The sequence below is a fragment of the Ptychodera flava genome (assembly GCF_041260155.1).
Source record: "Ptychodera flava strain L36383 chromosome 23 unlocalized genomic scaffold, AS_Pfla_20210202 Scaffold_23__1_contigs__length_28996876_pilon, whole genome shotgun sequence".
NCBI lineage: Eukaryota > Metazoa > Hemichordata > Enteropneusta > Ptychoderidae > Ptychodera > Ptychodera flava.
Genome location: NW_027248277.1, coordinates 6,421,066 through 6,482,013, shown reverse-complemented (window position 1 = coordinate 6,482,013; position 60,948 = coordinate 6,421,066). Strand labels below are relative to the sequence as shown.

Genomic DNA, 60,948 nt, shown 5'->3' with positions numbered 1-60,948 from the left:
GAGTAACTGTCTAAAACTTTAGTACCACCATAAGTGCATTTATAACCTTGTTGTCAATGGACACTCACTTTACGTGCAAGTACACAAGTAAATGATTTATACCGAACAGAAACATACCCATTGAAATTGTGTGTAATACGACAGACACTTTTCATACCATGGGCGTTCTGCGCGTCATTGCCATCTGCTCTTCTGAGTAGAACAGCTGTTGGCCGATTTACGTGATGACAAGTCAGCGAAATTACGCTGAGTATTGCCATAAATTAGCGAAAAATCAGACGATCTGATAACTGTCATACACCACAGGGGAAGTGCATGAGTGTTACCAATTCACGCGGTAACTCTGACAGGCCATAGTGTGCCTCGAAGTCTCAGCACTGTTAGAGAAATCTGCTACAGCAAATACGATACTCGTTGGAAAGTATTTTTTTATTTTAAGTGCGTTGTTTTCTTAAGCTACCGTTCATTTACACAAACCAGTAACGAAAATATGATAAGCGCACGGGGATAACAACTATGAAATATTTAATCCTTGCCAAGAAGGTTAACATCATGAATGGTTTTTAAGACACGATGGTGTACTACGTTTACTTAAAGCGTACGGCTTTCAAAGTTCCTTTCTGTGATGGTCTCAGAACACAATTTTCTCAGTAATAAGCTGACTGCGTGGCTATAAAATAGTGTATGCATTCGTCGATGTGTTTGAAAGGGTTGCAACACGGGGCCCGTTGGGCCCTGTGTTGAAAAAGTGTGACTGGCAGACACTTTAATTGTCTTGAGGGGTTGACATAGTTTCCAAGAAACGGAAACACACGATTTTTACGTTTCAATCAATCCCATGATTTAGTCCTACTGTTGTAGTGAAGTACTAAACATTATTATAAACGCTCTCCAAATGGGGAAAAACCTTGAATTGACTGTTCTTTGTTTAATTTGTTCGCTTAAAAAGCTTTCATCAGCCCCTCGCATTAAGTTATATGGTCTGGCTGCCACGTAGGGTAATAAAATTCACTGACATTGGGGATATGACCCCTTTTACAATCAATATATATATATATATATATATATATATATATATATATATATATATATATATATATATATATATATATATATATATATATATATATAAACGTGGAGAACGGAAAAAAATCGACTTTGATTTATCGACTTTGCTGCTAATTTTGGAATGTCCCAAACGATAACTGAGAGAAAACACGACTCTGCAAATTTTACTGTGTGCTATTGTTTTCTGGCAAACACATTGAAAGAAACAAAAATGAGCTTTAATATCATTGTTGTATTTTTGATGATTGAAAACATTTCTCCTGTCTTAACATGTTAAGCGGTAGACTTATGTATTAAGGCAATTGGTCATTATGTTGGCGAAATTGGCAAAATATACAGAGAGACCAGATTTATGCTCTATTGTTTTCGTTAACTAATTGCCGGCTTGGCACGACACTATTACTGCACAGCTTACCCGAATATTTTGTATTTACTTTCACCGCAAAGCGGCAGAAAAGCATATTTTAATATGAAATGTACTCGTATTGCGTCACCACACCTCCAAACTAGAGACTGCATACATATCTTTAATAATCCCGGTCTTGCCCTTCGAAGGGTTGGGATTTTTTGGCGTTGACATTAAGCTCTTTCATTTCCTTACTTTAAAACAAACATAAAGCCCCTCTGAAATCAGCATCTCAGCTGCTAGTTTTCTATTATGCTTTTAATATAATGTCAAAACCTACACCTGTGATGACTGAAAATGTACACGTAATTGTATGCTAAACGTTTTATTCGGACTGCGGTGACTAAAACAGCAATAAAACAAATATGTTTCTATCCTATTCCATTTGCCGTCTTTTAGATAATCGCTAGTTTTTCGGGGTTTTTTTTCTGACGTAAATAAAGTACAGAACAGCTGGGTTAATTTTATTGATGGGCCGTAACACCGGTGTACTGAAACCTCCGTGGCCAGCACTAAAATGAACCAGATATGAACTGAATATGCTCACGTGTTTCACAACAGGTTCATTAATAGTAGTACGCTTCACAGAACAATAAGATATATGTTATCACTAAATGAAGCAGGTTTTTTCAACATCGCACAGTACTCTCAGATTTTAATCACTAATTACAAAACTTTATTTAATATGCAAATGAGCTGTTAATTAACTTGACACTGCTCAATGCTTCATGGGACAATTAGATAACCATCAGATCAACATTTGTAGCACGTTTCATTTAATTTAATGCAGTAATTTTAGAGTAATGTCACTAATTACAAAGTTCATTAAATATGCAAATAATCCCTATATTAACTTGACACTGTTCAATGATTCATAGCACAATTAAATATTTATCAAATCAATATCTGTAGCACGTTTCACAAAATTTGTGCCGTAATTTCAGATTATATATCTAATTACAAAGTTCATTAAATATGCAAATGAACCCTTAATTAACTTTACACTACTAAATGCTTTACAACACAGTTAGATATCTCTCAGATCAGTATATGCAGCAGTTTTCATCACATTTGATGCAGTTATTTCGGAGTTATATGACTACTTATAAAACTTCATGAAATATGCAAATGAGCTAATTATTAACTTGACACTGTTCAATGCTTCATGGGACAATTAGATAACCATCAGATCAACATTTGTAGCACGTTTCATTTAATTTAATGCAGTAATTTTAGAGTAATGTCACTAATTACAAAGTTCATCAAATATGCAAATAATCCCTATATTAACTTGACACTGTTCAATGATTCATAACACAATTAAATATTTATCAAATCAATATCTGTAGCACGTTTCACAAAATTTTGTGCCGTAATTTCAGAGTTATATACCTAATTACAAAGTTCATTAAATATGCAAATGAACCCTTAATTAACTTTACACTACTAAATGCTTTACAACACAGTTAGATATCTGTCAGATCAGTATATGCAGCAGTTTTCATCACATTTGATGCAGTTATTTCGGAGTTATATGACTACTTATAAAACTTCATGAAATATGCAAATGAGCTAATTATTAACTTGACACTGTTCAATGCTTCTCAGTAAAATTGGATATTTATCGGATCAACATCTGTAGCAAGTTTCATCAAATTTAACGCTGTAATTTTGGAGTAATATCACTAATTACAAAGTTCATTAAATATGCAAATAAACCCTTGATTAACTTTACACAAGTAAATGCTCTACACCACAATTAGATATCTGTCGGATCAGTATCTGCAGCAGATTTCATAACATTTGGTGCAGTTATTTTGGAGTTATATCACTAATTACAAAACTTCATAAAATATGCAAATGACCTATTTGTTAACTTGACACTGCCAAATGCTTCTCAGTACAATTAGATATTTATCAAAACAATATCTGTACCCAATTTCAAAGACTTGGGTGCAGTAATTTCAGAGTTATATACCTAATTACAAAGTTCATTAAATATGCAAATGAACCCTTAATTAATTTCACACGACTGAATGCTTTACACTACAGTAAGATATCAGTCGGATCGGTATCTGTAGCAGATTTCATCACATTTGGTGAAGTTATATCGAAGTTATATGACTAATTACAAAACTTCATAAAATATGCAAATGACCTATTTATTAACTTGACACTGTCCAATGCTTCTAAGTATAATTAGATATATACATGATCAATATTTGTTGCAAGTATCATCAAGTTTGGTGCAGGAATTTCAGAGTTATCTCACTAATAACAAAAGTTCATTAAATATGCAAATGAGAAGGCAATTGACATGACACTCACAGTATCATCATAATGTTCTGAGATTGTCATCTGTAAAAAGTTTCATGAAATTTTGTGCAGTATTTCTTGATATATGTCTACACTGTCATTACCGTCTCCATAGGGAAACCATTGTATGGAAAAAAACGATATTGCATAACTTCATTAATATGCAAGCCACACTAACCAAAATCTAATCAGTTCTTGCAAGTAGCATATGGTACCTGTGTACCAAATCTGACTTGAATCCGTTCAGGCGTTTTTCAGTTATCGTGTAAACAGACAGACACACACACACACACACACACACACTAACACACACACACACACACACACACACACACACACACACACGGACAGACAGACAGACATCGCTATGACAATAGCCCACGTGTTTACACACGTGAGCTAAAAACGTTGGGTCACTACATTAATATGCAAAAAATACAGTGTCTTGTATTTGTAATTCCTACATTACTCTATATCATTCTATATATCCATGTCCCTGCCCCAAATACAGCTTTGAATAAACGTGTGTGCTTTAAAGTGTTGTTGAAACCTCATAAATTTTCAACATTTTTATCAAATCAATTTGCTAGAATTGTTTCCGATAGAAACGCCTGCAAATGTTCTGTACCACCATTTTATCGTTCTTTTCAAGTGTCAAAAGTTTTTCCAGTATACCTCTTCATGAAAAAGGACTAACGAACCTTTTAAGTACTTTAGAAATAACAACATGCAATATTCTAAACTGTTCATTTTGTGACAGGACAGTTACCCCGGACAGTTACCCCTGGACATTTTCCAACTACCATTTAACCCCCTAGGCTTTGTACCACCGGACACTTACTACTCGGACACTCACTACACAAGACATCTACCACCCGGAAAATTACCCCATCTCTTAAAATATTAATTTTAAAGTACGTCTGATTTATTATCTTTAATTTCAAACAGTTTGAACTTTGTTTTGACATAGCATGGACACTGTCTATGATCCAAACAGCCGTATATAGTGTATTTTACATGTTGGTGATGAAGGAATTAGTAAATATTTTATGAAAAATCTAACGCACATTCTACCAGTAAAATATGTAACTGAAGATGTGTGTAACTTTAGACACAACCCGGTTTTGACTGAAAAAAGACAAAAATGGAAAAGAGGCAAATATCATTATTCGCCTAGTGGTGAGGGTCAAGGTCAGGTTTAGGGTAAGCCAATAAAATGTTAGGTACACATACATTTTTTAGCCCGTTAGCACCTTTTAGTTGTTATTTTAATGTCAGTTTTAAATTTATAGTATCCATTATTATTTAATGCATAGTTAACCATACAGTGTCACGTTAAAGATTAATTTTGCAACTAAAAGCAACAGGCGTACTGGTTATAGTTGGGGTCTTTAGGTTGGCGTCCCGGGTTCGATTCCCTGACAGGCATAGGGTAAGAATTAGGATGTATAGAACACTTGTAAGGCATAGTAAAGATAAATCATCTAGCAACCAGCTGGAGACAGTACTGAAAACATGCACACGCAGTCTTCGCGATTGTTCGGGAACTTGTTTTTCCCTCTTTTCCCATTTTCCATCATTTCGATATAGCAATATTGTCGTTATATGTATAAATAGTGTTAGGAGGAAAATATGTGTGTGGTACATGTCTCGATGGTAGATCGTTGGTGGTAATTTGGCGGGGTGTGTGTAAATGTCTGGTGGTAATTGCCCAGAGGGTATTTGTTTGGGTTGTAAGGTTGTAACTGTCCTAGAACCGTTCGTTGCCCTTAAACTTGTAGTTTTACTGCTTTGCTTTTTTAGCTCAAATTAGTATTTCGCAAAAGAAATAATGGGAACATTTGCACACTGTTCCATAATATTTTGCTTGTCAACACAACATCCTTAGTGTAAAAGGCTACGTTCTCGCTTATATTAGACTTATAGTCCGGATCAGAATTCAACGGTAAACAATACATATGCAATCTGCTCTTTTACAGGCTGATTTTCAAGCTAAATACTATGTATTTGATAATGAGCTTGGTGTCGAAAAGGAAAATGTAGTTAAAAACATAAATATTGAAAAAAATCAAATCCGTACTTGCCGCTTACGCTACGTGAAAGATGCCACTTTTTTACTCTGATTCCCATTACTAGTTACCGAAAAATAAAATACTGATGTAACGCCCTCCTTTCGCTTCCTCTTCCTTTCCCAGGATTTCATAGTTTTAGTGTAGTAGTGTAGTAATTAACTTGAACTCTAGTAACCTTACAGTGATCTCAAAGATTACACTGAGTTCCTATGCTTATTTCCTTGACGATTGTTGTTTCCTATTACTCACTAAGACTGTTTACGTTCACAACCTTGAAGTCACCATCACTGTCTTGTGTTGAGTGATGTATTGTTTTAACAGATGTTAAAATCATTAAAAGTGACCGGAGGTTGACGTTGACTCAAACTTCAGGTTGAAAGAACACTTCGTCCTGTTTTGACAATATTTCCTGTCCTTTAATATTTTCCTACATATCTGTATTTAATTCAAATTGTAGCTTGAGTCATTCATTATAATATGTAGATTTGGAAACTATTTAAGTTGTACACTTTTTAGAAGTAGAGTAGAGCGGAGCAGAGGGCTGAGAACGGTGTTTATAATAAAGATTTTGAAGTCTTTGGTTTGATGATATTTGGTGTTGATGTTTTCTTTTTGTTGTTATTTTGTTTGGATGGAGATAATGCGAGGAAGAGCCTCGGATTTTGGCACTAAATTTTGCTGTTGCTACAGTCTAGTTATGCCTAGTGGTCGTTGCTGTGACGACCATAAACAGATAACGCCTTTTCACTATTCCAGGGTCACGATTACATCACCCTTCTATAAATCACCCACCTTCCAGTGTTCAACAGACACTCACAGTATTGTATGTTATTAATGGTAACTTTGTTATGATTTAAGAAATTATTGATTGGATTACACGAACGTATATAATTAGTTAGAGTTTATTGTAACGTTTTTATGTCTTTTTCAAGATACGATGTTAGTATTTTACATTGTATTTTACATTACTTTATAAGAGTATATCATTACACTTGTAATGTTCGTTTTAGACGTACATAATTTTATGAAAATATTTTGAGTAAGAGATGACAGCACTGCCTGTTATGTATTCTCTCGTATTTTAATCACATTGTGTTTTATTTGAGATATTTTCTTTAGACAGAAATATTTGCTTTCTTGTACAGAGTCAATGCTTTTGACCAGCGAGGACGCTGGTTATTAAAAAGGTGGGGTAGTGTAACGCCCTCCTTTTCGCTTCCTCTTCCCTTTCCCAGGATTTCATACTTTTAAAGTTGTAGGCTTAGTAATTAACTTGAACTCTAGTAACCTTACAGTAATCTCCAAGACTACTCTGAGTTCCTATGCTTATTCCCTTGACGATTGTAGTTTCCATTACTCACTAAGACTGTTTACGTTCACAACCTTGAAGTAACCGTCACTGTCTTTTGTTGAGTGGTGTATCGTTTTAACAGGTGTTAAACCAATTAGAAGTGACCGGATGTTGACGTTGACTCAAACTTCGGGTTGAAAGAACACTTCGTCCTGTTTTGACAATATTTCCTGTCCTTGGATATTTTCTGACATATCTGTATTTAATTAAAATTGTAGCTTGAGTCATTTATTATAATATGTAGATTTGGAAACTATTTAAGTTGTACACTTTTTAGAAGTAGAGTAGAGCGGAGCAGAGGCCAGAGAACGGGGCTGAGAACGGTGTTTAGTAATAAAGATTGAAGTTGTGTTTACAACCGACAACTGGTGTCAGCTTCAGTTACTGAAAGCATTACTATCCCAGACCGGTACCTCAACCCAGAGATAGTGAAAGTACAGCCGTGACACTGACAAGAGACAACAAGAAGTAATGTTGGTACGGGAAAAGGAAAAACTAAAGTATCGCGAAAAATTGCATGACTGTATACATGTTTGTCGGCAATTTGTGAGATAGATGTAATTTTGAAGGCTATTAACACAAAGAATACCATATGCAACGTAGTCCAACTTTAATTCTTTTATTAGGATTATTAATGTTGACATTTTCCGCCTTGCCATACTTTTGCTAAATTTGGTCTATCAGCGTAAAAGCGATTTCAAAAATATAAAAAAGACAACTTGTTCAGGGATATAAATGTGCTAGTGTGAAACACTGCGCAGATGTCGCTCTATTGTTGTGCAGCTCATGAACCAGTAGATTTACCTTTCTTGCAGTGAGTACTTTACACTAATAATTCTATTACTAACATGGCTTCGTCGTTTTGTATTACCATGCCTAAAATCGAGTTTGTTATATTGTGGCCTGACCACCAGACTTTTCTCTTTGCCATATAACTCCACAGCCATCGTGATAATTTTTTCTTGAAATCTATCCAAGGAAACTCACATGCCGTTATTTTCTGATATTGAAAGTCCATCGCTTTTGAAATCATATGCTTCGTCCGGAATGTTAAAGTCGCAATTCTAAACACCGTAGAATTCGATAAATTATTGAAGACATCACTAGTTACATGGTGATGTTGCTTTGGACCTCGAAACATTTGCCACTTTAAGCTTCTGAGAGTTTTAAAACCATTCATGCCGTGAAGAATAAGAATACGACGCGAACTTCCTGATTTTCGACCAAGACAGAGTGGAAAGACAGTCGGATTGACGGTCAGGTTTTAACAAAACTCTTAATGGTAATTGTTTGGTCTCCTCTAAGGCCTGTGAGGAAACAAATGATTTCGAAGTCTTGTTGCGGTGAATCCGACTCTTTTAAGTTTCACAATATTGTAAACAAACTTAAGGTAGTATGCATCTCGAAAGTGAAAGACTTAAACTTTTCCTCTAACTTCACTCAAGGAATCTTTCAATCATTCTCTTTCGAAATCAAGAATAAAAATAGGGGGTCACCGTGCTAATTTTGGTGCTAGAGAAAGAAATTACCCAAGATGTACCGATATTAGAAATTCAAAATGGCCGCCTTCCCTGTGTTAACTCTATGAGAAATAGAAATTTTCGAATTTCGAAAAACTAAGCCGGTAAAAAGTTTTCTTTCACCGAGAGCTTTAAAATGAACCTCCATATATCAGAAGACAATTGTAAAAGTCTGAGAGTCCGAACGTCTGTCCCCGAGGTGCGTTCTAATTAAAATAAGCATTATGTAACGTGTTTCTCTAGTCAAGGACTTTGCATTTTGATTACTGATTTTGAAGCTTGATTATGAAAGACAATTGTTCAATGTTCCCAGGGAAATGTTTTAGCAAAAGTTAAAAATCTTCTTTTTATCTAGACGCACGTGACATTATCCATCGTTTGTCCTTAAAAATCAACTAAAATTTGTTGTTTTGTTTCCATTTTCAAGATATGCTGTTGGCATTCCTCTTTGCTACCCTGTTGCCAATCGTTCTCTGTGACTCGGATGAACCGTTCGTGTCTGAGGAATGGATGTGTTCACATGTTTCTTTGACTGAGTATGATGGTGTCGTGAGAAACGTAGTTGTTCAACAGGAAATAGAATGCACGGAAGAGTTGTGGAATTTACCAGACAAACTTGAGAAAAGTGAACCTTGGAGACCAAGTTGTTTACAAAGCAATAGGTCCGTTCATTGAGGAAACCAAAACATATAGACTTGTGGACGTGGTGCAAGATAAACTCGACACAGCAGATTTGGTAAATAAAATATATAGTTTGGTCTTTAATCTCAGATTTTGCGCATGTGGTTTCACTCGGACGCGCGATATTCTTAGTTGTTAAGATAGAAACTGATGCAGAGGCGTGCAGAAAGTCAGACACACAGAGATTTGGTAAGGGAACCACAGTGTTGAAGAACGTAGACACGTATGTCGTTTTCTCTTTTCATCTTTTTCTTAAAGGCTGGTGGTAGCGACAGATTTGAGTAGTACGTATTTTTAATGCTCAAATACAAAAATGTTCCTTTCCGTGATACATACTGTAACTTACCGCCTGAAACTTGCCCGATTCGCAAACTGTGAACGTAGAACAAGACTGATAAAACATCAGAATTGTCCCTGTTTTACGTCTTTATGTTTTCCCTGCAAAAATGGCTTCACATAAATGCAAGAACATTTGATGTCCATGCTACATTTATGTAACCAAATGACCCACGGCCATGTTCTCTTTATTGACCGAACACAGACGCTGATCGTGATATAACTATTCAATATTTCAGGTGTACGTAAAAGTCTTACGACTGCTTTTGATATCAACAAACGGCGTTTACATATTATTCATCAATGCTCGTAGTCTGCTATCAATACTGGGGTAATTACAGAATAGAGCCCACACAACTTAAGCGGCAATAATTGGGATAAGTGTAACATGGTTAGATGATTAAATACCGGATAATGAGATACCTGCATATGTTATCCAAAGAAGAGATCGGAATCGGGAAGGTAGAGGTGTGTGTTAGGACATTAAGTCCGTGGACTTTTGCTTTCAGTCAAAGATTAGATCTGGCAAATGAAACTATTGACAGGAGAGGCAATTTGAATTGACTAGACTTTGCCAAAATCAAAGCCAATTATAATAGGTATGTGTTACAGACCACCGCATTTCATGATTTTTTCAATTCTTTAGAAGATACATGAACGTCAGTTGATTAAATTCGAGTACGGAAATCAATTATAATAGGCGATTTAAATTGTAATGTTGACAAATCAAATGGTTGTGTCTTTTCAGGAAGTTTACATATTTTTGTCAATAACATGTTTTCGTTTTGGAACAAATTATTACAGACTTTATTATAGTCACTACCGTGATTTCAAAATCATGGATCTTATTTTTAACACGGATAAGGACAAGATTTTGCCAATAAGGTGTTTTAGTATCTGTGCCCACGATGCAATGTATTTTACAAAAAAGTGTACAAAGGTCAGATTTGTTCTTATGATGTGGTTAAGCTCGATGAAAGATCGATGAAAGGTTATTATATTAAAATGTTGACATCAATGTTATCAATCGATTTATTTCTTGTGATAAACTATAGTAAAGCTGACGAAGCTTGAAACAGTCGTAAGTCCTTTTTTCGGTGTGATCGAAAAAATTGCGCAGTCAAAGAAATTAGGGGGAATAGAAATCCATGCCATTGATTTCTGGTGAGATATTGGATCATCATTGTATCAAAGAAAGGGATAATACCCTACAGAGAATTAAATCGTCATGTGATACATCTCTATTTCAACAATTTAGGGCAGTCAGGAACAAAATTGCTAGACTTGTGGAGAAAGCAAAGGAGACCATTTTAAGTCAAACATCAACGAATCTGGGAAGAACAGTGCAGAACTTTGGAAAACCCTGAAAAAACCTAGGGATGCGATATGACATCTTGTTACATAAATTTAAATAGATAGGTTGGAATGACAAGGCTCTCGATTGGTTCAGATCATATTTGACTGACATACAGCAGGTGGTTACCGTAAATAGGCATACTTCATCGATGAATCGAATTATTTGTGGTCTTCAACAAGGGTCGATATTTGGTCCCCAGCTGTTCGGCTGTCGATTGTCATTTTTCATTGTATGCTGACGATTTCTGCACAATTTGTCTATGGAAACAATCATAGGCAAATCAGGATAGTTTGAGTCCAGAATTGCAAAGTTTATAAAAATGAATGGTTGAACGACGATAGATTAGCTTGCATCTTGGTAAGACCGATTCGATTCTTTTTTTTGGTCCAGCCATCAATTGAGAAGCTATTCCGAACTGAAGATAACTTGTAATAATACTAGCATTTTTGACATAGACGATAGCTATCAGGGGGTGATTTAGATCAAAGACTGCAGGGTGACAACATTGTCACACGCGTTATCCAGAAAACGAACTTTGGCTCAAATTCTCATACAGTAAATGTTATTTGCTTGATTTTGACACTTGAAAAATTGTAACTGTATTTACGACTACGCATGTCCGTATTGATATTCATGGCTTAATGCATCGACTAAAAATATGTCGCTTACAAACAACACAAAACAAAATTATAAGATTAGTTTAAGATCACCATCCCAGCGCATATTATGTAACCACCTTCGAATCAAGTACAATTTTGTCAATTACACAGGGTCCATATATGCAGAAATAATTTGTTCACTATTTGTATAATGTCCTGTGTGAGGGCTCTGATGTAAGTTATTATAATTTTGTAACACAGACTACCCTCTAAAGTATAATTAATATAATATATTAAGTATTATATATATAGAAATAATAACGCGAATAATCGTAGGTTCAATTTCCATGAAAATTTCACCATAAGGGTATTTTGGGTCGAAAAGACCAAATATGATATCGATTTCACTGCCCCATGTTTCCATGGTAACCATTTTAGGGGTTGAAAATTTCAGTTTTTCTAATATCCCATGAAAAGTTACTTTGATTGATATAAAAAATATCTAGTGGGGGAGTTCGGGTAAGAGAACACAAAACCAGACTTATTTTAATGTTTCGAGTTGCCATGGTAACTATTTTGGGATTGAAAATGTTACTTTTTCCCTAATTCCTATTAAAGAAATATTGATTGATGTAAAATTTATGATAAGGGTTTTTCTGGTGAGCACACGAAAAAAATCACGCTCATTTTTAATGTGAGATGTTTCCATGGCAACCATTCAGGAGTAAAAATTACCAATTTTTCAAAGATTCCACCTAAAATCCAGTAATCAACAGGGATATTTTGGGTTAGAAAGACCAATTATCCAGTGTAAAAATCCGGTAATCAACAGAAATATTATACCAAAGGGTTATTTCGGGTTAAAAAGACAAAATATGATATCCGTTTTTACTGCCCTGTGTTTCCATAGTAACCTATTTGCGTTTTAAAATTTTATTTTCTTTCCTTAGTACATTAAAAGTAATCCCAGTTACTATGCAAATGCTCTCCTAAGTGTATTTATAACAGCATGAACTCCATGTTTATTTTTGTTTAATGTTGCCATATTAACCATTTCGATAACCACAATTTGTTTTATTTAAAACCATAGACCCTCAATTGGGTCTATGTTAAAATGTCATTCACTGTTTTTTATTTATTTTATGGATTTCTAAGTAAGAACTTTTAACATTTGTTCTATAATAATAATAATAAAAATTGTAATTTCTTTGCCTTCATTCTAGAAAGAATAATAAAGATAATGTATATTTTGGCAATTTTGGTCAAAATTATGTTTTCCGTTAATTTTAGTGTGTTAGAATTAATTTTACAAAGACCAGATAATTTTTCAAGCATTTTTAATTGTGTTTCATGCAGTCATCCCAAATAAGTGTTATATAGTATATTACTAACTTATTATGCATTTATCGAATTAAGTTTATGCCTTCAAATACATTTTATGTCCTGAAATTAATTCTACTAGTATCCGAACCCAATCCTCCTTATCACCCAATGTACCATTATTTTTATCACAACCACTAACAGTATCGCAGTTTTTTTGTTTTATTTAAAACATAATTCACTGGTAGTTATTTATTTATGGATTTATAATTAACGACTTATAATAATGTTCATTTCATAATAATTTATCGTGATTTCTTTGCCTTATTCCAGGAAGAATAATGAAGACAAATTATATATTTCTGATTGTTTAACTAAAGTAAAATTATGGCCATGTAATGATGCATTTTTTTTGTGTGACCTGGCGTGACCCCATTATCTCTGTGATTCTGATTATTAGCTAGATCTCCCCTTTCCATGGTAGTAATGGCTAAATTTGAACATGATCCCTGTATACCTTTAAACATTTTTTTAAACCCAGCAGGCCAAGACAAGGGAAATATTACAAGTTAAATGTTTCATGTCTAATATTGCCCAGGGCTCGAATTTAACTTTTTTAACTGGTAGTCCACTTGGGCAACCATATTCTGAAGTTGGTAGCCCGGTGACACTGGCTGGCAGCCCATGCATGTTTTAGATCAGAGGTATCTTTTTCCGTTATCCAGACAAAAAGGGCTATTTTACAAGGTTCTGCCCATGAAGTGAATTTTTTAGTCTTTTGATGTGTATACGGCCGGGTTTTTGCAGAACAAAGTCATACTATGGCAAATTTCTATGCCCAGCTGGGTTTGACTGCATTTATCTAGCTCGTCCCAAAGTGACGGACGCATCTTTCAACCTTTCAGCTTGGTGAAAAACGCATTTATTGATTCGCCAAAGGCCTGTGGACTCGCTTATTTTTGCACAAGTGCTACATGGACATAGGAAAAAGTTGTTGAATACTCACTGTTTCAGTGAATCCGCCATGATGAGAGTTCTCAAATAAAAAAATGTTGCCGAGCTCGCATAAAAATTTCTTCAACGTAATTGTTATACGAGAGTTAGCATTCCAAAGTCTGTCACCCTGATTTTTTTTTCAAAGTTTGGAGAAGGCCAGCATTTCCATCTGAATGATTGAACGACGTGAAACGCAAAGTTCCATCGCATATTATCTGGCAATATATGTACAGTAGAAATACTGTATACCATTGCTCCAGGTACGTATAAGCTTATACTCCACAAAATGGCCACAGGCGGCGTGAACTATCTGAAAGGATTTCCTTAACGTCCTGCTTGTTACCTTAGGGACTCACTTGTGATGTCCTGAAAAGTATTCTCTGCAGTATAAATTCCAGTTTTGTCAACATGCAAAGCTCCACGAAAAGATTATAGCACGAGACGTAATAACTACACATTCACGCGCAGGTAAACTCAATTGCGCATGCTCATATTGGCAGACTACACTGGCAAACGAGTGCGCATGCGTGAAGGTATATTTGCAGCAAATACACTGGCATAGACTCTCCACAGTCGCTGTGCCTTGTTTTGTGCGCGCCCACGACTGCCACGATGGGCCTGCATTCGAAAACCTCTTTTTCAGAATTCCCACAGCTTCAATGAACTGTTATTAGATTTCTATATAATACTTATAGCCCCTAAACTTGTAATAATAATAATAATAATAATAATAATAATAATAATAATAATATCATTCGCTTACGTAGTTGTAACAAAGGTTGCAATGTAGGCGGTTTGATGATAAACCACCTCATGTATGCAGACGACACAGCTTTAATGAGTCCATCGATTGCAGGTTTGCGTACACTGGTTTCAATTTGTGAAAATTATGGAACGGAACATGACATTGTATATAACCCGAAAAAGTCAGAATTCATGTACTTTATTTGTCGTTCATTTCGGCTTTTTGTTGACCTTGTTCCAACCGTCAATTTGAGCGCTAAGAACTGGATGCCGTTTCAAAACATACTTACTTGAGATATGTATTAACTGATAATTTGTGTGATGACTATGACATTAAGAGACAAACACGTAGATTTTATGGTTATGCGAATTCACTCCTACGTAAATTCCATAGTTGTAATAATGCTGTTAAGGTGACTCTTTTCTGTACATACTGTACCAACATGTATTGTTCACAATTATGGTGGGATATCAGTCGTCAGTGTATAAACAAGCTAAGAGTGTCTAACATCAATGCGTTTCGTATTCTCATGCGTTTGCCTCGTAATTGTAGTGCAAGTGCAATGTTTGTTGAAAATTCAATTCCATCTTTCCAAGTTCTGCGACGCAAGTTTTTGTTTAAATTCTTAGACCGATTGCAAAATAGTGACAATAGCGTGTTACCCACAATTCGAAAATCGGATGCCTTTGTCTATTCTAGCTTTAACGCGATATATAGAGAGTCGATATATATTTTAACCTAGTAACTTTAATAATAATAATGCAAGTTTTATTCTGGGAAAAAATATTCCCAGTTTTGTCAGAGACTCTTATGCATATAACACCAACATGTCCGGCGAAATTCTAAAATCAAATTTCTTGTACATATGTGAACTTGTAAACACCCCATGCTAATCAAGTACATTTAAACCAGTTATAAGACATATAAGTGGTGAACAGGTATTGCTAGTTTTCTATTGGAAAATACGCTTTCACAGTTTTCTCATAGACTACCATGTATAGTGAATCAACATTATCGATAAAGTCCAAAAATCAAATTTGTTGTACACACATGCACTTTTACATGCCACTTCAAGCAAAATACATTTACTTGAATTATCTAACACATCTAAATATATATAGATAGATACGATGGTGATTGACGATAGTTTAAACATGTCTGTCATAATATACATAATATAATTTAAATGTTGTAGCTATGATGATGAGATGCATCTAGATATCGTGCACAAAATGCATTGTTTGTAAACAAGAAACTCGCACAGGCGCAGTTCCGACGACTGTTTCCTTTAAAAATCAAATATTAGTAGGAACGTTCTCTCCTTCGCGACCGTTTTTAAATATCCTGCGGCAACAGCAGCAGTCGGCCGGACTTTTTACGCTGCAACTTATAATAATTGCATGGCACACCTTGCAGTAAATATCGAGGAGCAATTCACCTCAGTCTCCGTAACGTAAACGTCGTCGTGTGGCAGATAAAAACGACTGCAGTGACGACAGTCAAATTCAGTGGGAAAGCCGGTCGATTAACCTTCTGACCCAAGCCATAAACTTTAAGGTCCTGAAAATTTCCTAAAAAGATAACTACCGTTACTTTGTCCTCTTTAATTATCTTAATTATATTTTTAGTGTAAAGTTCTTATTAATCAACATTCATTAGTGGTAAGGTGCCGAATAAACGACCGTAGTAGAGTGGCTTGCGGACCCGACCGGAGCGATGCGCCCTTCAACTCGACCGTCCAACCCCAGTGTAGTGATTGACATCCTTGTCCGTCATCCTGTATCAAATGTCAGTCCACGTGACATCAACACACAACTCAGATTTATGAATGAAAATAATGTGCATATCACCATTGTTTCACACGACTGTTCACAGCAACGCGCACACAAGAACGAAAGTAATCCGGCCCACTGATATTCTACCCGATAAAATACCTCTGCTAGCTGATGAAATGAATTTGTATTATTGCATTTAACGTAAAGTAGGAAGATGTCAATTTGTTAAATATATCGCCTTCGGCCAGCATTAGTACGGCTCCGCGAAAAGACCCTCGTGTACGATGGCGTCGGACAAAAGAAGTTCAGGGAAACATGTAAAAATATCCTTACTGCGTCTTGAACATGTTTTATGTTTCGTTGTTAATACCATATAAGGCAATTGACTGTGTTTCTGCACGTGGTACCTCTAATCAATATTTATCAATTGTGTCCAATTTTCACGTTTTAGGGATCAAGGATTCGAGGCGAGGAAGTGGTCATGTGTTTTAATGGAACTGTGGAACTCTATGAGGGACACTTTGGGTTTGCAGGTAGCAAAAGAATGGACGTAAGTAAGCTGTGACTCGAAAACTAACTCGAAAACCAACTCCGCAGCTTTTGCACAATATGTAAATCGTTTGGTTTTCTAAAAACAGTACAACCATCGTCTTCCGAGTTTTGAGGGACTGTGGTTGAACTAGAGTAATTTGCGAAGTCAAACTAGAAAACATAGTTGAAATTAATAAAAAGTAATAATAACTTAATTAAAATTTACGTATAGTATCTCTTGAAGATAGATCTCATTGAGAATAAGAATCCTTATGGCCAGACAATTAAAATAAAGAGACAAGATAGGGTTGAATACATGACAGCGTGTTTTCCTTTTACGGTTTTTAAGGAATGCCCAGAGCGATTAGCTGGAGACATTTGGTGGAACCCATCTGGTGAGGTTACTTTGTCCATTAATGTGATGTACTGTACCCATACCAATGTGGATGACTACTTCCTATACTATTGCTTGTACCACCATCCTGAAGTTCATGCCGGAAAATAATGGTAGATTTGGACACCGGAACGACGCCGATGGACATCGCGAGTCAAAACAGATTATTGATTTATAAACTCTCTTTTCAACTGTAAAGACACGTAGCTTCATATTATGCATTTTATTTGCTATGACATTATCTAAAATGTTCTGTTAAACAATCGGACCTGTGCATTATCATCTTCAAGAAGAGTATAACCTTCCTTATATTGTAATTGCTAAAGCTAAGAAATAATAAAATACCTTAAAGAGAACGTGTGAAATGGTACGCACTTACCGTAACCGATTGTAAATTTGGAAGACAATATATAACAAATAAGTTGTTGTATGTACTGCAAGCCTCTCTCTCTCTCTCTCTCTCTCTCTCTCTCTCTCTCTCGTTTTGAATATCATAATTGATAATTTACAATAAGCTTGCCAAAATTGGCACAAATGTAAAGACAGACCAGATTTATGCTCTCTTGGTTTTCGTGAACTAATGGCCGGCATGGCATGAGAACGCTATTGCACAGCTTATCCGAATATTTTGTTTTTACTTTGACAGCAAAGCAGCAGTAAAACATATTTATATAGAATTGTGCTCGTATCGTGGCATCACACCTCAAAACATCAGACTGCAACATGCCTATGATGACCCCATTCATGCCCCTGGGAAGGGAGGGGGGTCAGTTACTTTAACAGTTTTCTCTTGTATTTTCTTCCTTTAAAACAAACATGTAGCGCCTCTGATGTCAACGTCTGTATGTTTTTTATTACTCTTCCGTTTCGATGTCAAATGTACACCTATGGTGATTAGGAATGTGCACATCATAGAGTGCTTAACGTTTTTTATACAACGTACGGCACCCGGTCACCTTGCAGAGAAACCACAGACAAAACCGCTCGGACAAATACAGTACACAATATGTTGAGACTGAAACTCAAACAGCTCTAGCGCATGTCTCTATTGTATGCCATTTATCTTTTGTTATATAATCGCACAGTGATGGACATTTTCTGGAAATAAATGACAGAATTAATAGCTGTATTGAGATTTTGATGGGCCATAAGAGTGGTGCACAGAAACTTCTGTGATCTGCACTACATTCAAACCGTTGGACAACTAAATGTGTACGCGACATTCAGTGTTCTGTATATGTCCGAGTGGTTTTGTCGGTGGTTTCTCTGCAAGGTGGCTGGGTGCCGTACGTTGTGAGTTTGAACCCGATTGAAAACGCCGTATTGTTTTAGTCTGGGTTGATAGCTCTGCTAGTGGACTGAATTGTTCTCGTTTAAGCGATGTACTCATTGTTTGGATAAAGTTTGTGCGTGCGACGGGTGATAATAAGGGAGCATTCGTTTTTTACTGGGAGGGGTCGGTGGAAATCAGGGGGGGTTGACTTTTACAAAACCGCTTTTAGGGGGGGGTCAAATTTTACAATCAATGATTGAAGGGGGGGTCAAATTTTACAAAGGTTTGTATTGAGTTATAGAAAACGAAATTGACTTTGAATTTCACCGAAATGTTGCTTGTGTAACCGATGTTTCGAGACGGCAGAATAATAACCGACAGAAGCTCAGCCAAATTTATTTCTCTAGCAGGGCCAACAAGTCCGAGACTGGCGTTAACCTTTCTAGAGCAGCAACAGAGCATGTAGCCCTGAGTGCAGGTCTTTGTGTTCCTGGCGTTATACGGCCTCCACCACAGCCCTGCAACGGTCTGTGGAGATAACTGGGGTCTCTGCAGCGAGATTCGAAATGGGGATCGCAATGGGTAAACAACTTGTCGAGTATGTTATGTTTCAGAAAATGAGCGGTTTTTTGGACGTTAGGAGAAGTCAATCGCATCTTTTCTGGGATTGGTTAGGAGGTAAAGGTAGGCAGGGAAAGGATTTTGCCCCGATAGACGAGCAGAATTTCGGCCAAAAAGACCGTTTAGTCTTCATTGCGGTCCAGATCCAGGCCGCAGAGACCTCAAGTCTCTTCAAAGACCATTTCAGGGCTGTGGTAGAGGCCATATAATGCTGGGAACGCACGTGCACACACCTGTATGCAGGGCTACACAGCATGGGGCATGAAATGAGGAACCAACACACAGTCATATAATGTAACAAACATCTGTATATTGTGTCAAATATGGAGGTCTACATATAAAATAGTAAAACCGTACTTCAAAACAATAAATATTACTCCATGGTGACAATAACCGTACTGATCGACCTCCCGACGGCAGGAGTCGAACACACTTTCAGAACAAAAACTCTGTTCAAACCCTTTCTAAATGCTTAACAATTTCTATGGAAAACTTAACGTTACCGCAGAGGTACCTCAGACTTGACCACGCGGCTGGGAAACACAAATAGTCACACGTGACTTTAACTAATGTTCGATGATGAGCACAATTGTAAGTCCCGTGTAATGTCTGCACATGAAAGTCGGCGACAACACACGCAATTCACTGCTAAGCAGCGTCCAGTTCAGCTACCACGGGAGCAGCCATCTTAGATCTTTGTTTACTTCTGGTCGGGACATGCCGAACTAATCTGAAGTCTTCCTCTGCTAACTCCGCGCATCGACAAAAGTTCAGTGGAACAATCATAAATAATGTTCTCATGACAATCTCAGACATCTGACTGAACTCATAAACGGAATGAAGCTCACAGTTAACACACACTTTGCTGCAGAAAGATCAGCTTTCAACTTGTGGTGATATTATCATCTCAGCGTGTAGTGCGTATATTGCAAGTATACGGTACGGCTTTTACTTCTGTGAGCAATATTCGTTCCATCGACTAAAGAAGAGGATGGCGTAGGGTTTAAATAAACAGTCCGATCGGCATAAAGTTCGATCTCTGCTACTCACCGATTTCTTTACATAGAGAAATATCTGACTTAAAAAGCACACGCTGACACTCAAACCTTCCAGTGCCAGTGCAGCATGCAACGTAAAACACTCTCTGGAAAGTTCCCGTTTTGGACTCCCTAGGTATACAGTGATAACACACAAGAACTCCCAGGCAAAATAGAAAATACACAGGTCCTCCATACATAATCTATGAGAAGCTATAAATAATTTCTTTTAAATACAAAACTAGCTAAATATGTGTATTTATAGACTCTTGATTATTGATGTTAATGTACTTGTTCAAACTAGGGTAGTTACCAGTGCATGTGTGAGCAAGAAATTTGATTTTGGAATTCCACCGAATTGTTAATTCACTATCTTGTCAGAGGAAACTATGAATAATTTTTTTCCATTACAAAACTAGTTAAATCTGTGTATTTATGTACGCTTGATTATTGATATTAATGTACTTGATTAGACTAGGGTGGTTACAAGTGGATGTTTGTGTAAGAAATTTGATTTTGGAATGTCACCGAAATGTTGATTCACTATCTTGTCTATGAGGAAACTATGAATAATTTTTTCCAATATAAAACTAGGTAAATCTGTGTATTTATGTACTCTTGATTATTGATATTAGTGTACTTGATTAGACTAGAGCGATTACAAGTTCATGTGTGTGCAAAAATTGATTTTGGAATTTCACCAAAAATGTTGATTCTCTAGTGTGTTAGGAAATTTTTTCAGCCCGGGGCCACAGGGTGCGAAGGGTTATGTTTCAAATCCGATGAATTTTTTTTTCATGGGGGGGGGGTCACATTTTACAATTGAAGAATTGAGGGGGGTCAAATTTTAGAAATTTGATTTTGAGGGGGGGTCGCTTTTTACGTTTCATTTGTCGCTCAAATTCCACCGGCACCCCCTCCCCGTAAATAACGAATGCTCCCTAAGTGTACAAGCGTGAGTGCTTCACGTACTCTACAGCGTATGGAGGGTTCGCGGTCAGAAATATTGTACCAACTGAGAGCCCGGTTATTGATCCACTCTTTTTGAGATTGGGAATTTGGTCTAGCGGTTCGGTCTGTTGCCTCCTCTAGGTAACTGCGTGCCGAACTTTGTGAGTTCGAACCCGATTAAAGACACCGTACAGTAAAATTCCTGGATTATTCCGCAGTATGCTATACTTCCTTCTGTTTGCCCCAAATACAGCTTTGAATAAATGTCTATATTTTCCAGTATTGTAGGAATATCATAAATTTTCAAAATATTTATCGGGTCAATTTGCTAGAACCGTCGCCGATAGAAACGTGTCCATATGCTCCATATAACCATTTTAAGCGTTATTTTCGAATGTCAAATATTAACTACCGATTCGTTTTAGAAACGTTTTCATGTAAAGGTCTATGAAACCTTTCACGTACTTTAGAAATAGCCACATTCAATATCCTACCCTTTACATTTCTATTTAACCCTTTGCACCCTGACCCCCTTGTACTCTATCGGACATTTCTGTCCGAGCGGAATCGGCCCTGACTCTGCATACTGTATACTTTACACGCACTCAACACTGCACTGCACTGAACACGCACGTTCAACACACAAACAATGAGCAGCACTTTTACGGTTCAATTTGGAATAAAAAAACGACGTATTTTCGAAGGAAATGAAAAGGACCTGCATCCCTACCGTCTTTATCGAACTTGAAACATCAATATCATGCCATTCAAAAAGTCGACACGGTGAAGTGCCAGACATAAAGAAAACGGAATGTTCATGCATCGACATCAGCATGATCAGCGAGCTGCATGGTATCAGCTGATCAATACGATCATTATTATGTCGCTAGTAGTACAGCATTCATTGCAAACGATATCAACAGAGTTCAACAATGTTATTCAAATGTTTATATTTCATTAATAATTGTGTCTAAAAATTTAATTTTCCATGGCTTCTTGAGAAGAGCTATTTTATTTCGGCAAACGAGAAAACTTGATGTAAACAGGTGCTTGAAAGGTACAGTTGACAAACATCCTGGAGGGTCTTGCAGAAGTTTTATGTTTCGTCTGTAATACCATATGAAACACTCCATATTATATTTTGTCGATATTTAGCAATTGTCTTGGTCTTCAACGTTTCAGGGATCAAAGGTTCAAGGTAAGGAAATGGCCATGTGTTTCAATGGAACGCTGGACTTCTCACAGTAAGTGAGACTACTCACAATTCCTCTTGATTTGTGTGCTCAGACATTATTTGCTAAAGGCTTCTTCAATTTTATCAGTTTCTGAACAATTTGAAACTTAAAATTTAATTTTAGAATTATTGGTTAAAACTACGGTCCAAAAATATTGATTATGTTTAAAATTCAGGAGTAAATTGAATAAGAATTCCACGTTTGAAGGTGCTAAAAATTGTACACTTGTCAAGGTAAAGTTATCAGCAACTAAGATGGTCTCATCATACCACCTGTCAGACATGCAAATTTCCTTTGTTACACACATTCAAAAAAATCAATACCCTATCTTTTGCCAACACAGATGCAACTTATTCCCTTAGTTTCCTTGAAAATATTGCATATGGCTGTCAAAAAACTATGTTGAAAAAATCACAAAATTGCTATCTCCTCCGCGGAAAAGGGGTTGATCTTCTCATTATTCACAGTGAGAAATTAGAGAATTATGATTATCAAAACTATGGTCCCAGAATTTCGAAATATGGACCGAGCTGTTCTGTGTACAGAAGAAATTTGCTTCAGTTTAGTGAGTGATCTCCGTGTGTACGGATCGTGGAGAATTGTGGGTAGCCTCACTTACTGTGCTTCTGTGAGGGACACAAACTGAGAGCAAAAAGCATCAAAATGGATGTAAGTGAGCTGTGACTGGATAAGTTGTAATTTTCATCATTTTCAAATATTTGTGTCGTTCGATTTAAGAATAAAAGTTCTTGTTCTACTCTCATATTCATGTCGCAATGGTTGAACTTGATTTTTTTAACACAGCCTGTATGTCTATGCCAACCCTTTGTTTCCAAACAAATGTAAGTCAGCTAAATCACGTGACTTTGATAATTTTTTCGTTATGATAACTTTTGCTATAAATGTCGACCACAGTTACTTGTACTTTGCCGAAAAACACATTCAGAAAAAGTATCGAGTTTAAAACTCAGCCTGTAGATGTATAAAATTCATGTGTTCTTAATGATCAAAAACTCAAAACCCTTCAATATGCCGATGATTTCATTGTAGTAACAAATAACAAGCGTAAGCATCAGAAATTGATGGATGAGGTTCAGAGGATTACGAAAACAATGAATCTACATTCGAAGCCATCTAAATGTAAGACGTTTTTACTTTGCTGTGGTCAGGCTAAAGCTGTGCCATACTATATTGACGATAGTCAAGTAACTCTGGTTAAGCGCTCCAGCAAAATTTCTGGGTTCATGGATTACCTAATCAGGTACATAACAAGAGGCTTTGGCCTTAGTGAAAGACAAAATTACCAGTATGTTATCAAATATTGATTCTTCATTAGTAAGACCCGAATGTAAGTTACATGTATATTCCAAGTATATACTTTCTTCAATTAGATTTATATTAACTATACATGATCTTACAAAATTATAAAGAAGCTTTCTAAATAGTATCACAACTAAATATACCAAAAAGTGGTTAAACGTTCCTTCTCATGGTGCCACTTATTTACAGTCAACAGGGAATCGCCATTCCGCTTATCTCCCACCTGTACAGTGAATTTCATACAAATACCGTAGCACACTGTCACAATAGGACAGATGACCAGGTAATGGCGGCCATAAATGCCACGATAGCTCTGAACGAATCGTACAGTAGGAAATCATATGGCAAGTTTGTAGCTGTTGCCATAACAACAGATGCTGTTAATACAGCATCAGGTAGTAAGTGGGACCATGTGAAGGAAAACATCAAATAAATCGTTACAACAAAATATCAGTGTCATGGGATGGATAAAATAAAATCCCTGGTTGTTCAGGGAAAATTCCTGGCGCTTCTTGCTGGAGAAAAGTCTTACATTACATAGAGAAACATTATCTATAACATCCCAAAAAGTCGTCAGCTTCGCAGTCAGAGCTGCCATTGACTGTCTTCAAACGTTCAATAATCTACATAGATGGGGTAAGAAAATTTCCTCAAAGTGTAAACTTTGCGGTAATACCCAAACACTTCATCATGTTCTGAATGGCTGCAAAACCATGCTTGAACAGAATAGATACACTAGTACTTGGCGACATCATAATATTCTGAATTATATTTTTCAAACTTGTGCTTTGTCATCAATTATGGATACATTATCTATTTATGTCGATTTACCAGATCATACAAAGGCTACCATCACGCGCAATGTTTTATGTACATCTGACCGTTCTGATCTTGTTATTTTGCTCAATAATGTAAAAAGAATGATCATTTTTGAGCTGAAAGTACCATTTGAATTTAATATCGAGAGACGTCACAATGACAAATGCACGAAATATTCACGTCTTGTTAACTCTATACAAGCTCAAGGTCATTCGATTGAACTCATTTGTTTTGAATTCGGGTCGAAAGGACAACTTACGAGAGACAATAAACTCAGACTTCTATAACTTCTTGAAGCACTGAAATTAAGTATACAGCATAAAGCCGTGATACGTGATGTCAGTAAACTATGCCTTATCTCGAGCTATTGCCTATTTCATGCCAAAGATAACCATCATGGTGTGAGGCTTCAATTTTGTCTTCTTCTAAAAGTGTTAATTCATAACACGTTAAGTGCAACTACTTAATAGAATCGTATAATGTAAATTTACGAACCCAATTACATGTACATCTATATTTTACAAAATTGCTTTTGTTTTGCGCAGGTTCTTTCTTTCCTGTTCAATTTCGATTTCTAGCGGATGTCTTTTTTTGTGTTATGTGTTTTTTTCTCCTTGGTATTTTTTTTGTTTTGTTTTGTTCTGTTTTGCTTTCGCCCAGATGTTTTATGTCATGTTATTTATTGTTATTGCATAGTTTTGTTTGCCCTGCCTTTTGCCAGTCCGAAAAACATTTTGCCTTTCTCATATTCGGCTGAGGACCTGGGGTTTTTTGAATCTTCTTTTTATTGATTATGAAATCAAAATTGATTTATAATTTAAATATCATGTTACACTGAAAGAAATCGACAATGTCTGAAGACCTTATGCAACCGTGAAAAACAATAAAGAGTAACTTACTTGGAGCCGTATTTAGTAAAACTGCCATAATGTAAATATGATATCAATTATAAACTTTATGTCTTAGACTCTCCACTTGTGTGCGCCGCAATGGGCCTGCATTCGAAGGTTACGCTTTGAGGACGCGCTGACAGAAACGACGATTGTCGGTTCTTGCAAGGATATGAATATTCATAAGATAGTGCCATAAAAAAGAAACACCTATCTTACTTGGCGGAGAGAATATTAATACTAGTAGCCAGTAGACCTATATACGCGGTATGTTTTTATATGTCATTTTTAATTTTATTTGGCTATGGTACTTGTCATTTGTTTCTGATTGACTGATGCCTGGAGTTTTATAAAGTACCCGGATTAGGCAAAAATCCGACCGGTCGTTTGCAAGAGCGTCCAAACCCTGGGTTGACTGGTCCCCGCCTATGTGACAAGCACAAAGAGGCAGGTAATGGGAAACGCTCATGTATCAATCTACGAAATTTGATTGGTTGAACCGTGGGGCGCCATCATTGGCTGTTCAATTTTACGTGAATTAAAGTAAAGCATAATCACAGTTTTTTTATAATGCCAACGTGGCAAGAATTTAACAAGGATTTAATAACCATACTTAACAAGTTTTGAAATATTAGCAGCTACCAGACTAGACTAAAAACACGCGACAAAAAAAAAGGATACACTACGTACGGACATGCGCAACTTCCGGGAGACCAAAAACTAGCACATTTCAAAATGGCGGTTTGCCTGTATCTGCGTCTTATTACGTGCTGCTTGTCTAGTCACGTGAGACGCAGTGATCAGTGAATACCCTAGGATTCGCGTTTCATCTGTGAAGGGCGAGCGCGCGTGTTCCAACTGCTTGACTGGGAAGAACGCGAATACCAGGGTCTCTGCCAGACTATCTATGTCTGTATTGGCATTCTCCTATTGTTAGGAGAATATAGATGTGAATCAGTCTTTTATCGTGTTTAATTATGAATCAAGTTTTCAATTTAACCGGAACTAATTACAGCACAGTGATGAGATATTTGCATAAAACTGCCGAGCGAACAGAACTTATGTCTCCATTCTATACAACTTCTTGTCTGTTAGATAATCTCGCGTTGCTGGGTATTGTCCTACAAATAAAATACCGAATTAACAGCTTCATTGGTGTTTTTGACGAGTCATACGTGTGGTGCACTGATAGTGTACTTTATTTATAATTCTTGTATAACTCTATATCATTCTATATTTCCGTGTGCAGTGCCCCAAATACAGCTTTGAATAAACGTGTATATTTGCCAGTATTGCAGAAAACTCATAAATTTTCAAAACTTTCATCTTATCAATTTGCTAGAACCTTTCCTAAAACGTCTGCATATGCTCTCTATAACCATTTTATATTTTTAATTTCAAATGTCAAATATTGTTCCGGTAATTCTTCAAGTAAAAGGTCTTTGAAACCTTTCACAGTAGTAGTTTGATTGTTTTGTGTTTTGCAACAGAGACAATTGAAACTATTTAGCTTGTCATCACAGCGTCATACGCATAAAATAGTTCGGATCAGCTCGTCTACAGACTGAGTTATCGAACTCAATACTATGTATGTACACATGGTCTGGGAGTAGAAAAAGGCATTGTAGATTATTTTGTGTTTTGCAATAGAAATAATTAAAACTATTTGGTGTGTCATCACAGCGTCATACGCATAAAATAGTTCGGATCAGCTCGTCTACAGACTGAGTTATCGAACTCAATACTATGTATGTACACATGGTCTGGGAGTAGAAAAAGGCATTGTAGTTACCCTTTGGGCGCCAAAGTGAATTTTGTCGATACCTTAGTAAAATATAGCCCGGTCAATTGTTTTCAGATTTTTTCCAAAATCTTAATATAAAATTGCAATATTTAAATATATTTCTGTTTGGTCCAAAAATATCAACAAGTGACACCAAAGTTAATAAACATTTATTAAATGTCGCACTTAAATTTTGGTGGAAAAGTTATGACACTCAAATGGTTAAAAGCAAAAATATTTTAATCAGTTCCTACTTTCCCTTTACGCTACATTGATTATAAGCTATGAATAATGCAATCTGTTTAAGACTGATCCTGATTACTCGTTGATGAAAGAAATACAGACAGCATGCAACGCAAAATAATGTGGGTAACTGGAAAAGAGACTAAATTATCACAAAAACACATTTATAAATGTTTGTCGGCAATTTGTGAAACAGATATAAATTGAGAGGTTAAAAGCACTTAGAATATTTATGCCATTTTGGCCTGCTTGTATTTTTTAGTGAGGTCATTCATTTTGACGGCTTCTGTTTTGCCATACTTTTGCTAAATTTAGTAGATCAGCGTAAAATATGTTCTCAAAAGTAAAAAGTCAACCGTTTAAAGAATATAAATATCCTAGTTTGCAACACTTCCGCAGATATCACGATATTGCTGTGCAGTGCATGAGACAACAAACTGTGTACCAGGGTTTCAGTGAGTACTTTACACTTATAGCTATATTGCGTCGAGTCTTGGTATCAGTTATTCTTATATTATGCCTGGAATCGTGTTGTTCATGATGTGCCTAGACTGCTAGAAGTTTCCCCCTGCTACAACACCCGAAACTCATTTTGTCAATTGTCTTTTAATCCATTTAAACACACATAGTCTCTGCAATCGCAACGAATGGAAATTATATGTTTTTACGCTGCTGGGGGTGTTTTTTCGTAACTTGTCCTTGAATCGTTTGCCACACTGAACATTTTGTTTTGCGAGCTTCAAATGCAGAAATGGGATATAGAATAAGAATAGGGCACAAAGTTACTGATTTCCGACGAGAGTAGAATTAAAGGGCAGTCGAGGCGACATGCTTTTTACAATGCCCTTCTGGTATATTGCTTGTGTGGTCTCCCTTGAGGCCTGTGAGTTAACCAATATTTCAGTCTGAGGTCTTTGTTGCCCTAACACAAACCATAAAGGGGAGCTTTTACACTCACATTTTGAATTGTAATATCGATACGTTTTACGTAATTTGTCTTTCTCGTCGCCGACTTTGGCTCATGACCTCTGCCATATATTCTTGATTGATGGAAACAGTGATTCAAAGTTTCCTGTGAGAAAGTTTGAGAAAAAGATTGTAATCTTCTGTTTCTGTGTGCTGTTGACTGTACTCATTTTCCGTTCGAAAATATTATATATATATATATATATATATATATATATATATATATATATATATATATATATATATATATATATATATATATATATATATATATATATATATATATATATATATGTAACCCAGGTAGTTAAACTGTCAGTCAACTAAACCTGGACCCAAGTTCATATTATCCAATCGACAACAAAGGAAAGAATGATTATCGTACAATTTGAGTTGCAGTTTATGTGGAAGTTTATTTTACTACATACTAATGATGATAAAAAAGTCTACAATGATTAGCCGGCAATACTGTTTAAACAGACAGAAACTCTAGACACGCCCCTATCCAAGTTCATATCAATTACAGTGTTCACTCAATAGACACTCTCCAGAATTGTTCAGGGTTCAGAGTCCACGTCGATCCTGTTGCTACGGTTACAAATTCCGTGTCGTAACCTCTTCCAGTTCGGGTGGGAAACTGATTCACACAAAACGTCCTCCGGACAGTTCTCCTTGGGATTAACTCATTAGCAGTCCAAACGCTTCCGTCAATGGGTTGGTATGTCGGGAAACTAGAAGTTCATAAGCCATGCAAAAAGACAAAAAGCACTTACAAGTTACATAAGCTCTTTGAGTCAGCAGATCGTGATATCAACTGGATCCTATAATCCATGGCATGGCAATGCCATTCTAGTCACTTTATGTCAAGGTGAACAAGTTCATTTTATGTTGAACTATTGGTATCCAGGAATCAAAACAAAAAGTACAAAAGTACTAAACAAATCAATCTATTGCTGTGGAAGCTTGAGATTCAGAATGGCTCACAGTCCAATCGGGAAAGCACATGGCCTCTCCAATTTGCCTCACAATGGGTGTGGTCTCAAACTTCAAAAAATACACCATGAAACATGTTACAAATTCAATATTGCAACAGATGTGAAAACCTACCTAGAAGTTCATAAGCCATGCAAAAAGACCAACCACGTCGTCTTGGTTACTGGCAAGAAGAACTAATTCCCTTAGACAGAGTCTCTGCCCGCACAACCACACCACTCCACGCAGTATCTGTCTGCTCGCAGTGCATTGTGGGAGATAACGGCAATCAAGGAATTCCATCTGATTACTTAACTGTCCGATGGGATGGAAGATCAAATCACGTGACTTACTTCGTAACCGGGTTACACACACACACACATATATATATATATTCAGGTGATCCCCAGTGGAGCGTGGAATGGGATGAAGATAGAAGAAACTTGGGTTGAAACACACTACCACACCTGGTTGTTAGGTTCCAAACGTATTTATTATACCACAAACACAACGTTTCGCTCTAAATTTAGAGCTTCTTCAGGTGTTTTCTACAATAAAAAGTACGAACATGAAATTACAATGGTTGAATTGTGTAGGAAACGAGCAATGTAGAGTTATAAGTCTGTGAAAATCTGGAAATGTACATGAATGACAGGAGAGACTAAAAAATTACAATGGTTGAATTGTATAGAAAAACGAGCAATGTGGAGTTACAAGTATCTGAAAATCTGTAAATGTACATAAATGAAAAGAGAGAGACTAACCTCGAGGTTGTTAGTACGGTCAAAACTGTCTGGACCTACGCCCGAGAGCTGGAAATTGGCGCGCTGAAGTCCAGGGGGTCCCTTTAAATACTTAAAAGCTGGTATGTGGGGGCGTCTAGATTGTTCTTATAGGCTCTTATAAAACAACATGAGTGTAAATAGAGGACGGGCACAGCTTGGAGTCAGACAATTGGGATCGTGTCTCTTTCGTGTTACTTCAAGTCTTTGGAAACTCCAGCAGCATTAATTTCAAGACTTTTCAAGACCTTCACTGCCACGCTCCATTAACACTCTGGACTTTGTGCAACTTCAAGCCTACAAGCCAGAGGACTGTTCATTCATCCGACTGACTGTTACAACTCTGGGACTGGAGCTTTGCCGTCTCAGCTGAGATAAGTAGCCTGTACACTTTTACAGTTTGTATTCTATCCTTGACTCAGCGATTAGTTTTATTTTCGTAATAAATTTTATTTCGTACGGAAACTGCTGAGTTCACCTTTTGTTCGTTTCTGCACGTAACAATACATATATATATATATATATATATATATATATATATATATATATATATATATATATATATATATATATATATATATATATATATATATATTATATCGAAGTATACAGATGTCCTCGTGGGAAATTACAGTGCTCAATGCAAAAGCAGAGAGTTATAAATAAACATATTACTTCAAGTACAAAGTAATGAAATCTTGAAATCTCTAATGAAGATTTCAGTACTTTGTACTTGAAGTAATATGTTTATATATATATATATATATATATATATATATATATATATATATATATATAATACAAACATATTACTTCAGTTCAAGTACAAAGTAATGAAATATATTACTTAAGTTTCAGGCATACTGCAATCCTCAGATAGAAATGAAAGGATTACTAGCTTTACACTCTTACGTATATAATTCGGACGAACTATTCTATTTGTAGGCGGTGTTAAAATTCGATAAATATATTTGTTTTGATGGCGACATTTTGAAACAAACTCAGAGCGTTTGTTTAACACTGTAGATTTGTCAGCATTGATAATTTGCAGCTTTTCTGATATACAAAGATTACATCGCTTGCTTATGTTAGAGTAGCTCAATGCTTTGTCAATAATTGACCACGAAATGTCAAAGACTTGGCCCTTATTTTTTTAAATTACATACAAAATTTGACAACTCAGTATCATTTTGTATCTCTCGTTACGGAACGATTGCATATGGTTAGTGTAGCGCGTCTTGAAGGTGTTATCAGTGAGGCCAATGTAAACCTTCTCTGCGTTGTCCTCCGTTGATACTTTTGCCTTGTAAACCACGCCTTTGACTTGACAGTTACCCTTCAAGGGGCATGCCGACTTAACCCTGCAATTACAATCAGCTGGTTGGTCCTTACGCTGATCTCCGGTGATTACCCTCTTATTATGCGATTTGATTATACTTGCCATATTCTTCATACAGCTATAACTCACTTTAATTGTATTAATGTTGAAGATCTTGCAAAGTTTAGACCCCTTGGAAAATGTTTGTCAACAAGTTGAAGGAATTCCCTGCCGATGTTAGTTTTAACGTTCTTGCTGAAAGGCGGTTGAACCACGTCTTATGACGTTTCCTGTTATTGTTTTCACTCGCTGATTGTTTGGTCTTGACATATTCAATTTGTTCGGTGTAACCGCTTGCCTTTAGCGCCGTATTGTATTGACCTTTATATTTATCAAAGATGCCATTATCACTAGATATTGTTGAGATGCGTTTGCTTATTTCGTCAGGTATGTGTTTAATAATAGCTGGCGGGTGATTAGACTGCCTATGGACATACATTGTTTGGTCGTTTGGTTTACGATACGGATAGAACTTGACGTCGTTCAGATTCAATGTCACATCCGAGAAGTTTGTTATTTTCTGGTTTGTCTCAATCGTGATTTTCAGGCCAATGTCACGAAATATCTTTGTGATTTCCTTTCTGATCTCATCCGCCCTGCTGGCCGTGGTATTTTTGAGTACACCAAGCGCGTCATCCGGGTATTAGTCGATATGATCTTTATCATACTTCTTGGCGAGTGTGCTAAGTATATACAGACCCACCAGTTCGCATATTTCAGCACTATCGAAGCTTCCCATCGCCACATCGAATAAATCCCTATTCTCATTTTAATCCAGGGTGTAATGTCGTCAAAAAGGAGGGTCTTCCTCAAGGGCATTATGATATCAGCCACTTCATCAGAAATTGAAGTACATCCTCTCGATAAATCAAGCGATTTACGCAAGAGATCTTCTGAGATGGATGATAGAAGTTGACAATGTCAATGTGTATCCAGTATTCCTATTAATCCGACCAAAAGCGAGAAGGGCAAAGTAAGCGAACAATTACTTGACACAATCAACAATAATATTAGATCACGTACGTGTGTGACCCAATAGAGGAACTCATCAGCTGTCACTGACTGGTTTAAGGGTCAACATGTTGGGTTGTTCATGAAGTTGTCTTTGAGGTTCTTCAATGTAATAGAGGCCTGACGTTCAGCAAGTATACCCATCCTTTCAGCAATATCGAGATCACTGGCTATTTCTTTCGCTTAAGGATTAATTTTGTTGTAGATGTTGTTATCTCCTAACTTGTATGACTTTGTTATGTTGTCCCGTAACAGCTTCTGATACCAAACAGCACTAGCCTTTTAGAAGTTACGTGTCTTATCAGCAGGGGCAAAAATCTTCCCCGATTTCTTGATTTCACAGATATCAGATTTGAGTTTTCTTTGGAAGTTGTCATTCACCTTACTGAATTCGATGTTTTCCACCAAATTTAACACAGCCTCTTCAAAGGGCCTCAATTCTTGGACCTGCGGTGGCTGCTTTCACTACTTAATTACATTTTATTACTTTGTACATTTTATTACATTCATTACATTTCATTACTTTGTACTTGAAGTAATTTGTTTATTTATTTACAACGATCTGCTAAGATTGAACATTGTAATTTCCCACGAGGATAATTCTATACTTCGACATATATATATATATATATATATATATATATATATATATATATATATATAATATATACGAGTTTGTATAATTATACAATTTGTTGTTGTATCAGTAAGTCAGAACGAGGTCTATATATACACAATTTTGCAGCTCTCTCAGTAAGTCAGAACGAGGTCCTATGTATATACAAATGTGCAGCTCTATCAGTAAGTCAGAACGAAGTTCTATGTATATATAATTTTCACGAAAGTGGGGCTCGATGTAAATTTCGACCCTTGTCCAGGCTCTATGTATGTATGTATGTATGTATGTGTAGTGTGTGTTTATGCATGTTTGTGCGAAATCATGTGTGTATGTGTATACGTATGATGTAAGGATGAACGTATGTATGTATTGTACATGTCTGAATTAATACACTCTATGTGTAAGAGTACGATTATTTGTATGTATATATATATATATATATATATATATATATTATATATATATATATATATATGTATATATATATATATATATATATATATATATATATATGTGTGTGTGTGTGTGTGTGTGTGTGTGTGTGTGTGTGTGTGTTAAAATTCCTCTCTATATTCATATCCTAGCTGTTCTATCTCTGAAATAAGGGTGATTGTATAAATTTATTTTTTCACAGTTGGCGCGTCATAATTGCATGTGTCAAAGTTTCAATTCTCGTGAGAGCTATTTACGCAGGCTGTATACAAGACTAAATAACGTCAAATCTCTAGCGACATTTGGCTCGGTTGCAAAAGCGTACGACGGAAAGAACGCAATAATACGGAAGTAGATAGTTTTTGCGAATCGCCGACAGAGAAGCGCAGCTAAACAAAAGACTAAAAACAGCCACTTTTTTGCCATATTTTTTTAACAAACATCAGTTTCGTCACTGTGGCGAATGAGGATCATTTTTTTTTCGCCACTTCGGATTTCGATTCGCATCGGCGAACTTGGCGAATGGGCAGCGCGAACACTGTGTTTTGTTTGCTAATACCGACAGAGATAGGCGGCGTGGGACCACTAAAATGAACACCGCTGTGACGTCACAGTTGGCCAACCATGATCCCCGGTGTGGGCGTGACCTGAGTAGCGCAAAATTACTCGATGAAAGCCGCGCATAGAAATATCAAAAAAATTAACACTTGCGCGTACTTTTAGGTTTCAATTCTGTTGCTAGTGTAATAGTATTGCCCTTCCATCGGAAGATATTCAGTCTCAAGAACGGGATCATTTCACCAGACCTTCAAAACAGTGGTAGTGAGTGTAAGAGCGTCTAATGTCACTTTTCTGTTAAAAACGGTTATTCAACTGATGCAATGAGTTTTGCATTTGTGTGAATTCATCTAAACACGTTGCAAGGTGAACTTTCTGTAGGTAGGGTTATTTCAAAACTATGCAAGTACCACACTACGCCCCCAGAAAAAATGCCTTTGTTGCTAAGCGGCACTTGTTTTGGCCGTTGTCCAGATTGAAGCCTACTATTTCCTGTTTCCTTGTACTGGGTAACATTTGATTAGGAATCATTGCCATCAGTAGTCGACGAAATTTAAGGTAAGTTGAATAAGCTCAAATACGAACGACAAGTTCATATCGCTTCGGAAATAACTTTATCACAATATGTGAGGGCTTTGACACATGAATTTATAATGTCGAATTGCTGTATATCCATTTATCGAAGCCGTCTTACATTGTCGTTCTTTATCTTCGCCAAAATTTACCAGCGCAGTTTCGACAAAATGTCTCCCTGCGACCACCGAAGAAAGAAAAGACTGGCTACCCGCTTTGCGAATGCAATGATGTGGTTTCCTATTTGACCCTTTTGTTGAGCTACCATTCCCACTTTTAGGGAAGCGGAGCATGAGAGTAGATCATGGCGCAGTGAGCAGGTTACTGGACTAAAGCTCGGACGGCAGTGAGTTGAAGACTCTGATATGCTTTAAGGTTGCGAACTCTAGAGTTAGAGATTCGCGTACGGTGTTATGCCCTTGAGCGAGGCTTTACTCCCGTTTACTTCACTTGGTTCTCTTGGTTTATTGTGAAGTAAGGTTTCCGTTCGATCAATTTATTGCCGTGATTGCTCTGCATCGGACAATTGGTTGTCATTCATTTATTTAGGCAATCTTTCTCATAATTGGACATATGAACTAAGACATGCCATGTAAGGTATGCAAATCGACGCCATACTTGCTTTTATCGAAGTTTGCATTTGTCCTCAGGCTTCTGTTTGTCATAGGTCACTATTTCTGATACGCAGTTGAACCTGTTTCAGAATTGTATATCGCTCACATCGACTTCATCTTAATGTTTTGGATGAAATGGAGAGGGAAGCGGGGAAATGCATTTTTCTTCTTGTTTTAGTCTGTTAAGATTTGGCAAAGGAATAAGTTGGTCTGCCAAAACTTGATCTAGATTCTATTGTGTAAACATAGATACCGCCAGTAGGCCGCCTCGCCAGCGTCATGGTTCGCTAACCCACTATGTTAGTTGTATCCTGCTAATTTATATCGCAACTGCTAAGATTCTAAAGGCGACGAGAGAGAGAGAGAGAGAGAGAGAGAGAGAGAGAGAGAGAGTATGCTTGTTGTATTGATAACACTATGCTTGTTTACTTATTATGTGTATTTACTGCAAGTGTGCATAAAATGGAGAAAGACGTCGAGTTTACAGATGGTTTTGGGGATTGTTTAAACTGGTAAATATTAACATAAGCAACTTCGATTGTTCTGTTGTACTTTATGACTTACATGCACGGTCTTCGTCATGTTATACACATGATACACAATATGGTCGGTAACTCTTGGCTGTCATTACTAAGTTTAAACCTTGTGAAATGTTCAATTTTTCGAAATATTTGATAATATATGACAGGTCAATCTATGTGCGTTGCGTTATGCTGTACGTTGCCAGCTTAATTTAGCGCGGCGCATAACTTAAGATACATTCAGCCTGGGGCTCCCTAAGCTGGAAAAAATTGAGGTCACAAACAAGCTTGGAAATTTACGATAAGTTGTCTCTCGCGTCGAATTCACGTGATCTTTGCCCTACATAGGACGTTTGTGAACATTCCAAGTGGCGTTAACCCACACACAGCGCACAGTAGGCGTTCAACTTTCTTGTTCTTCTCAACTGAGGTACCCCAACTCTTGTCATAACAGGACTTTCTGGCTCAGATCCACTGAAAAAACAATCCAAACGTCACATTTCATGTCTTTGATGTCAGCAAAGTTTAAGAAGTCACAGACTGATATTGTCAAACACTGGGCGTCATTACGGTATTGAGTAAAAAACTTTGTACGTATTGTGATACCGTGCCTTTGATTTTCTGAAAAGGAGCGATAAATTATTTCGAGTTAAGAGAAGTGACTGAAGCTCGTAATCGTACTCAACAGGGGAATGAATTGAAAAGTAGGGTCAACTCAAACGTCACTCTGTTTATGCTAATGTTGTCTTCGACGGTGCTGGACATAGTCACAATACTGCCTACACCTTTAATAGGTCTACTATATATGGTTAGCGTACTTTCTTGCCTGGGTTGAAATTTGTGATGCTCTAGTGCAGTTAGTCTCAAATTTGTAATTGAATCAGATTGACTTTATCATAATGATGACTCTCCTAGATTGTCAAGTTTTGTTATCTTCTCATAGTTGTCAAAGTGGTCCATAATAGTGTTCAGTACATATGTCATATGTTGTAACAAATCTTCACCTGAGTAAAAACAGATGCAAGAAAACGCAGCAGGTGCGAATTTAGAATTTAACCGATTATTAATCATTCACGATGTTCCTATTCAAGTATTGCCTATAATGGTAAACGAGGTACCTTGAGTTGGGTAAAATAATCGCAATCATACCAATCCATACTCCAAAGACTTAGATCAGAATTCGTAAGACAATAGTTGTAAACATAGATACAAAACAGCCAAAACAGACAGTAAATAGACGGTACACAAACAAAGTAATATTCATGAAAGAAAGATATATGGACCTCTGGCCAGAAGACCAAGAAGTGATGTCAGTTTGGTGTTACACAACTTACATTTGCTTAGCTCGGTGAAATGTTGAAAATTAGTATTTTGATATCTTGCCTTTCGACCAAACACTCTCTGAGACACTTTTGTTGGTCTATTGGGGACGCAACTGGAGTTCATGAAAGAATAATCCCGAATCCCTAAGTTTTCCGCAAGCTGAAGCCTCAGCTGCTCCCTCACCTTCTTAGAGGAATCGTAAGATGTACTGACTCGAACTCTCGACTCCTATTTTTCCTACGTCCATTGAATAAAATAAATGCATTAATGGATGAACGAAATATGACAAAATAATATATCATGAAAACGAGGAACATACTTAAATCTGTATTAACATTCATGTTCATAAACCACCTAACATAAAGAGACAAAGTTTTCACAATTAATGCATTAATTCAATAACAATAACTGCATAGTCAAATTTCGCCTTTCAGACAGTTCTATGATATTTATTGTTGTTCCCATCTTTTAGTTCAAAATGCCTGGTGTTGCGTTTTCAAATAGCTGCACGTGATACTTGAATAAAGTACTCATGCACAAACAATTCATGGACGAAAATTCATACGCAGAAAACAGACATGAAAAAATCTCACGTCAAAATTTGGGACTCACGAGACACATCAATCACAAGGCCGAACATTAGTGGGTCGAGCACCTACGGCTCAAGGTAACTTGAACAGAAAATTACGTTTGTGGCTTTGATATATATGCAATTTGGCTACTAGACATCGAAACAGTTTTACAATCGACAAATTTTAATCAACTTTGCCAGGGTGGCGAACACTAGTGTGGATACCGGCGCGCAAACGTAACTCAGTGTAAAATATTGATGTTTGGTCTTTTCAGTCGTGTCATTTACTAAAAATTGCGAGGTGATGAAAAATAACAAGTGTGTTATACTGCTATTACATATTGCTTTAAAACAAATATCAAACCTATATGTAAAGTGTCAGAGTCAATGCTGTTATATGGTTTGACGCCAAAGTGACAAAAGTGGTTTAAGTAAATATATTTGGGGCACCAATTCACTTTTATCGTAAATTGTCACTAACAGTAAATGGCGAAAACAAGGAAATGAAAGCTGCAAGCAGCTTCACGGGGCCCCAGCGCTTGCCAAACAGTAGCAAAAGGTGCCACAATGATAATCAATAACCCTCTAATGTCATAAGGTGCTTCATTCGATCAAAATTAGAGCATGTATTATTTATAGGCATTTACAGACATATTTGTTAAATCAAGATGAATTGTAGTGTGGGCCTGTTGGATATTGTTGCAAACAGATTTTTTACCAAATTTATTCCTGTGTACCAAACATCAGACATCTAGTGTATTAGCTAGCCCAGAATTAGATATGCACATAATTGATGAGGCACAGGATGTGGCACCTCAAGGTCTCCCATCATACCAAATATGAAGGGTGTAGTAATTTTGTCTACTGAGTTGGAGATATATGTATATTTGAGGTCAAAGGTCATTTAGGTCATGTCACATTTTGTCAAAACAATTGTATACCACAGTTATCCCTATGTACCAAAAATCAGACCCAAATCTCTATTGGTTAGCCCAGAATTAGATATGCACATATCAAATGAGGTACAGGATAAGCCGCCATAAGGTCTCCCATCATACCAAATATGAAGGGTGTAGCACTTGTGGTTACTGAGTTATGGACATATATGTATATTTGAGGTCAAAGGTCATCAGGGTCATGTTACATTTTGTCAACAAAATTGTATTCCATAGTTATCCCTATGTACCGAAAATCAGATCTCTATCTCTATTGGTCAACCCAGAATTAGATATGTGCATAATTAATGAGGTACAGGATGTGCCATCATAAAGTCTCCCATCATATCAAATATGAAGCGGGTAGCACTTGTGGTTACTGAGTTATGGACATATATGTATATTTGAGGTCAAAGGTCATCGGGGTCATGTGACATTTTGTCAACAAAATTGTATTCCATAGTTATCCCTATGTACCGAAAATCAGACCTCTATCTCTATTGGTCAACCCAGAATTAGATATGTGCATAATTAATGAGGTACAGAATGTGCCATCATAAAGTCTCCCATCATACCAAATATGAAGTAGGTAGCACTTGTGGTTACTGAGTTATGGACATATATGTATATTTGAGGTCAAAGGTCATCGGGGTCATGTGACATTTTGTCAACAAAATTGTATTCCATAGTTATCCCTATGTACCAAAATCAGACTTCTATCTCTATTGGTCAACCCAGAATTAAATATGTGCATAATTTATGAGGTACAGGAGTGCCATCATAAAGTCTCCAATCATATCAAATATGAAGCGGGTACCAACTTCCTGCTTGTTTTAATTGAATACACGGTGCTCACTAACTTTTTATGCTTATCTTTTGATGTGTAGTTTTATAACTTTTAACTACTGTTTTTTTATTGAGTTATTTATTTATTTATTTTTATTCTGTATATGTCCATGTATTTTATTCAATGCATGAAAATCCATTTATGGATGCATTGACTTGAAGTAATAAAATTACAAATTACAAATTACCTTAGGTCATGCTTGCTATATAACAAATTTCAAACTGACTAGAACCCTAGGTCAGCAGGAAAAGCCATTTTTAGATTTTCCCAAAATCCAATATGGCTGCCAGGACACATGACCAATCCAAATTTTAAGGATAATATGCGCAAGTACCCATAAGTAGCTATAAGCCCTGCAAGTTTGAGAAGTTTCTGAGATCAAGAGTGATAAAAAATGACAGAAGAAGATAAGGAAGAAGAAGAATATTGAACTCCAGTAAAACCAATAAGGGCCCAAGCCGAAGGCTTGGGCCCGCCCCTTATTAAAGCTGCAAGTAGCGTTGGCAGGGCCCAAGCGAATAACATGGTTTCCAGTTCTTGCACTGATTATATTAGGCACAAAATTTGAGCTTGAAAACAGTCAAGTTCTTGTAAAGGATTTTGAACATCATGTCATATTTACTGTAGGTTTCATTTGTAATCATATGGTTTATGCAAAATCCAATATGGCAGAAAACCATGCGACCGATCAAATTGCCTTTCACAAACTTGAAAGAGGTCTCACTAAGAATGACAAAAGTAAAATATCACTTCCATCGATGTTTTGGTTCTGGAGAATACATTTTTTAAAGATAAATTGCAATTTTTGCAAAATCCAATATTGCTGCCAAATCATGTGACCAATAAAAAGGTCTTTTGCAAACTTGAAAGAGATCACTCTAAGGATGACATGAATACACTTTTAGCTCAATCGTTGTGTTAGTTCTGGAGGAGAAGATTTTTGAAGATTAAATTGGTATTTTCAAAAATCCAATATGGCGGCCAAATCACGTGACTGATCCAAATGTTTCTTGCAAACTTGATAGAGATCACTCTTAGGATGACATGAGTAAAAATTCAGCTCAATTGGTGTGTTGGTTCTGGAGAAGATGACTTTTAAACATTAAATTAGTATTTTCCGAAAATCTAAGATGGCGGACAAATCTCGTGACCGATCCAAATGTCGTTTGGAAACTTCAAAAAAATCACTCTAAGGATGACATGTGTACAATTTCAGCTCAATCATCGTGTTAGTTTTGAGGAGAAGATTTTTAAAGATTAAATTGGTATTTTCTGAAAAGCCAAGATGGCGGCCAAATCACGTGCCTGATCCAAATGTCGTTTGCAAACTTCAAAGAGATCACTCTAAGGATGACATGAGTAAAATTTCAGCTCAATCGGTGTGTTGGTTCTGGAGAAGAAGATTTTTAAAGATTAAATTGGTATTTTTCGGAAATCCTAGATGGCGGCCGAAGTCACGTGACCGCAAGCGACTTTATTTAAAAATTCTGAAGATCTTATGTCATGCTTGCTATATGGAAAAATTCAAATTGACCAGACCCCTGAATCACCAGGATAAGCCATTTTATGTTTTTTTGGAAAATCCAATATGGCCACCAGATCATGTGACCAATGAAAATTTCTATACCCAGGTGCACGAGTACTCATTGGTACCTATTTGCCCTGCAAGTTTTAGAACTTTGCGGTAAGCGGTGTTTGAGTTCCAGGTCGACAAAAAAGAGCAGAAGAACCAGAAGAAGAAAGTTGAACTCCTGTAAAAACAATAGGGGCCCAGCCCATAGGCTTGGACCCCTAAAATATTGAACCCCTACAAATACAATAGGCCCCTTACAAGTATTTTTAGCTCACATTTGGTATACCAATGTGAGGTATTCATATAAGCTGAATCAGTTCATTTGCATCCGATTTGCATGTCTGTATGTATGTATGTATGTATGTATGTATGTATGTATGTATGTATGTATGTATGTATGTATGTATGTATGTATGTATGTATGTATGTATGTATGTATGTATGTATGTCTGTCTGTCTGTCTGTCTGTCTGTCTGTCTGTCTGTCTGTCTGTCTGTCTGTCTGTATGTATGTATGTATGTATGTATGTATGTATGTATGTATGTATGTATGTATGTATGTATATATGTATGTATGTATGTATGTATGTATGTCCGTCCACATCAAAAACACCTAAACTGCAGCACCTACTGTCTTAGTATTTGGTGTACAGGTGCACCTAGGGATGGAGATGTGAATTTGTTCAAATGAACTTGTCAGTGTCAAAAATATGCAAATGAGGGGAAAAAGGAAAAAAACACTGCAAATTGCTAAAACTCTGTGACCGTTGGTTAGATTGGGTTGAAACTTGGTGTGCAGGTTCCTTTAGGTATTCTAAATAAGGTCTTTAAAATTTGGGATGAAATTTGCATGTTTCTATTTTAGGGGTAATTTTTTCAGTTTTTAGTCAAAAAATATTTTTGAAAATTGGTATTCATGTTCCTCAGGATGACCTCAGTCAAGTTTATACAAATTGAATTGAAATTTTTATATTTGTAATTTTGAGGCAATTTTCCGAATTTTTGTATATTCAAAACTACTAATCTGATAGCTTTGATATTTGGTATACAGGTTCCCAGGTTGATCCAATCAGTTTTATGAATATTGTGAAGATATCTCGAATTTTATATTTTTGCTGAATTTTTTGGTCATTTTTCTCATATTAAGTAAATTTATTCTTCTCTGAAACCGCTAGCCCAATTGCTCTCAAATTCGGATTGGATGTTTGCAAGGGCGTTACCCTTCTTATTCTTGAAATAACAACAAAATAGGAAATATTACTGTTTTGGGGCAAATGTTGACATTTTGGTAAAAAAATCTTTAAAAATATTTTCTTTTTAAAGCCCCTGGACAGACAGCTTCTATATTTGGTTTACACATGTCCAGGGATGACAATAGTTAGATATGTGGAAATTGTCCTGAAATATACAAATTTGTATTTTTAAGACAATTTTGTCATTTTTGGTCAAGAAACTTGTTCTCAAAATTACTTGTCTGATAGCTTGGTAATTTGGTACAAAAGTCCCGAGGGAGTCAATAAAAAATTTTCTGCTCAAAGTGTTGGGAAACCCTAATTTTTTAAATTTTAGGTAATTTTCTCAGTTTGTGACCTTAAATGACCTACACCAACCCAGGATATGTTGTGAGAGAGTTTTGAAGGCTGTGAACATAATTTTGTCATATTTAATATCAATTTGTAGTAAAATTTGATCCAGAAAAAAGTTGAGGTTAATTTTTTCATTGTGAACTAAATTTTGCAACTTTTGCTTGTAAGACACATCAGAACTGATGAGAAATTTGGATCCAGGATAATTCCAGATGTCGTAATCCCCCCCCCCCCAGTGGAAGTCATTTCACTATCTGTAACTGATTAAAGTGTTGTTTACATTCGAATAAGAGCACTCATAGCATACATTAAAACATCCCTAAGGTTGTAAATACATTCCTGCCAGATGGTCTTATGTAAGGGGGTGGAACATTTGATATTCAGGAGGGGGTAGGGCTAGAAGATTGATGAGGTAGCATTACTTTTTACAAGATCCCCTGTACATTTTTCCCACTCTTAATTTTTCCCCACCCTCCCACCTTTTCTATTGTCAAGCTTCTCTGGCTAATTTTTTTGTTGACATTTGCTTTATGTATGTAGGATCTGCTTGTCCCATTGCTATAGAAGTTGATATACATGTTCCTAAAGATCACCTCCAGTACCTAAGTTGCAAACTGTAGTATTTTGAGTATGTAATTGGATGTATTCTGCTTTGAGTTCTTGCACGAGCCTGCGAGCATGCGCAGTACAGTTCAATAAAACAGTTCCTAGCCCCGGAACATTCAGTTTACCAGAGCATCGTGTCTGTCTAGTAGTTCTTGGATGAACCGATCTTTAGTAATATATCCCAAATATTATATTGGCGACAAGGATTGGGACTTTCTACGTGTAGTGAGTTACACGAGGAAATTTCAGACGTTACACTAGATTTTTCGTTGGAGAAAGACTTGGTGAATTTTCCAAACGACGACACGAGTGAGCAGCAACTGGTTACATTTGTAGAAATGGCAGGAGTGACTGGTCTCATTGGTAAACTCGGCGAATATTTGCCAGAGAGAGACATTTAGTTTGTTTGTCGAACGGATGGAAATGTTGTTCGTTGCCAATAGTATCTTGGTAAAGCAAGGTGAGGATCACGATGACAATAATGAGACTATTAGAGATAGAAAACGAGCAATCTTCCTACCAGAAATCGGAAGTGTATTCCACGTCAAAGAATTTACTGTCGCCGTCAAAGCCAAAAGACAAGTCACTTGATGAAATTGTGCGAGCTCTTGAGACTCATCGTAACCCCAGCACCACTGGAGATAGCTGAGAGTTTTCATTTTGATACACGCAACCAGAGAGAGGGTGAGTCGATAAGCGGCTGTATTGTTGCCTTTAAAAAAACTTTCGCAGCATTGAAACTATGGCGATTTTCTGAACCGAGCACTGAGAGACAGATTCGTCTGTGGGTTAATCGATGAGAGGATTCAAAACAAGCTGTTGAACACAGTTGACCTTACGTTTACCCGTGCTTGCCAAATTGCAACGGCGATGGAGATGGCAGAAAGGAAAACTAGGGAATTTTGTCCTGCCAGCAGTAAGACTAATGAACAAATACTGTGTTATAGCTGAGGCAATCATGCTCCACATACATGTAAATTTAAAATGTCCAAGTGTTACAAATGTGAGAAAATTGGTCATATTGCATCTGCGTGTCGTAGCCGTGTAAATGCAAATGGTAAACATGTAAAATACCGAATATATGAGAAAAGCAAAACAAAAGGGAAAGTACAAAATTGTACGGGTAACAGTGATGATGAGAACAATGCTGGTTTATATTCATTGTACTCTATGAACACAGGTAAACCTACAAGAGAGAAAGGTTACACTGTGGAAGTGTGTGTAAATAAGATACCATGTCAAATGCAGATAGATACAGCTGCTGATTTCTCGATCATGAGCAAAATGTGTACAATGAGAAATTTAAACACATGCACCCTCAAGGGTGGAACTGAAAACTTATACAGGTGAAATGGTCGACATTGTTGGTGAGATGAACTCTAATGTGACGTACCAAAGTCAAAAGATGACATTGCCCATGATAGTAGCAAATCATGACAATAAACCTACACTTTTGGGTAGAAATTGGTGACAAAAAGTCAAGTTAAATTGGGGTGAAATTTCCAGTGTCACTGCAAGAAAGACTATGACTTGCACCAACCAAAATGCAAAAGAACAACTTGACGAGCTTTTGGCCAAACACACATCATTGTTTGATGATAGTTATGAAGGCATGAAGGGGTTTGAAGCGCACATTATCATTCGTGATGGTGTAAACCAGTTTTCATCAAGCCACGTCAGTTCCATATGCACTCAAAGATCAAGTTGAAAAGCGTTAGACAAACTTGAGAGACATGCTGTAATTGTCAAAATAGAGAGATCTGAGTGGGCCAGTCCAATTGTGGTTGTCCCGAAAGCAGATAAGTCTGTGAGAATATGTGGAGACTATAAAGTAACTATTAACCAAGCTTTTGAGGATGAGCAATATCCACTTTCAACTGCACAAGACTTTTATACCGAATTTACTGGTTCTAAAGTTTTTATAAAACTTGATATGTCTCATGCGTATGCACAGTTAAGTGTTGATAAAGAAAGTCAAGAGTATTTGACTATAAATACTCATAAAGGATTTTATAAATATACAAAATTGCCTTATGATGTTAAGTCTGCGCCAAAATTGTTTCAGGCCAAAATGGATCAAATTTTGCAGGGTATTCCCAAGTATGTTTGTAAACAGGATGATATACTGATTGGTGGAAGTAACTGTAAAGAAAATCTAAATACCCTTGGTCAGGTTCTAGAGAGGTTACATCATCATAACATTCACCTCAAGCTTGATAAATGCAAATTTCTGCAATCAGAGGTTGTATATCTTGGACTTAGGATAAATGCTGAGGGGCTACATCCTGTCACTGAAAAGGTTGATGCTACCAAAAAGGCACCAGTTCTAAACAATGTTCAGGTACTTAAGTCTTTCCTTGGTATGGTTAAGTATTATCATTCGTTTCTACCAGGATTGGCAACTATATTCGCACCACTTCATAAGTTGTTAAAAAAGGTGTTCAGTGGAAATGGACACCAGAATGCCAAAGAACATACAATGCTTGTAAGACTGCTCTTAACAGTGATGCATTGTTAGTACATTATGATACAAAGCGTGAGCTCAGACTAGCATGCGATGATAGTAGCTATGGCGTAGGAGCTGTCATTAGCCATGTCATTGATAACGGTCAAGAGAAACAAATTGCGTACGCGTCCCGTATGTTATACAAAAGTGAGAAAAATTTATGCACAAATTGAACGTGAGGCATTGTCGTTTGTGTTTGGAGTGAGAAAGTTTCACCGATTCTTATATGGTCGAAAATTTACATTAATTACTGACTACAAGCCATTGTTGGCAATACTAGGTCCAAAATCAGCCATTCCGACATTGGCAGCAGCTCGTATGCAAAGATGGGCATTAATATTGTCTGCATATGATTACGAGATACAGTATAGAAAAGTCTGAAGACCATTCTCCACTACAAGTCAACGTACAATTGATGAATTACGCCTGATTTTTGTTGACCATTGTTTGCCCGAGGAAGTCGTTTCAGACAACGGCCCACAATTTACTTCTGCTTAGTTAAAGAGGGTTCATAGAGTTAAATGGTATTAAACATACTTTGGTTCCTCCTTACCATCCTCAGTCAAATGGTGCAGCTGAAAGATCATGAAAACAGTCAAAAAAGCATTGCTCAAACAGGTTTTGTAAGGTATCAAGTGTATGTCTATAAAACACAGATTGGCAAATTTCTTGTTGAGATATCATACAACATCACATAGTGTTACGGGTGTACCACCAGCTGAGTTAATGATGAAAAGACAATTGCGAACAAGGTTGAGTTTGGTAAAGCCAGATCTTGCCAAATTTGTCGAACATAAACAAGAGAAACAGAAATTCTATCATGATAAGTCTACAAAAGATAGGGTTTTGAGTTGTATGATAGAGTAAGAGTACGCAACAAAAGCCCAAATTCCTATTTGGAAAATGGATTCCTGGTACTATTGTAAAAGTATGTGGGCCAAAGAGTTACATTGTGCAACTTGCTCATTCAAAGAGATATGTTCATATTGATCATTTGATCAAAGCTCGTGATGATGTATCAGATGTTGTTGAACCAGAAATTGTTATACCTGAGTTCATTGACCAAGAGGTAACACAAACAAAGACAAGTGTTACTTGTTCAGGTGCTGATAAATCAAAGCAGACAGAAAGCATTATTCAGAGTTACAAACCAGATCAAGTCAGTCAAAGTGTTGTAAAGTCTCCATTTCAATGTGTACCTGTTAGGAGATCTCAAAGGGTGAGAAAGCCCGTCATCAGACTTGATCTGTGAGGTTTTGTATTACACTACTGAACAGCCAGCAGTGTAGTATTATGAATATGTAATTGGATGTATTCTGCTTTGTGTTCTTGCACGAGCCTGCGAGCATGCGCAGTATAGTTCAATAAAACAGTTCCAAGCCCCAGGAACATTCTGTTTACCAGAGCATCGTGTCTGTCTAGTAGTTCTTGGATGAACCGATCTTTAGTAATATATCCCAATATATTACACAGACCTTCTTTGCTTTTGTCATTCTTGTTTTTCTGGTTTAAATATTTCTTGAATTTACCAATTCAAACCGAATGTGAGCACACTGTCCTTGACGGTATTTTTATTGAAAGGCTGTCATGAATGAATTCCCTATCATTACATTATACTAAACATGTTGTCCTGTTAGTTTGATACCGGCAATTCATTCACCGAAACGGTTGATCAGTAAGTGTTCTTCTTTGTCATTTTTCAAAACATTTTTTGTCTGCATCTTTGTTTCTGATATTCAACGAAAAAAAGGCCATCCAAATAAATTAACTTTTTTTTTCAATATTGCCGACTTGAAGCTAAGTGTTAAGCCCTGTCGTGCTCTCCCAAGCAAATATATAGCTTTTTACCTGTGTTTAAGCAAAAGCAGACAATTATTTTAGTAATATTGCCTTTCTCAGATTGCACATATAGGCATCATAATTGACCAAAAATTGTGCAAAAATACCATGCTATGATCCCCTGATAATATTGGATTCTCGGTCTGAAAATTCCACTGAAAATGATTAAAATTAGTTTTTTCAACACTAATCATTTAAATGTGCAAGATGTAATGTGAAGGGTTGCTTGTTTTCCCCAGCTTATTTTGCTCGGCTTCAGATTGATATGGTTTATTCCTCATTTCGTCGGCTGCCTCACATATTCTGTTAGCTTGCTAGGAGTTTTTTCTCATCGTCTTGGAAGTACATTCGTCAGATTCAAATGATCAAATTCTACCATAGGCGGCCCAGACACTATTAATAAGCTTATTATTGAGTTTTTCTCAGTTTTCTCTATCAGTTCCTCTCCTTTCTTCATGCTCTGACTGATTGTAGTAAATAAAATGAATCACTGTATAGCCTCACCTAGCCTCTTGACTCTTTATTTATTTTACACCCCATTACAAGGACGTTTATCTCTCATATACACACATCTTGTAATTAATTAGTCAACACAACTAATTATGCTAATCTGTGGACTTATCAGGGATTTTATGGGTTGGTCAACATTGTGAAAGATATGAAAGGTTACTAAAACGGGTCTCTATCTTTACAATGTCGACCATAAGTCCACGGATCAGCATAATTAGTTGTGTTTACTAATTAATTACAAGATGTGTGTATGAGAGATAAACGTCCTTGTAATGGGGTATAAAATGAAAAAAAATAGCCATTAGGCTAGGTTAGGTTATATAACCATTGATTTTATTTACCCCAATTAGTCAGAGCATGAAGACACAGTCCCACTATCCATAGAGGGACTGTAATGAAGAAAGGAGAGGAACTTATAGAGAAAACAGAAAAAATAAGCTTATAAATAGTGTCTGGGCCGCCTGTGATTCGCGTATACAACGGTACGCCACCCCCCCCCCTGCATCAAAACACACATTGTAATACTGTGGTTGTGAATTTTGGAATGTTCAATGTCATATCTTATTTAAAATTGTTATTCACGTTGTACAATGTGTTTGTGTGAATTCGTCTTTCTGTACGTTGCTTAATCAAAAAATGTACAGGTATCACATGACATCATGCAATACGAATACAATGCCTTTGTTACTGAAGGTGCACTTACGTTTATTTGGGCATTGTCTAGATTGCAGTCTATTGTTTCCTGCTCGCTTGTTCTGGGTAAGATTTGCTAGGAATCATTACCACCAGAAGTTGACGAAAAGGTAAATTGAGTGAGATCAAATATCCACGACATGGTCATATTGCTAAGGAAATAACTTTCACTAGTATAGTATTATGTGAGGGCTTTGACTCGTAAGTTTGCCAGACAGTGTGTAGAAATGTTTCGTCAATGATATAAAGTTGTATTACAAGATTGTTGTTCTTGATCCTCGCCATTATGACAAGCGTAGTTTCAACATAAGGGCGACATTTTTTTTATTTTTGTGTTTCTCATCTCCCGAACGACCGTAAATTTCAGCTCTGACATGAAAATTAAAAAAACTTTTTGTATTTGCGCCACCTCTTAGGCGATCATCCTAGCAACAGTACTACCATCATCAAATTGTGAGATTGTAGCGACTCAGACTGATCATAATGTAATACCTAAGCCAAGTCACATGATCAAAATCTGTCATTTTTCCGCTAAATTTGAATATTGCATATAACTGAAAATACCAGCCACTATAAATCAAATATTTGAAAATATATGACCAATAATGTACGAAGGGAAAGAAACTTGTGTTAAAACTACTGGCAGATGGAAAATTATTGAATTTTAAGTACAATTTCTTCAAAACAAAAAATACAATATTTTGCATGGTTTACATGAATATCTTTATGTCACAAAGAAATACAGATAAATATTCATAAGTGATATGTATTTTTTACATAATATGGTATACGTTGTTTTTAAATGTGCTGAGAAAATAAAGAAAGTTTTATGGGTATTGGTTCGAATATTAAATTAATAAAGACGTGCATTTTTGCGGGAAAATATCAGATTTTGATACGTCAAGATTGAAGCAGTAATTTTAAATTTTAAAGGACAATAAATTCCTATAATTAGGTCAAATATCAATCAAATCTTGTGGTTTTCAAGATAATAGACGATTTTCTTACGTTTTTGTTTGTTTGGCACAAACACCATTCATTAACGTACTTGAGGTATTGTTCCCTTCAGCAAGGCTCTTTTATAATTTATCGCTTAATTTAGTACCTTATTTAACTATTATGTTTCTGCCCAATCTGTCTAAAGAACACTAGATTTGAACATGTTTTGGTGAATACAGTTAAGATAAAGCTTTTTTTTGGATAAGTTGAGAAATCCCCTAGTTTGTGTCAATTACAAATGACATTTCTGTCTGCATAAATAACTTAACATCGTCTGTATGAACTACCACTGACAAATAAGGAATTTTTGTAGTGTCTGTTCATTGTAGGGTGTCTCTAGCCATCTGGCATTCTGTTAGATCTACATTCATTTGTAGTTGTGTTTTTCTTATATGAAATATTGGCTTAGGGTAGGGCATTTCAAAGATTCGTTAACACAGCAAAGCTTACAGGGTCAAACTTCAAGATGTAATTTGGGTTTTGAGCAAAGTTCTCCTAGGACGCGCCAAATGTAAAAAAAGTAATTCACACAATCATCCTTATTTCAGAGATAGAACAGCAAGGATATGTACATAGAGTAGAATTTTAACATATATATATATATATATATATATATATATATATATATATATATATATATATATATATATATATATATATATATGACTCAATGTTCTGTCCATTCAGTCACTGCAATTTCTGTCTTTCAGTTCAGTGTTCTGTGCTCTCCGTCCTTTCAGTCTTAGTCGCTACAATGTCACAATTTGATGTTGGTGGTGCTGTTGCTAGTATGATCGCCTCAGAGGCAGCGCAGATAAAAAAAATTGTTTCGTTTTTTTTCACGTCGGAGCTGAAATTTACGGCCGGTCGGAAGATGAGAAACACAAAAATTAACACATAGATACATTGGTCATACATACATACATACATACATACATACATACATACATACATACATACATACATACATACATACATACATACATAGAGCCTGGACAAGGGTCGATTTACATCTGGCCTCGCTTTAGCGGTTTACAGCTGCAACCTGAAAATTTTATATACATATGATCTCGTTCAGACTTACTGATACACTACAAAATTTTATATACATGATCTCGTTCGGACTTACTGATACAACTACAAAATTTTATATACATAGGACCTCGTTCTGATTTACTGATACAGCTGCGAAATATTATATACATAGGACCTCGTTCTGACTTACTGATAGAGCTGCAAAATTGTATATACATAGGACCCCGTTCTGACTTACTGATACATTTGCAAAATTTTGTATACATAGGACCTCGTTTTTTCAGCACCACCGAACTGGTGGGTCTTTATATACTTAGCACAATCGCCAAGAAGTATGATAAGAATCATATTGGCTTATACCGGGACGACAGGCTTGGTGTACTCAAAAATATCACGGCCACTAAGGCGGATAAGATCAGAAAGGAAATCACAAAGATATTTCATGACAATGGCCTCAAAATAACGATTGAGACAAACCAGAAGATAACAAACTTCTGGATGTGACATTTAATCTGAACGATGGCAATTTCTATCCGTATCGTAAACCAAACGACCAAACAATGTATGACCATAAGCAGTCTAATCACCCACCAACCATTATTAAACACATACCTGATGTAATAAGCACACGTATCTCAACAATATCTAGTGATAAGGGCATCTTTAATAAATATAAAGGTCAATACAATACGGCGCTAAAGGCAAGCGGTTACACCGAGAAAATTGAATTTCCCAAGACAAACCAATCAGCGAGATCAAGCAATAACAGGAAGCGTCATATCACTTGGTCACCCCCCACCTTTAAGCAAGAACGTGGAAACTAACATCGGCAGGAAATTTCTTCAACTTGTTGACAAACATTTTCCTAAGGCGCCATCTAAACTTCACAAGATATTCAACAGAAACACAATTAAAATGAGTTATAGCTGTATGAAGAATTTGGCAAGTATAATCAAATCGCATACTAAGAGGGTAATCACCAGAGAACAGCTAAATCACAGAGATATGGTTTTGCTTGTCTATTTATTGTTTTATATGTAATAAGTAGTAACTTTTATTTAATCCGCTCAGATATTGGAAGCCAATGGAGATTCTGTAAAATCCCTGTTATATTGTATTTTCTGGTTTTAGAGATCATGCGAGCAGCAATATTTTGTACTTGTTGAAGTTTCTGACACTTTTAATTGGCATGTCATACAGTAAACTGTTCCCATAGTCAGCCTCGATGTAACAAACGCATGGGCCAATAGCTTGACTGTATCATCAGTGAGACATTTTCTTATTTTGCTAATGTTCCTTATGTGAAAATAAGCGAATTTGTAGACTTATGTTAGATGATTCTCCATGTTATTTCGCATATCAAGTGTAGTACCAGGTTTATGCCTGTTGTTGCTGGTGTGATTACATACCATTCATCTACAACTGCACAGATTCAGGGTCAAGTCAGATAATTTTTGACAAGGCCCAAACAAGATCAGTTTGGTTTTATCCGCATTGAGCTTCAAGAGATTATCTGTCATCCAATTATGAATATATGCAGTACAGGTTTTCATGTGTGAACAACAGGAACTAAAGTTTGCCATTTCAAAACTCTGCTACAATTGTATGCCATCCTCATAATCGTGAAAATCAGTATTATTTTGCCGAATTATGTCTCCAAGTGGTGTAATATATAGTAAAAAGAACCGTCCCAAGGACCAATCCCTGTGGGGCACTGTACTCAAGAACGTGTTGTATGTATCAAATATCACCTAATTGCTCGGATTATATTGGTTATGGTTAGAAAGATATGATCTGACCAAGGATAAGACTGTATCTGTGATCCCAATCTACTGCAAATACGAGTTAAGAGAACAGAGTGGTCGACATGTGTCAAATGCCGCGGAAAGGTTTAGCATAAGCAACAGAACCACTTTACGATCATCCAGGTATTGGTAGTTGGTATTGTGGTGTAGTTTATGTTATCTCCAGCATCGACTGTTCAAAACCTACCGACGTCTGTTTGTCATTGCAGAACATGAATAAATCACATGCAGGCATGTGGCTCTACAAACAGAGAATTTCTGAATTTGGCCATCGGAGGGCGCACTATATTCTACTAAATGAGTATGGGGACACAGCTAGAAGTTCAGATAGAGTGTCCGAAGACTTAATATACTCACTTTCTCTCACACATAAAGCTCTAATATTTGTTTTGAAAAATATAAATAGTTGTTTCAGCACTTTGAATAAACTGACAATAATAATCGATGAGGCAACTTTTGTTATTTTATTACAGAGCGTCGAGATTACTTGCAGGGTAGGGCGAGCGAAGAATTTCGATTTTTACTGGCGATTTTTTATGGTGCCCGAGGAAATTACGGCAAAACTTGCTTGCCTCCATGATCATTCTTTTGTTTTCTCATGGCGCCCAAATACAAACACACATGCATACGTTCTTACGCACACTATCTGATAAAGTCATCACAATTTGAACGGAAAGGAAACTATAGTTCCTTTATCAAAAACGATACAACAAAGATTGGGCCCAAATATTGTACATATCTATCATTTTGCGTGTCAGCTATTGTCTTTTCTTTATTACAATTTGCCATAAGCCTACAATTTCATGTTTTTCAAAGGGCGGAGAAATTAAAGAAAAGATATGTTATCAAAACTAAGCAGTAAAATGATCACTGTTTACATATAAATACAATTAGAAATAATTTGGGATAATTGGATCTTCATATTGTTCAAATTTCTCAAAAGTGTTAGATACCCTATAGCTGAATGTTGCATTTTGCAAACAAGTGTCTCACTTAATAAGAAAAGCAGATGAGCTTACATTAGCAGATTAAACAGACATTACTAAACTATCCAATCATCCCAAATGAGTTCCAATCGTGTTTATACCAAAGTTGCTATGTACACGTATGATATTATGATTGAAGTTCACAACCTGTATGTTGTGTGCAGCTGTAAAACGTCTACTTTTATTAGAGCTGGTATCAGTTCAGTGGCGCCACGGCTTCAGTTTTCACATATGAGCTGACTTTGTTTGACCCAAAAGCCTAATCCAGTCCTCAAACGTTCACTAAACAGGCTTTCAATATGATTCTGATGAGTATTGTGGGATTTTGGTAAAGACTACATTCCATCTTTAGCTCCAGTACGTAATTGTGACAGTTTTCGGATGATCTCAGTTTCGGACATTGAATGAAATGCTGTCTCTTGTACTCACTTCGCTCTGTATTGATAGCGTTTTACAAGTCATGTGACCGCATATTAAGTGAACTGACGCTGCTGTCCGTTTTGGGTAATTTGTTTTGGTAGAAGCTATTTCGGGCGCTACAAACTCGACGAAGTTAGTCAGACCGTACGATAACAGGTGCTAAAAGCAACACACAGAGACAGTCCATACGCACGGTAGGTAAGCGCCAAACACGTCGAAATATGGTTGAGTCGTCTATGAATTAAACGTAGCTAATTGTCACGAAATATTTATATACAGTTTTCTAAACACGTCGAAATTGAAAACGAGGTTTTGAAGTTTCAAATTATCAATATTTTGCCGCTAATCACATTCCAAATACGACGTTCTATTACTGCGATAGCAGTCCGATTACTATGCACTCAACATGGGGTCAAAAATTTTGCAGCTTTGACCCCCTTATTACCACTTCCGTCGTGTTAACAGTTTGAGGATAAACACAATAAAGTTTTGAAAGGTATGGTAATAAAATTTCGTAGTGCTCGTCATTTGTTAAACGGCCCTGGGCGAAATTCACCACCCTGTCCGAAAACTGTCGCACTGAGTGTATCACTGTCAAGGTGGGTACAGCCAGTCATTGGTCGTCTATATTCTTCATTGAAGACTCAAAACTACTCCAATTTCTAAAATAATCCACTCTCTCAGCGATTTCGCAATACAGCACAACAAATATACAGTCTTTGCGAAAGCAATATGGGTGGATTGCCTTTGACATCACACTTGCGTAAGATCGTTGACCTCGTTGTCCTCTTCACCATTTTTGCTATAAACCATCAATCCGACGCCAACATCTACGAAGTCGCTATCTTCACTGATCCTAACTCGAATGGATTTAACCACCTGACTGTACATAATGTCACTGGTGATGTGTACATTGGCGGTGTGAATCAACTGTACAGGTTGGATGAAAACTTGAACTTGATTATTAATGTCACAACAGGACCAGAGTATGATAACTATGGTGTGGGACATGACTCTAACAATAAAATACTGACCTTTAACTATGATTATGGTGATCTGATAACCTGTGGTGGTTACTTAGGTGTGTGCCAAAAGAGACACATGCAGAACTTGACTGTTACTTATGCAAACCAGAATTTGATTTATGTCGTCGCAAATATAACAGATGACTCTACAGTTGGTTACGTTGCACATCATTATCACTTTCGTCAGCCAATGTTGTATGTCGGCACAACAAGTACATCATCGAATCTAGGATATCCGTTTGTGAGTGGTAGACAGCTTAAAGATAATATATTTGAGGTGCTTGAAGACGGCCGTGGCAACACAAGAGTTGATATTGATATTAATTTAAGAACCACTTTTCCTGTCAGGTATGTGGCTGGATTCAGCTACAATGGTTATAGTTACTTCGTGACAACACAAAAGTCATCCACTGACACAAGCTCTGATTACATTTCCAAACTTGTCCGTGTATGTCAGCGGTCAGAACAACAATACTTCAACTCCTACACTGAAGTGACATTGAGATGCCGAGATGATTCATACAACCTTGCTCAAGCAGCGTATCTCACCAGACCTGCACAGGATCTCAGTCAATCACTGACACTAAATGATGGGGAAAAAGTGTTGTTCGTTGCATTCGCTGAGGGAGTAAATGATCCTCCGACACCGAAGGCTAAGTCTGCAATATGTATGTACAAAATGAGTGTGATTGAAACAGCTTTCCAAGATGCTGCTAAGGGATGTATGGAAGGCGATGGATTACCAGGGTATACTGCTTCGTGGATGCGTGGTGCTACATGTGCTGGAACTCTTCCCGTAAGTATCTTGTCATGGCATATTAATTACCATTCAAATGTTAAAATGATAATTGTGAGGAGGCTTCTCTTTGGTAGTCCATATAGTGCATAAATTGTAAACTTTGACCCCTACACTAAATACCTGACATAAAGTGGTCACCAGTAGAATCATGTAAACTATGATAGGAAGCCGTTAGGGATCTCTCGGCGACAAGTCTTTCCCCATTGAAAATGCATGGGTTGAAAACAGAAAGGTGTTTTATCGAAATATGCCAAAATGCCACCGACTACAACATAATTTTTAGCCGCGCTATCAACTTTTAAAGCAACAACAACAACTAAAACGAAATGTTTATGCGGAAACAAAATACAGGTATCAGTCAGCGTCCACATTGCTATCAGTATGCAATTTGACCTTTGATGAAAAATGGTCGTAGCGGTAACAATCTATAAGGTACTTAATGTGATGTTGAACTATAACGTTGCCGGCGAATGCCTAATTTTCGGCGTCCACCGCCAAGGTTACAGTTCAACATCAAGTTGCATAGTGTTAGCAATTTTCACGCTGATTGATATTTTCGTGGTCGCGTAAAAACATGGTTTAAGTTGTTGTTATCGCATTTGAAATTGACGGTGCCGCAAAAAGTTATGTGGTAGCAGGGTGGCATTTTTTGGTATATTTCGACGGAAAAGTTTGTTGTTTTCTACCTATGCAATTTTAATGGGGAAAGAGTTGTTGCCAAGGGTCCCCAACGGCTTTCCATAATAAACACATCTATTAAAAAGTAATTCCATTGTAGAATCTTGATTATGCTTCTTAAAAAGTAGTTTATTATGATGATTGTTCTTCTTGCTATTTCAAATCTCAGTTTTCAAGGGGAACTCATGAATGCCATGCTTTAACGCACTACCAATATGCAAATGGAGTGGATGATCAACATGGATATGACGTAGAAGACTATACAGACACCTTGGTGACATCGATAGCTGTAACTACTGTGCAACAACACACAGTCGGATTCTTGGGTATCGATACTGGACATGTTCTCAAGGTAGGACAGAAATACATAACAATTTGATATTTCAAGCAGATTTTCTGGCCCAGTCAATCAAGATGTTTGGATATTCTGCAAACGCTGAATAATAAGTGTGACCAAATATGAACTGAAGGTGCTCATGTGTTTCACAACAAGTTCATTAATAGTAGTTCGCTTCAGAGAATGTTTGATATTCAGTTAACAGACTCAACAGTACTCACAGAACAACTTGACCTACTAATGTGACCCCTGAATGGAAGCAATGACTTTGAGTTTGACAAATTACAAACTTAGTTATCAAGCATTGAAATTGACCGCTGATGACTCGGCATGTATTGACATTTATCAGACACTACTGGACACATGAAACAATACAGTATGACGTGAATTACTGCATAATTTTTTGACTGTTATGAAGTTGTGCAAAACAATTGTACCTTTGACCTGTTTCAAATTAAAGTGACTGACAAAGAAACGAGCAAGGAAATGTTACGCAACATTTTCACACCTCAGATAATCGCTGACCAAAACACAAGAACAAAGACAGACATTGTATATTCTGACAGCAGATCAATTGAGCACACGACTCGGAGTACAAGACAGCCTTCTGATAAGACTAGACGTGTATACGGTCAACTGCTAGAGTGAGCATCTCTGACGAGGATTTATTGTATTATGTTTTTCAATATTCCTGTCAATAAACCAAATTCATACCGATATAATCGACACTTGTGTGAGGCGTGTAATAAGAACAATCAGATATCTGTTATCAACTTCCGCATAGTACTCTCATAGTTCAATCACTAATTACAAAACTATATTGAATATGTAAATGAGCTAATAATCAACTTGAGACGCCCAATACTTCTCAGTACGATTAAATATTTATCAGATCAATATCTGTAGCCAGGTCCATCAAATGTAATGCTGTAATCTTTGAGTAATATCACTAATTACAAAGATCATTAAATTTGCAAATGGGGCCATAATTAACTCCACACACCTAAATGCTTTATACCACAATTAGATATGTGTCCGATCAGTATCTGCAGCAGATTTTATCACAATTGGTGCAGTTATTTCGGAGTTATATGACTAATTACATAACTTCACAAAATATGCAAATGAGCTATTTGTTTACTTGTCACTGCCAAATGCTTGTCAGTACAATTAGATATTTATCAGATCAATATCTGTACCAGATTATACTGACTCTGGTGCCGTAATTTCAGAGTTATATACCGAATTACAAAGTTCATTAAATAAATATGCAAATGAACCCTTAATTAACTTGACACTACTAAGTGCTTTACACCACAGTAAGACGTCAGTCAGATCAGTATCTGTAGCCGAATTCATCAAATTTGGTGCAGTCATATCGGAGTTATAGGACTAATAATAAAACATAAAAATATGCAAATGAGCTATTTATTATTTTGAAACTGCCTAATGCTTCTAAGTATAATTGGATATATATCAGATCAATATTTGTTGCATGTATTATCAAGTTTGGTGCAGGAATTTCAGAGTTATGTCACTAATAGCAAAAGCTCATTAAATAAGCAAATGAGCAGATAATTGACAAGACACTCACAGTATCCTTATAATGTTCTGAGATTGTCATCTGTGAAAAGTTTCATGAAATTTGCAGCAGTATTTCTTGATATATGTCTAAACTGTCATTACCGTCTCCATAGGGAAACCACTGTACCAAAAAAAAGATATTTCATAACTTCATCAATATGCAAGCCACACTAACCAAATCTAATCAGTTCTTGCAAGTAGCATATGGTACCTGTGTATCAAATCTGATTTAAATCTGTTCAGGCGTTTTTGAGTTATCGTGTATAGACACACACACTAACATACACACACACTAACATACACACACACACGGACAGACAGACAAACATCGCTATGAAATTAGCCCACGTGTTCACACACGTGAGCTAATTACAGTTGACTCGTTGATCTGAGACACGGTCAGTAAAGGTTATCCAGATAACCGTTACATGGCGAAGCTTCTTTAATGCTGCCTTTCAACTGTTTATGTTTCTGGGCTTATGCGTTGTTCCTCTTTCAAGCCTCACACTTTGGCAAAGGCATCAATATTTAGCGTGTACAGTAATATATACCAAATGATTTATACATTCGCAGAGCTTTGCATAAAAATTAAAGTCTAGAGTTCTCAAAAACGTCTGGATTTAAAGTAGCGATAAATAACTCTAATAATGGTAACCAGCCCGTGAAAACATTTAAATCAGATGCTTTTGAATGTTAGTCTGTCCAATGATGATAATTGTCATTGCAAAACAGATACACTTTATCAGCGACACCAATGCCAATACCTACGAGAGGATTGAGTTTACAGATACTGCAGCAGTGGTTCTGCCAGACATGAAGTTTGATCTTGATAATAAGCATTTCTACAAAACCACAGGCGCAAGTGTAAGTATCGAACATGTGTCAGGGACTTAAAAATATTGATTAAGTTTCAGTACTATTACCCGAGAAAGATAAACTCTGTAACAATATTTTGACAAAAGAAGTATAATGAAAGTAACATGATGGAGTTAATGGAGTTTCAAAATAACAAAACGCATATGACGTTGATTAAAGGACAAGTTTATCCGGGAGTATGTGATGACTGTAATAAAGGTTATGAAAATCGCGATGAATCGATGTGTATTTTTTTAAATAATGTCTGTGTTGTTGGATTTATGACTGAAAATAAATGTTCAAGTCGAACAATATAATAAAACAAATTGCCACACTTATTACGCGAAAAACCTCTTTAACATATTCTCCTAACCAGGTACTAATCGGTTCCCAGTATAAAATTTAATGACTTCAACTTGACAATTATGTCTTCTTTAGTTTTACAATCACATGTTCAGGGGATTCATTTGACATGAGTAATCGGTTACATGTACATATGCTATATAAACTAACTGACACTGTGCACAATCGAATATTCAGTTCGGAATTCATAATGACACGACGTTGCGTCGCAAAATACGCTCTTTCAGAAACTATCAACTTACAGTTGTTTGACACCACTAGTATCCATAGGCTGCGAACCCAGACCTCCTGTATGTAGTTCATATGTAACCTATGTTCAAAAAATTAAGAAAAAAGTACACTGTCGGCATGCTTTGAATACTCGATGCCAAACGTGTAACTGTACGCTCGAAAAAGTTTTCTAATATGCTATCTCGTTAAACGAAGAACAAAATTCAGAAATTGGTTTTATGCAAACTACTTACCATATCATTCAGTGAATTTCTGACGCATTGACGCAAAATTGTCAATGTTCTTATGGGTGTGACGAAATCGCTAAAAGTGATATGTTGTAGGTCTGTATGATGCGCAACGCGAGTAACTAGTACTCGCGTTGCTTGTCAATTATACGTTATCAAATATACCACTCAGTTAAAATTACTCTATAATTTTCTCTGCATGATAGATAAAAAGTCATGAAATGAAATTAAATCGGAAAGTAAAGGAACAGAACCCCAAATACATCGTAACTACGAGTATTATTCGGCAGTGTTCGATACTAAAAGCAGAGCGTTATAAATAACAACACAAATTATATTTCAAGTACAACTTGTATTACTGGAGTTTCATGCTTTTAGCAATTTCAGACTTGTTTTTACTAGGATAGTTTCTCTTTGGACGCACAATAGTGCTATAGTTATAATTTCAACACCACCAACTAGAGTACAATGGTAATTCCAAACAAACGGAATGCAAATTAGAAATATCTGGTTCACCCGTTGCATTTTCAACCTTTAGTCTAAAATGTACA

General features: G+C 36.5%; 1 protein-coding gene and 2 long non-coding RNA genes across 3 annotated transcripts in view; 2 read left to right on the top strand and 1 right to left on the bottom strand.

Annotated features, from left to right (window-relative positions):
• Positions 1-9,383: 9,383 nt before the first annotated feature.
• LOC139124103 (uncharacterized) lies at positions 9,384-17,557 on the top strand. The gene is made up of 3 exons (XR_011549862.1): positions 9,384-9,469; positions 16,994-17,092; positions 17,423-17,557. It is a non-coding gene; the product is annotated as an uncharacterized lncRNA (long non-coding RNA).
• An 11,441-nt stretch (positions 17,558-28,998) lies between these two features.
• Positions 28,999-29,888, bottom strand: LOC139123716 (uncharacterized). Its single transcript, XR_011549777.1, has 2 exons — positions 29,713-29,888; positions 28,999-29,336 (listed from the first exon to the last, which is right to left on the bottom strand). It is a non-coding gene; the product is annotated as an uncharacterized lncRNA (long non-coding RNA).
• Positions 29,889-55,030: 25,142 nt separating this feature from the next.
• LOC139124356 (plexin-B-like) overlaps positions 55,031-60,948 on the top strand; it is an 11,909-nt gene continuing 5,991 nt past the window's right edge. The window contains exons 1-3 of the mRNA XM_070690497.1: positions 55,031-56,119; positions 56,970-57,152; positions 59,454-59,585. Of these exons, the coding sequence (XP_070546598.1) occupies positions 55,031-56,119; positions 56,970-57,152; positions 59,454-59,585 (1,404 nt within the window). The remainder of the gene's footprint in view (positions 56,120-56,969; positions 57,153-59,453; positions 59,586-60,948) is intronic.